Below are 72,089 nucleotides of genomic sequence, written 5' to 3' on the forward strand. Positions count from 1 at the left end.
TATAGGTTCTCAAATCTTCGCTTCAGCCCAAAGTTGGAAAGCTAGGGGAGTAATTGTTTATCCTTGGGAATATGGCTGTTTCTTCATCGATTGCTTTTATAGTCCGAGAAATCTTGCAACCTGACTGTCAATCCTTCCAGTAAAACTGAAGTTTTATCAGTTATTCACAAACACTTGGGAGCATCGCACATTGTACATTAACAACTTGCAGTATCCTATATACAGGAATGAAGAGTACTGACTCGGTTACTTTCTGAAGCAAGTAGGATCGAATTGTGCTTAAACTTCTTTATTCGTCTTGGGCATCTGTGTTCAGATGCTACAGTCGATTCGGTCTCTTTGCAAACCTTGTGTCATTAAGGAAAATGTAGCTTGTTTCATGAGGTCTCCCTTAGAATGCGCAACTGTAAATGGCATTGCTTACATACAAGCAACACTACTTGTCCACTTCTGTTCATGATTGAATAATCTTTACTAACTTTGATCCATTTGACACTCTTAAGAGCCGCAACGATCATTTGAATATACTTTACGAACATTGTTTTCTGAAAAAGTGGCTCATTATGTGATTTAAGTCTTATTCACAGTTCAAACTCCCAAGTTGCCGGAAATGTCTAAGGGCTTCCACCTGAAATACCGAAATAGTATGCTAATGTTCCCAAAGTCGTACGAAATGTTCTTGTATGGTTATATCGTAGATTTGTAGTGAAATCAAAGTTCTTAATTTAACTGTAAAATCATGTTAACTGCAAGTTGTTAGTTTTGCAAGTGATTGCAGCCCTACTAGTCCTGGTAAAATGCTGAATCCAAAGTAGTGGGTTTTTTGCAACATCGAAAGGGTCCTAATGTAGTGGGATCATTCAGATTGTTAACATTATATACAGTTTTGAAAGTCATACAGTATTGACAGGCTTTTTCTTAAACCGACTGTGGACATGTTATATAGTGTCTTGAGCAGCTTATATATGTTTGCCCACGAACAAGTTAATAAGTAAATTAAAAAAGTTGTTCAAGACACAACATAAACTGCCCTACAAACTTAAGAGAAAACCTGATAGTATTGATCTTCTTTTTTCCTAGGCAAAAGTATATTACAATATACCTAGTTGTCAACTGAATTCATATTCAAAATTAAATATTTCCTTGAAATTAGGTACCAAGGAAATGTCAACATTGGTTACCCTGCACTTTTTGCATCAATATCATTGAGGGTGTCCTGCAAAGGTGAGGTTTATTGGTAAAATGAACTCTCCGTGACTAAAGTGTCTGTAGGGGTGACAATGGGTGGTGTTGGGTCGAGTTCGTGTCGTGTCACATTCGGGTCACGTGTTAAGAGAGCAAATCCAAATCCGACCCAATTACTAATCGTGTCGAGTTTGTCAAACCCAAACCTAACCCGCCTATATAACGGGTGACCCGCTAAGCCAGCGGGTCAATTTCGGATTGGATTCACAAACAATTTGTATGCAAAATATTTAGTATTTCACGATTTTATATATATATATTCTCAAAAACCATTCATAATTCAATTACTTATCAATAAAAATTAAATAGCAAAACATATATTTATCAAATGAATCAATATGACGGCTAATTCTTCTTTTTTTAGTCGTTTATTTTAGGTTGTTCGGACAATAAAACTTATTTTAAAACAAGTTATACAGGTCATGGGTTGATAACCCAACCCATTAGACTCGAAAACTAATTGGGTCTACTATGGTTACTCGGATTAACATATGTGACCCTAATCCAACCCATTTATTTGATGGGTTCAATAGGTCAACCCTTGCCCTTAAATGACCCAAAAGCCTTTTTTTCCAACCCAAACCCGTTAATTTTGTATCGGATTTGTGGGATTAGCAGAGGTCGTGTACAAAACTGCCACCCTCGGGTTGTTTGAATTGGTCTTTCACTCTTTTCATATTACAGGCTCTTTTCATATTACAAGTATACAACTTGATCTTAATTCTCAATAAAAGTTGATATATTATTCACAACGACAATAGGCAGAGATCTCAAAATATATATACACATATAAAACCTAATTAGCACTTGACTCCATTTTTTTTTTTTTTTTTTTTTTTTTTTGATAAGCAGAACTTTATTATTGGAGAATGATAAGAAATATTACAAGAGTTAATACAAACAAGATCGAGGAGGGTGACAGACCACAGACCAGAAAACCAGCTCCTCTTATTGCCATAGCCATCCTAAGCCCATTTAGTTCTAGTTGTTGTTGGAGAATAAGTTTCCCCACCCAAATATAAAGTGACTCAAAATGAACTTGGTGCCACTGCGAAAACCTTGACAACCAGTACCACAACAAAGCTTTAACTTCAATAACTAATCTGTCAACTCTTGTATCACGTTGCCTAAAGACCTTGTTGTTTCTAGCCTGCCAAATCATCCAAACCGTAGCATATGGTACTAACTTCCATAATCTGTAACCATAGCTACCACACTGCACTTTCGGCCACAACTCCAAACATCCACTAATGTCGATCACTTTCGGCCACTTGACTCCATTTAACGTCACATAAGAATACCATTTCATTTCAATTACGCGATTCAAACCTTAGAGGAGGTGCCGATTCTTATATCAAATAATTATTTTAAAAGCCTGAGCTTCCCTAGGAACAAAAACAAATAGATTACTTGGATCCTATCAACTACAATCCAAAATTATCCTATATACATCATTTAGATACAATGCTTGTACCAATAAAACCACAACCATATTCATTAGCAGCTGAGCTGCCAAGTTCAAGTCGTTATTAAGTCTCCAAATCCCTAGTTGGTTGTGCTTCTATAAGTTCGATTTTCGCATTCGGTGGTTCATGAATCATGAAAATTTCCTTCTACACATACATCTGGATGCAGTTGAACTTAATTGGGATAAAACACTCAACAAATAGAGGGATCCAAATACTGTTATACAATGGCCCTATATATCACTCTACAAATTTACTTGCGACTTGATTTTTAGTAGATATCATCTTTCCACCAGGGATAACAACCCTGCAAAAATTGGGCTCATTTAGAAATTTCTAAAGATGCCAAAAGAAGGTCGCAAAATTTTAAATCCTAACCGGAAAAAAAAACATCACATTTTCAAATCGATTTCGAAATGAACTCAAATTTTGTAAATATGATCTTTATAGTGATAAGATAATACCCACAAAGTATTAGCTAAAGAGGTAAAGATTTCAAAATGAACTCAAATTTTGTGGATATGATTTTTATAGTGATAAGATAATACCCACAAAGTATTAACTCTTAGTTCCACGTAAAAAAGAATGTTGTATAAACTATTGTACAAAAAGTGTTGTATATGGATCCCTCCCCTTCAACATATATGAATCCATTTTACTACCATTCAAATATTTAACTCATAATGACAGTAGTTCACCATTACACTGAACATATATTAGTTTTATGTAGTGAATGTGTACCATAGTTTTGAGTTTCCTAATTGGTATAGCCGTATAGGTGCATTTGGATTGTAAACATAATTATATAAATTACAAGTAAGGTGATAACAAAAGGAACCTTTTCCTATATTATGGCAAATTAGCAACTAATATTGTTGCAAAACTCTGAAACTAAGCAAGTTATCTTAAAACCTTTTCACATAAAAGACTATATGCAGGATATATCCAAGACAACACCCTTACCGGATTCAGAAATTCACGGCGGAACTTGCTCTCCATCACCTCGTGAAATTGAATTTCACTTGAATGACATATCTCATTCGAATCTGATCTACATTGTATACTATATACTCATTGTATTGCAAAGTACCCTGCAAGACATTTTCAATATGGGATGTGTATAAGAATGAGTCATATGTACCACACTACAATTTAATAGATGCAGAACAAAAGAGTGCAGTACCTTGGGACCACGTTGCTCCTTGGGCTTTCCAAGGGGAACAACAACACCATCCTCAAGTGCCTTAATCTCTGAAGAATCTGGCGCTGTTGCTCCAACTCCTTTTGTGCTGCAAGAGATACCAAATGAGAAACCGATTTAGTTTCATTCTCAATTAACATCAAACTATCTAGACCAAATTTCATGTATATGAAGCACCAGAGGAAAGTAGACAGCTAGAATCTATTTCAAACCTAACAGTCTCCTTATGGAGGAAAATTTGTAGTCAGAAAGTCAGCAAATGACGAACTAAAATCCCATCAGAAATGGGACGAATTTTGGAGGAAAAATATTGTTTTCATCCTATGATAGAGAACAATTTTAGGACCCACAATTTGAATTTTCAAAAACAATACAAATCTAATTAAGAATTGTTCACACGCTAATTATGCCACTACTTCATTGAGAAACTGAAAATTCATTTATTATTACAAAAGGAGAAAGCAACCTTAGCTTTCCATTGGGCAACTGATCAGCATTATAGTTTGCACTTAAACATTCTGCCATCTCGCCCAGTGCAACCTGCAAAGGAAAAGTTCCAAATGTTGGGATAATCTCCAGTTCAGTCTATTGTCGAAGGTGTAGGACCAATATGGTAAACAGAAATGAAAGTTTTGTACAGGAAGAAAAGGATCATGACTCCAAGAGATAGAGCTATAAAACTACCTATTGACGAAGTGGACTTTGAAAAATTTAACCACAACCTAACTGGTCCGATGACCAAGGCAGCAGTTCTTATCCACCAGTGATAAATCTAAGTTCAAAGGTTTGCTTAAGTTATCATTTTCATACGAGGAAAAATGGTGTTTTGGTAGGAAATGCAGCTGCATTCACAACTCTTTAATTTATAGCAATAAAATATGGGGCCAGTCATAAAATGGGTGGTGCAAAAAGTACATAATGTGCATACATTGCATAAACATCTCTGCAACTCTGGGAGAACTAAACTTTGATGGGTCAAAAGGAGGTAAACATTTGAGGAAGTCCAAACACATCTTATGGGTGGCATTGTTTAAAAAATGTTGTTTTAAAATTTCAACTGATATTTGGATACCATGTTTATTTGATGAGAACACGTTCATAAACTATGTGTGCACAAATAAGATCTATGAATGTATCCATAAACGCATAGGGTTCCATTTTAGAGAATACTTCTTTCAAAGTTTTAAGATAACAACCTCACATAGAAGCAACACACTGATATTTGGATACCATGTTTATTTGATGAGAACACGTTCATAAACTATGTGTGCACAAATAAGATCTATGAATGTATCCATAAACGCATAGGGTTCCATTTTAGAGAATACTTCTTTCAAAGTTTTAAGATAACAACCTCACATAGAAGCAACACACCAGCCGTAGATACATGAGATGAGCAGCAATAATTTGCACTTTTGGAAAACATATCAGCAAAATAGACTCCCTTTCCAAACATGTAACCTGTTACAGGTGCTTCCGGAGGAGCAATGCGTAATCCTGTTACAAACAGTAACAACCAGAATTATTGCAACAGGAGTGTTCATTCATGAACAAGCTTTCTTTTCGAATTTTCCAGAAATGTCAAAGTTGCAGTTTCAGCTAAAATATAGAACATAATAGGAATAATCAGTATCAGAAAGGGAAAAGGAAAAGGAGAGGAGCTTCCTCCCACATGCATCTCATATGTCATATAAATGCACGGAAATTGCTCCAAGCCCTTCTATGGGCCTCATGAAGTTTTTCTAGAAAAAAACACAATTAAAGGATTCATCGGAGCAACAAATTGTCTGTAGTTGGCATCACTATTTGCATGTAGAACATCACAGGAAACTTTTGATGAAATAAATTTGAATAGCAATAATAAACCTGACCTTGAGACAAAATGCCAGTCCAATTTGTGAGTCGAGAACCATGCCACAATAGCATTCTGTTTTTTGCGCCAGAGAACTGCACAGATATTTCAAAGAGCATTAAATATCATGGAGGCTTACTAATAATGGATTCCCAGGTTACTAATAAAATTCCAACAGTCATTGTAAACAACTCAGGAGTAATGTTATCACCTTTCTGAACCGTTCACTTTCACCAGGCCTGTAAACTCTAAATATTTGTACTATTTCAACTGTGTAATCCGAATGTGTTTTAGCATGAGTGTTCTGCATATACTTCTCTATCTGCCCACAAGAAAAAAAATTAATTAAAAAAATAAAAAACTAAGATATATGGAAAAGCAACACTGTATATTAATATAAAAGTTGTTTTCTTTTATAATTTACTAAATCAGAGATCACTTATTTACCATTGAGTATTCTTCAGACTTAATCTCAATAGGTGTCAATTCACATTGAAGGCGGTTGTAATGAGAATCCAATGGATCTTCCTGCATTAGAGAAAATTGAAGAAACTATATTAAACAACCAGAATTAGTTACAAACTTGGCATAATTTAGTGTGAGGCCAACTTAGATCCAAAAAAGGGAAGGCTCAGGAAAATGGTTTGGGAACTAACTTAAAAAATTAGTAAAATAAAAAAGAAAAAATTTGCATCTCCAACAATAAATTAAACTGCTTTTACATACTTCACGGGGATCTAAGTATGTAAAAGAAAAAAGTTATACAACTAATAGTTTACTGTAAGATATCTTCTACAGTTTGTAAGAAGAGCATTCCCTTCATAGCTTGAACATTATTCACATATATGAGTATTTTGTTCAAAATACAAACTAAAAAAAAATTTATCTAATTCAAATACATAAAAGTTGGAATGTTTCCATAAGAACTACAATCAATTAACGTATTGTTTATAGATTGTAGTAATCACTTCCAATATAGAGAGATTTTTCCAAAAACGCCAACCTTTCGTCTGTCCTCTTTACAATTTCATCCAAATCAATGAAATCACTATACTTGTTAACACATTCCAAATCTTCAAGAGTGAGATCTCGTCGCATCGATTATCTCAAAGCTTGAGCATTAGATAAAAGATGATATGAATATAAAGACAAGTTTGTGTGACTGAACATAGGTGGAACAAACGTAGAAGCAGGTAGGAATAATCTTCAAGCTATCCCTCACAGAAACATGTTCAAATTAGCACACCGCGCACATTTCATATTTTCATTGTTTAGACATCTAGTTTGTTTAGGCATTGAAATATTCATTGGCTGCGGATATAACAATGTTATTGTGAGAGCAATAACTTGTTTGCATTACAATGTTATGAAAGGCACAGAGAGTACCAAACAAAAATTTTACTACAGGAAATAGTATGTATAGGGGTTAACTACCCCTATAGTATGGACAGGGATATTCTAGTTGGAAGTGTTGATAGACAGGGGACTGCTAAGTTAATAGGGGAACATACTAACCAAAGTATCTATAAGTAAAGAAAACAAAAGAAAAACCCACAAGAGAACTTCTAACAAAAGGTGAATACTACATTTGTGTGGAGATGTTCGTCGAGATGTATTATCATTTTGCCATATCAATGTTGTCGCATCCTCTAGATTATAATCTAAATTTAAGTGTTAACATGACTTGGATAACAAATCAAATTGGCTAAGAATGCACAAATACACACATACAGAGATATGATTACCAAACCCAAATAATAACGGAATATTGCAGCAGATCTTCCTACTATGGAGATTTAAAAGAACCTCAAGCCACACCTGTGTCTCATTGTCGTCGCTTAACAACTTAGTTGCAAGTTCAATTTCACCAAGGGCTTCAACCTACAATGAGAGGGATATATCACAATAAGTACTGAAGGACCATAAATCAGCTAATAATATATTTCTCTTGCTTCAAGCTTCAATAACAGCATAAAGGCGTCGATAGTTGGATTAACACATAAACAGCAATGAACAGATGCATGCACATGTTACATATACATGCACAATTGCACACAATAAAGAAATGAGCTCGTTTACATGAATATAATTATGTTCCTCAAAATACCACTTCCACTTTAGTTGCAGCTATAACTATGAATACCTTCACACGGGCAAATTATAGTACATATTGCATTGAAGATGTATTTATCTTGATGACAATGGAATGATGTGATTGATGTTGCACACAAGTACTTTGAGAATGAAGCAAGAGGAAAATTGTTTAGAAAATTTAGATAAATAGTGATTATTTCGATTTTGTTATTATTTCTGAAAGGGTATTTATGGCATATGCATAAATAGGTTTAATATGGTGGTCAAGCGTGTTATCCCACATCAAAACGAGAAAATCTGTTTTATTTAAGATATCATTATAGAGAGAGGGGGACTGGTGCTCAAGTATTCACCTTCTCCTTCTCAATCCTCTTGTATCTTTTCTACCAATCTTTCGTCAGTTCCTTTCTATACATATCCATTCCAAACTTACTATTATCAGGAAAAAAAATAAAAAATAAAAAAATCCAAACTTACTAGCATCAATGCATGATTGTATGATACCTATCCATTTTCTTTCAATTTTTAACATTTCCTATATATCTGTATTTATTGTAATTTTTCACACAGCTAAAATATTCATGCTCCAAGCCAAATTAGATACACATCAAAACATACATTTTGAAATCTCAGTTGGATTATGAAAAAGGTATACATATTAACATATATCTGTGGTGCAATATTGCAAGAACCGAGAGGCATTCACTAAGAACACAATGTACACAAAATATATATAAAAAAATAATGTACTCACCATTTGCAGCTTGCTTTTCAACTTATATGGGGTGTCGATGACAAACGCACCTGCCATTAGAATTACTTAGGAAACCAAGCTTAAAAAGAAAAAATCGGTAACTCTATACGTATTGAGATCCCATGTCGGGGAAGAGCACTATGAGACCGGAAGAATTACTTGCTTAAATATGTAAATGCAATAGGTTAGGAATTTTTGAAAGATACACACACCAGACAGATTTTTTTATAGACTAGCATCATGAGCAGGAGAGATACTTACTCATCTTCTGAAAACCAAAATCATGAGGGATGACGGTGTAAAATTCACTGCAAAGAAACCATCACACTAAAAGTCAAGACAATACACACTATGTAGGTAATGGATAAATAAAGAAATTCATATTTCATATGATATATCTGTTTGACACATAAATCATACAGAAGAACAACATGTTGTTGTTAAGAATGATTACGCAAGTTTGAGAATATAAGAGAGAAGAGACCAAAAAGGGCATGGATTTCATAGAGCAATCAATTTAATGACATTGGCACAAACAAAAAGATGATTACTAAAGAGTAGGGTAGGGCTTTGAATCCTTTGATGGGAAGGACGATGATAACATGGATAGCAAGATACATACACCAGCTTGAGAAATCAATTTTCCAGTGTTTTAAGTAGGGCTGGTCATCGAGTTGAGCTGTTCGTGAGTAACTAGAGCTCAGCTCGTCGAAGGTTCGACTCAAGCTCACTCATTCAATAATATGAGTTGAGTTTGAACACATTTTAAAACTCGAGCTCGAACTCAAGACGCTCGCGAGCTACTCGCAGTTCGCACTTTACATAGTTATTATGTTAACGCTTATTTGAGATAATTATTTATGTTAGTGTGTTGGATTATAATTACTCAACACATGTTGATTGTATTTATAATGTGCACACATTGAAATAGTTGTTTGATAGTGGTTATTGTAGTATTAGTGAATTGTAGTTGCATTTTAGTATTTTATTTAGATGAGTTTAGCAAGTTATTATGGTCTTGAGATAAAATTTAGAGTCTATTTGTAGCCTATAATCAAATTCAAATTTGTAGTCTAGAAGAATAGGAATCTAGAATCATTGAGCTACTCGAATATTCGATGAGTCGAACTTGAGTATGAAATAAAGCTTGAACAAAATTTGAGCTCGACTCGAGAGATACACAAGCTGAGCTTGAGCACCCTAGTACTTGACACGAGTAGCTCGATGACCAACCCTAGTTTTAAGATGCAGGCTTATGTTTCCAATCAAATAAAGAAAACAAGCACTTACCCACTCAATTTTTCAAGCGTCTTCCTGTTCAATTGGGTAATAACATCAGAGATTCTCTTCAAGACATCATAACCCTGAATTCATTCAAGAGTCATGCATATAGAATGAATGGAGTTAGTGATGAACACGAAAAGATAACCCAGTAAGGAATCAATGATATCCAAATTTCACTTCAGAATTTATTATCCTAAAGGAAATACAAAATATAAATAATCTACCTTAACAAAAAATCTAAAGAGGAAAAATGTATATGCAGGCCAGGAAAGAAGTTCTAGCGTTTTTGTCCTAAACGTTTAAAAATAAAAAGGTTTCTCAGAAATCTTCCCGACTACTTAATCCACATTGTTATTGACCAGATTTTGTAACATATAAAATCCAACCAATAATTTAATCCTTAGCCAAATTGAATCAATAGTGCAAAGTCACTCTCTTCCCCTTTTCTACATGAGAAACCATAGATACTATGAACAGTCCTAAAGACAAATCACCAAAAAAATAAATGCAAAGATGCCATACTGATATAGCAATTAAGTTAACCCACGATACCATGAAATATTGAAATGCTCATGTTGGTTTACTTGGAAATACATGCCTAGATGAGTATAATCACCATTATAATTTTAAAAAAAATAACAAGAATATTGATTCCATTCATTTCTTTTTCCTTCAAAGATAAAGAACAATAATTCTAAAGCCTAGACCTTATCCACGACACCAGGAACAAAACCTCTAATGCAATAATTTGAAAATTTACCTTCAGAATTGTAGATTTACTTAACTTGCCAAGAGGCAATTTTTCAGCATTGTACCCTACAAGAAAAGACAAATGAAATGAACAAACTGTTAAGAGTATGATTTAAGGGGTTTTTAGGTTTTGCCCCGATTATTTAAGTATATTTAGGTTTTGGCCCTTTTTTTTCATTTATTAGGGTTTGGCCCTTTTGGTCCAAAAATGAACCAGAACCAAACCGAATTGTCTTGAAATTACTTAATGGCAAAATTACCCTTAGTTTTAGGGGTAAAAAGGTAAATTACATGCTTTTCTCCTCCAATTTGAACCCACTACTTTTGAAGCAAACTAATGATACGCTCCAACTAATATAACAAACTCAACATTTACAATGCCACTATATAATTGGGTGTTTTATCTTTCTTTGCAAATCATTTTAATTTCTTAATGATCTATTTGCAAAAACTCCAAAACACCATATTTCAAATGGGTTCTTCAAATCTTCAAATTCTAATATATTTTGAATCGGTTAACATTGTTAAATTGATAACAATATAGTAGAAGGCGATGAAAAAGATCAATACTTCAAGAAAATGAAAGAACCCATGACATGTCTTTCTTCCTCATATGGCTACAAATTACCACCCCATTAAAGAATTTGAACTTTCTTTGAGGGTGTGTATAAGTTTGACACCTTTTTTAATTAAATTCGACCCTTTGTAATTTTATGTCTTGAAAGATGTTTATTTGTTAGTATGATGATTGGAAAAATGTTGATTTGTTAATATGTTAGTTTGAAATTTATAAAGTGGTTATGAAAACCTAATTAAGCTAAAATAGTAGGGGGCAAAACCTAAAAACTAATTAATGAATTTAAGGACAATTTTGCCATTAAGTAAAATTTAAACCCAACCTGGTTTGGTTCTTGGTTTCTTTTGAACCAGAAGGACCAAACCCTAATAATGAAAAAAAAAAACAAAGGGGCCAAAACCTAAATACGCCTAAATAATCAGGGGCAAAACCTAAAAACCCCATGATTTAATAGATCTTTACACTTTGTCAGTGTGGAAAAGAAAACAGCTCCTAGAAAATTCAAAATTTTGATGTGATTTAGAGGCTGACAGCAGCAATAATAAATAGCATTTAGCAGACTATATCTTTTATTAGGTACAATAACTAAGTTCTGTGACTACGTTTCGAGAAAATAATTTCTTTTGATTTATGACAATCTGAAACAAAAAAACTAATCTGAATTTAAAGTGTTTCTCCAGAATCAAATGAGTTAAACTATGGCATGTTTACTTTTCCAAAAGGCTAATAGGCAGCAAGCCTTTTTCTAACTAAGAGGAACTAATAACCAATGCTTTACCACTTCGAAACTGTACATATAAATGAAAAAGGGAATGAAAGACCACAGACCTATTTCCATCATTTGCTGCTTCATCATGCTGACATTGCAAATAAGGGAGACAAAGTTGGCAATACGGGACTCAAGTTTTGTCTCTCGAGGTTGAATAAGGTCATTGACCTTTTTGGGAACCTGATAACAAAATTTGGAATATTAAAAGAAATCAAGTGTCTTTGAGTCCCAACTGGGGAGACAACGATGGACACATGACATATGGAGTTGAACAATTCAGGAAAAAAGAATCACATGAGTATATTGCATGAGACCAACTCACTTTTGATTCTTTTTCCATCTCGTTGTAGTCCATTTCCAACCAGGTGTACAATTTTGGATGACAAACGAACGCTTTACGATCAGACCACTCATTTTTGGTCTTCACATGAAACTTCGTCTCAAACTCCTTAATTGCACCGTCTCGTGAAGTGTATGGGCCATGTAACTTGTCCTGACCTTTGACTCCAACTCTACCCCATCTACAGTAAACCATGAACGTGAGACCATCGTCAGACTCTGCAAAGAGTATCCAAATAGCATTCAGTGACCTATAGCAGAGATAAAGCAATCCAAAATAATAACTAATAAATGACTACCATCTACTCAAAAACGATGACAAAATATCGCAGTTGCACTACTTAATTCTTCTGGGGCACATAGCACTAATTGGGATATCCACTATGAAGTTGTTGTGAAATTTCTATGAAGGTCACAAGTGCTTTTCAATCATCTAACTAATTAAGGGATAAATTCGCCCAGTAAGCCACCCAAAGCATCTAAACTCAAAAGTGACACTGCAGAGGAATGACCAAGAACTACTAGATGTACAAAAGTGAATAGTTTATTGTAGAGGTTTACCCTAGGTTTGTGGCTTAGAGAAGAAGAAGAGAGTGTATGTATCTCACATGCACCCGTAACATGATTTGTAATTTCAGTAAAGCAGACCTTTAGATAAGAAATTAAAAATGAGTCATTCATCATAATTCAAGTAATAACATGATACATGTCTCTAAAGTCTCAACACAAACTCAGAAGAAGATCTTGGAGTTATTTGATCTACTAATATCTTCCCCCAATAATATCTTGTTGATAAACCTCCCCAAAATATTTGATCTAAAATAGGTCAACCAAAAAGATTTCCATAAACGATTTATAAAGGATAGAATGAACATAAATAAAGCGAATAAAGAGGAAGGTTTCAAGATTGGACCAAGAGCTTGAATCACATAGAACTTGTTATTATTATCTCCCACATTTGTCTGATTCAACATTGCGTCATAGATTTCTTCACCCTGCAATCAAAACGGGGGTCAAATAAAACCATGAGAGTTTTTAAACAACACGCACATTTCATGTCGTAGTGATGCATTTCCAAGTGTCTCAAAATCTTTTTCAAGCGACTCAACCGCAAAATAAACCTCAATTGTTATGGTCTCTTAATACATTAATACTTTAATACGCCTAATGTATGTGTAGTAACATGAAACGACAGCCAATAGTGTACAATTTACCAAGCAAAAATATGTAGTACACGACAAAACTAAGAACTCAACTCATTTCTGTATCACTTACATACTGCAAAACATGGTATTGAGTCTTGATGTGATCTGGGAGCCATTGATCCAAGACAGCACCACCTTTCTTAGTTGCTTTAACCAACTTTTCTTTTCCAATCCCATCTTCCACTAAACATACATTAGCACAGGTTACAAAAAAGGTCGAATAAAAATTTTCCAAAGTTTATTATGAAATACCAAAATAGTTACCTATAGGAATATTTTCAGGTTCCTTCTCCAAATTTGAAGCATCAGCATCTTCCACTACTTGTTCCCTTCTTCTCTTCCTCACATTGGTTTCTTTTGAAAGAGCTGATTCTAGTCTTTGAACCTGTTAAGAAAAGAAATGAGGTTTAGAATGAAAATGAAGATGTATTGATTGGTCAGAAGGAGGAAAGAGATGATGGACGGGATTACTAGAATGGGCTTTGTGCCTGATGTTTCGAGCCCACGTTGTGCAAGTTGAGATCGAAGTTCGTCAACTTTGAGCTTGTTCGCCATTTTTTGCTCCTGTGAGACTTGAGAAAATTTTTAGTGGGAAGAAATTTTTGTTTTGGGAATTTAAAAGCAAGAAGCTTCTCAAGGAAGAGAGTGTGAGTTGGGCTTTTTGTGTGGGCTTCTAAAGGAAGGGATAGTGAGTTGGGCTTTTGGGAATTTAAAAGCAAATAGCTTCTCAAGGAAGGGAGAGTGAGTTGGAATTTAAAAGCCTAAAGCAAAAAGCTTTTGTTTTTGGACTTTCCGATCTTTGAGCCCAAAAAGTATATACGTAACGTTATATTATCTTTTTTTTAGCTGGAAGCCTGGAACACGTCATATTCTCTCCACTTTTTTTTTTTTTTTTTTTTTTTTTCGGTGAAGATAAATTTTTATGAGGACGTGGGTGCACCTGTACGCAGGCATGAGAGACATTGATTATAGTGGATGGCTGTCTAAGCCACCAAAATGAACAAGTTGAGGGGACAATAATGCTTAGAACATGTTACTCTTGAGGTCGAGATGGGTAGTATTCAGCCACCATTGTGCATCTGATGCATGTTGCTCTCTACTTGAATAATCGCTTATGTTGTGGGTGGTTGTTTAAAACTTTAAATCATTCACTGGCATTGCTCTGTTAAGTGTTAATGATGAAAATAACATGTGTTTCTTTCACTACAGAATTTAGAGTTTTAGACTAGTAGCGAAAACAATCTTGCATTGAAGCATTTGCCAAAACAGTTTAAAACCAGCAGTCCATTAGCAGTAAATGTGTTTGGAAAATATTTAAATCTAAGACATCTCATATTAGCTTCACTCCAGCTGCTCTGACAGAGTCGATCACAGCTTTAACCTTTCCATGATACCTTTGTTCTCTCTTCAAGAAAACTGTAACAGCAGGAATTTCCTTGAGTAACAGTCTCTCTCCAAGTATCTTCCCTATCTTTGCAGCTGCAGCAACATCTCTTGTATTCTCCATTCTCGTCCTTAAGACCTTCTCCTGTGAGCTGGCAGAGGAGGCTACTGTGGCAGTTGGTGAATGAAGCACTTGGGCACTTACGTACTTGTTCGTGAAATGCATCTTCAAGACATATGGTTTAAGAAACTCAACAACTCTAGCTGGTCTTACAGGAGGAGGGATAACCATATTTGCTACTGAAACTGAAAAGTCCTGCAAAAAGGAAGATGTAAAACTGAACATTAGAAAGCTGGAAATGAAACATAAGCAACACTGAAAAAATGAATGGATGTAACAGACTAACGTGTTCTCCTCCTGCATGCGCAATGCAGGCCAAGAAAACAGGCCAGTAAATCTGGTCACAGCCCAATTAAATCATTACAAAAGCCCCTTTGGATATGAGGATTGTAGCAATTATATAGAGATTGTCAATGGTAAACATGAACGAACTGGGAGCCTGGGAGGGAAGTTGACACCCACCATGGTGAGATCTTTGAGAAAGTGACTATTTCCACATATGCTACTATCAAATCTGTAAGGATGGTTCTTATTCCTAGGTTTATAAGCAATTTCCATGACAAAACTTACAAAATATAGGAAGCACAACATGATCTAAACCAACATACAAATATTCTTAATTACCAATATGATAAGTCGAAAAGAAACCATGCGATGTGAAGGAATAAGTTTCTGCGAAGGATAAGCAGTCATCATTTTTTTAACATAAAAAGGAAAAAGACAGAAGTGCACCCATTGGAGGCATAAACTCATACAAGACTACAAGAGCTAGCTGAAGAGTGACCAATTATCACCTACAAGGCAACAACAACCACACAACCATACACAAGTCTTTCCTGTAACAGTTGGGTAGCTCCTAATAAGTCTATCTAAGCGTCAAACTTACATCCCAATTCCATCACATTGTTTAAACACTGAAACAGAAATCTTATCTATGAATAATTCTACAAGTAGCACATTGTCAATGCACTGGAGATGTGGTTCGGGCTTTATTTAGCACTGCCACTAAGGGTAACGATCTATAGCTCGTATGCCTACTTACATCCCTCCTAATGGGTTATTGGGACATGATGTGACGAACATGGATGAATGATATGTAAGAAAATGCACAAGAAAAAAAGAAGGAATAAAGACAGTTATCATAATCAAAAAAGAAACAACAGATAGCATCAGTGTTAAAGAACACTTATAGGAATATATGAAGACATTGTACACTTAACATTTAAAATGGAGAAAATGAAAGAAATGGTACTGTAATTAGCTATAAGAACCATAAAATTTTGATAGTTAAGAGTTTGCAATCATTAGAGAGGCTGCACTTTTCTTTCCACTTCAAGAATATCCTTCAAGTACCCATCTCCAGCAATGATACATGTTTACCTAACACACTATGCAGCCCACAATGAGACGCCATGTATATGAATCTAATTTTAAAGAGGAAAAAGGCAGGGGGGGGGGGACACTATATTGCCCACAACGAGACACCCATGTATATGGATTTAATTTTAGAGAGGAAAAAAGATGTGGGGTACAAATATAAGTCCCCAATGAAGTAGATTAATCTTATTTCAGTGTAAGATTATTAGGAATATGGTGTCTACTTCTCCTGGCTACAGGGCATAGTAATGTATCTAGTTCTCCTTGCTAGCTTAAACTAATTGTTGCTATTGGTATATGCAATTCTATCCTGGACCAACAACATTAAACTTATATAGTACTACAAACAAATTATATAGCAGCACCCATGTGATGTCCTCACAATAGGCAGTTCATTGTGTCCTCATTCAACAACTGTGTGTTAACTACAAAGGCCTATGTTGTAACACATTAAAATTGCAAATGGTTGAAGAATTTGATATTTACTTAGCTTTTTAATATGGGTAAGTAATTTTTCACAAACATTTGATCAAACATTTGGTATGGTAAGTTTTATAAAATTAACACAGACATAAAACATATTGACACTAACTTAACTATACTAAAAGAAACTTTAAATCAAAATAGCATCGTCCATATAAACGAACCTGGGTTGAATTTCCAACGGTAGTGTAGTGTTTGGTTTAAAATGATCTGTGCAGCAGCCTCACTTCTTTGCTTTATTAGAACATCGACGCTCGTGTTTGGTTATGGGCTATTATTGTTATTGGGCTTCTTTGGGCCTTTTTTTTATGTGAAACAGACAAAAAAACATGTGAAAAAAGCAATTTTCTAAAAATCGATAGGCGGTAGGTAGCGGTGGGAACGCCTAGCGTCTAGGCTTCCTAGAAGCGCTTAGACGGGCTAGGTGCTAGGCAGTTTTATTTAATTACTTAAATATACTTCTTGATATATGTAATAGAAAGAAAATTCTCCACAAAAAGGAAAATAGACATCGATCAGAACAGATTGACCAAAAAGTTTCAACTGAGCATCCACTTTAGACACAACATATGAGTTCAATATTCATTGAGTTCTACGTGTCGAATGTTTAAGGACATGGTCAAAAATTTATCACGGCTTGAAAATCATATAGCATCAATTATAGTCCCAAACTACCTTAAAGTCTATATCTTTTTTAAAAGCAATTTTGGAGTTTGTTCTATTTTTAATATATATAAAAATGAGGAGATGAGTGAATAGTGATTGGTATGGATGTAGTGGCATTTTGGTAATTTTATAATTATTTTTGTTTTTTTCTATTTTTTTGGGGGCAAAATTGTATTTTCACAATTATCAAATTTGTTTTCTAGCAAAAGTGTAGACTTGGTGGGCTCGGGATGAGAAAAATGATTGCACATATAGAGATAAAATAGTAATTCACTTCTATTGTAAATTTAAAATTAGAAAAAATAATAATAGTGGGGCTTGAGATTGTTCCACGTGATAGGCATGTGGCATGAGGCTAGTATATTAGAAATTTATTAGTAAGAGAAGAATCATAGGATGATATATAACACAAAATCAAATTAAGTAAACGCCGATACCCGTACAAGAAAAATGTCTCACATAATACTAGATTCACATCTAATTACAGAACATTCACATAAAACACCATTTAATTTCTTAAACTCCAATGCATTAGCCTCAAACAAAAAAATAAAAAAAGATATCCTTTAATTTTAAGAATGCAATCGATGCCAATGAAACACAATTGAAATGCCTTCTACTTTCTCAATCCAAATACCACGGAGACCTTACAAATCTTTTTAATTTCTTAAAAAATATATATAATGAATAATAAATCTAGCAACAGCATGAACATTGCAGATTTTAAGCAATGGCATGTAATATATTCTTGGAGTGATATTGTTTATAATTTATTTACAATTGATGCGTTTTTTTTCCTATACAGAAGAAGGAGCAAAAGAAGAAGAAATGGAAGATTAAGAAAGAAGTAAACAAAAATTACCTAACCCGAGAGATGGGAGGGAGCGAAGAAGAAGACCACGATCTATTTTAGCATGTGGACGTTTATGTTAGACTGTCCTATTGGCCCCTTTTTATGAACGTTTAAAACTTAAGTTCCTTTTTATTTTGATCAGATTTTACTTAACAAAGCTCAAAACACAAGCCCCAACTAATCCGTCTAGCCCCGCCTAGGCCGTCTAATCGGCCCACCGATTACGATTAGATACCAAATCAGTTCGGCTATGCACTGCCTAGCTCAATTTTTAGAACATTGGAAAAAAGAGGAGCCTGTCACGACCACCTCAGTAAGTGGTACTTATCGTGCATTTATCGGTACTTAAATTCGAATAGGAACATGTTCGAAGAAGGTTGGCATGAATTCTACTGTAAATTGTAGCTACCAAATAACAATTTAGGATTTTAGGATAACAATTCATACCATCAGCATGGGCGGCTCAAGCCATTTGGGGCCGTAAGCAAAGTTTGAAAAGCAGTCTTCTACCATTGATTACACTCACTTTTTGCAGCAAATATTAAAAGTTTTTTGTTGGAGAAGTGAGGGAAACGAGAGGTTTGCTTGATAATGTAATTGCAATATCTTGTGTTCAATTCAATTAATTTTTTTTTTCAAATGTTATTATATAAGTTTTAACTATTATAAAACTAAAAAATGAAAATGAAATCCAAACTACTAAAACTAGTGTGGGCTAAGTTGGGGCCCTTTGGACCGATGGCCATAAGCTACCTATTCTGCTATAGGGTTGAGCCGGCCCTTACCATCAAACAATAGGAGATGTATATATATATAGGGGTGGGATAGAGACACAGTTACTGTAGCCACATTCTAAGCACAGTTAATCCAAACCATTGATCTGTAGCCAACCATATGGACATAGTCTATTCTAAATTACCAAAACGAAATAAATGAAATTTCAGAAAAAAAAAAATTGCGAAACAAAAAACACGAAATAAACAAAAAATCGATCGAACCTTCTTCTCCAAAATTAGATCGAGAATTTTTCTCTGAAACACTCTTCTCTCTAGAATTTACGAGTGGGTTCTCTCTTTGGGCTGTGTGCTTCTTTCGTTCGAGGTAATTTCTCTATTTCTCATTGCCACATCGACTTCTCTATTAACATATTGTTTTCACAAGATCGGTATATTTTGAATTTTGAGGAACTGAATGTTATGGAGTAATTGGGTAATTTTATTGATTGTGGTTGGCTAATGGAACATTCTGCATGAGTTATTTGCAAGAATGGACGACTCCATATTGATTAAGGAAGTTGGAGAGCGGGAAGAATATGGTTTAGGTGAGCTAATGTTTCAATTTTATTTTCGATTTCTACCAACGAATTCAATACTGTATTATTGTACCATGTTAGTTTTTTTTGTTTTTTTTTTACATGGACACTTTTATTTGCAGTACCCGAGCCTTCTACGACACCTTCTGCGGCATTTTCTTTCTCTGTTCAACCTCTAGAGTTTGAAGTGGAAGTGGAAATTATGAAGCCACCGTGTTTGGGAATGTGTTTTGAAACTCTTGAGGCTGCAAAACAATTCTATATAGATTACATAAAATCGTTTGGATTTAGTCCCGTAATTTGAAGCTCTGAAAAATCATTTTCTCGTTAGGATGAAGTTAGTAGTTGTCAAATGACTTGCAAGCGATTTGGGATTTATAGAGATCGAGGAGGCAAAAATAAGAATGTAGATGAAACTGAGAAAGAAGTGAGAAAAAGAAACACAAATACAGTTAAATGTGGGTGCCTTGATTCAATGAGGGTGACAAAGCAAAATAGTGGAATCTGGAAAGTGGTGAAATTTAGTTGCGAGCACAATCACAACTTGGTTAGTTCGGCAAAAAGGATGTGTATGTCTGTTAATAGAAATATGTCTGCTACAGCTAAGATGTTGATTGACTCATTTCGTGATGGTGGTGTACCTGTGAATAAAGTTGTTGATATACTTGACGGAGTACAAACTGGTTTTGATGATAGGGATTGTTGGAACCATTTGGGCCCCTCAAAAGAATACAAGAAACCGGTGAGAGGTGATGCTACAGCGGTGCTTCATTTTTTCAAGCAGAAAAATATAGAGGATCATAATTTCTTTTATGCAATACAGATAGATCATGAAGCAAAGGTCATTAATTTTTTCTGGGTAGATGGTCGGGCACGTACACAGTTTCAATATTTTGGTGACATGGTTTTCTTTGACACCACATATCGTAAGAATGTATATGAAATGCCATTTGCCCCATTTACTGGAGTTAACCACCATATGCAATCAATCCAATTTGGTTGTGCACTGCTTTTGGATGAAACAAAAGATTCTTTTCAGTGGGTTTTTGAGACTTGGCCTGGAGCTATGGGCGGACGTGCCCCATCTGCAATTATCACAGATCAAGATAGAGCTATGACTCTAGTTGTTGGTATGGTATTCCCTAATACTCGACACATATTCTCTATGGCACATTATGAAGAAGTTTCCTGAAAAACTTCCAAATTATTATTACAGGAGGTCAATATTCAAAAAAGAATTCAAACACTGTATTCGGCAAATATTTATTCCTGGTGTGTTTGAAAGGAGGTGGGCAAAATTGATGTCTAGTTTTAAGTTAGAGGAAAATGAATGGCTTCAAGAGATGTACAAGATTCGACATAAATGGGCTCCAGTTTATCACTCGGATACTTTTTATGCCGGCACTTCGACTACTGGGCGTTCTGAAAGCATGAATTCTATTTACAAGAACTTTTTCACATCTACGACAACTCTTAGAGAGTTTGTAGTCAAGAATGATAAGTGTTTGATGAGGATTGTTGAAAGAGAAAAAAAAAAAGATAATTATATTACTAAACACTCGAATCGGATTGTAGGCGGTAATTCCTTTCTCTTGAAGAGTGCAACAAGTGTATTTACAAGGAATGTGTATGATAGGTTCAAGCAAGAATTCGAGTTAGCTGAAACTGAGTATGTCTTGCATGATGATGAAAAAGGTACTGACGGCAAAAGAACCTACACTTATAAGTCGCGAGTTACAGGTGACGAGCGTGAATGGAAGGTGAAGTTCAACCCAGTGACAAAAGAAGGTAATTGTGAATGTAAAACTTTTGAGTTTCTGGGGATACCTTGTAGACACCTCATAAAGGTATTTCAGAGTCGTGATATTGAAATTCCCGAGCACTTTATTCTTAAGAGGTGGATGAAAGGGGCAAATAAGTATAGAGCTGAGTATGACCGTGGACTGGTAAGTGGCCATAAGAACTCTGAGGCACTGAGAACTACTCGACTTTAAATGGTTGTTAATCAGTTGGTTTATGAAGCTGTGGAAACTGATTCGGCTTACCAATTAATGCTACAAAGACTACAAGAACTGTCAGTGGAGCTCAAGAAACAAAAGGAAGTTGACCCTGGTATTTCTGTTGTTAATTCATGCACCATTGCTGATAGTTCAGCACCGCCACTTGATGACCCATCCCAAGTTTTACTTTTGAAGCCTAACATCTTTCAAACAAAAGGAAGAAAAAAACTTGTGAAGATTTATAAGAAAACTAAGGACAGTTGTAGAATAAAAGGGGGTTTTGAACAAGCATGTGCAAAAGCCAAAGAAAAACAGAGAGGAGATGTACATGTTGTAACAAAGTTGGTGTTAACCATGACAGCCAAAATTGTCCTGAAAATCCAAACAGAAAGAAGGGCCTAAGTAAGTATAATATTGCTTTCTTAAGCTTAATTTGTAGTGTCCTATCTTACACAATTGCCTTTAAAACTTGGCGTTTTCCATTCTTTTTGCTTTACAATATTAGATGTAGAGTTAGAGGATGAAGACGAGAAGAACGACGACGAGGATGGGGAGAAGAATGAAGACGAGGACACAAATGATGACAACTATGATTGAAGCTTGTATTTTCTATATTAGACTGTTGATTGTTGAAGCTTGTGTTTCTCTTTTGTAGTTCATTGTTTGTTTAATGTAGTGAAATCTTGTGTTTGAGCTTGAAACTGTTAGCTGTTAACTTGAAATTGATATTTTTGTTAGCTTGAAACTGTTAGCTGTTAGTACTAATTCTTTTTGAAAATTGTCTCTATGTGATTCTCACAGTATTGCTCAAATCATAAGTGTCACTGGTAGCAAGATCTTGCGTATTCTCAAGGTCCGTGGGGTTTGAAAATATTGATTTTGCGTATTCCCATGGGCTTTGAGAATATTGATAAAATTCCCTTGGCGAGCTTTTCATGGAGCTTAGTATTCATCTTGGTGTTAATTTAATGGGGGTGAGTTCATTTTTCACTTTTATAGATTTTCTTCATTTTAATTTTTTTAGCTTAATCCATGACTGTTTGTTTGTTGATTTGCATGCTAGTATTGTGTGTTAGATTTGAATTTGAATATGTTTTGATAGATTTTCAAATTTTGGAATCTGATTTGGATGTTTTAGCTTAGACTGCCTTAGGAGGCCAAGATATAAAAATATTGTTTTGCGCTAGATTAAGAGTTGTCATCCTTCACAGTGGTATTCTTTCTGGTCTGAGAGTCATGTTTATGTTAAGGGGGCCTTATGTTAAATGGAACCTGTCATAACTTTGTTCTGTGAAGTTCATTTTGGAACCTGTCAAAAAATTTCACTTTTTCTGTGAAGTTCATTTTTTTTGTCAGAAATCTTTGCCCCTGTCAGAACTAAAGTCTAAGAAGTTCCATTGTGGATGTGAAGCTGAACTAAAACCAATAGGTGAATCATTCACACTATGGTTAAATCAAATGAGTCTATCCATATAGCACTTCATGAAAAAGCACATGGTGTAACCTTCCAAAGTCTGGAGAACATCATGACATCATACAATGATGTGCTTCCTGAATAATCTTAAAACATTCAAATCCATATTCAAAATAATAGGAAACAATATAAAACTCTATCACCAGTAAAATGACTGACCACATGTCAAATAATCCAAAAAACAACTCTTACAATTAATACCCACCAACAGCAGTTCAATAGGATTATATCAACGTTGATCTTTAACAAAATAACACTTTTACTTGATCTGCAAGTCTGGTAATCGGCTAAATCAAGTTAGTCTAATAGCATCCCAAAACAACAGAGCAAAACTAATTAAAACAAGGAATCTCAAATCATAGTGTAACCAAATGGTCCAATAAGATTTATCCCTCTGTCTGCTCCCTCAACTTCCGGATTGTACTCCTGACAGTTAGAGCACTGGCCGGATTGTACTCCTTGCAACCCCAAATTCCAACAACCTTTCTCTTCATAGCATATTTGCCGCAAAACTCGCAGAAGTACTTTGCATGCTGACTAACTTCCATCTTCGTAATCTGCTTTCGCAAACTTGCACCATAACGGGTACCATATTTTCCGACGATACCTGCCTTCTTTGCCCGCTTAGTCATTGTTAGAGATGGAGGCTAGTTTTTTTTTTATGTTGCAGAGTTTTGTTTTTTTTTTTCTGCTGGAGATGGAGGCTAGTCATAATGGACTTATGGTAGCTCTTATATCGACTGAGTACAGCTGCAACTGATCAGATAGTCTTCCTTCACAATGGGATCAACAGATAGTTGATCAGTAGATCCCTTGATCAGCAGATAGTCTTCCTTCACCACACCATAATGAGGGAGCCCACCAACAGTCCTGATACAACAGAAACAAGATTCAGGGGTTAGCGAGAAAAGGAAAAGAAAGAGACTAAAAACCATTGTCATGACTCTTAAGGTATTCAAGTAACGCAAATGTAACAAGTCTTTCTCAGTTATCACTCAAAAAAGGAAAATTAATAACTAGATGTTCACCTTTAAGTCAAACAAGTGTACGACACATTCCACAGGTTATCTGTTCAATAGGCCTAGACCTGAAATACATAATTTCAATAGGTAAACACTGTGATTGAAAATCTCCATGCCCAAGTTGCCTAAATGCTCCATCTGCACAAATAAAATCTCTTCCAGTATCTAAAACACAAAAAAACACCCAAGTCCATTAAACACAAGTGTTATATAAAAAACAAAGAAACACAGTAAATAAAGCAATGAGCAAGTGTTATCTCCATGACTCAATTGTCCACTTGTTCCTCTACCCCAACTTAATATTTTTCCATCTTCTCTACTCAAAGCAATGACATGAGCACCTCCACAAACTAGTGAGCACCTCCATAAACACAAATAGTTAGTGATGCATTGACAACCTGTAAAAACTCAACTAGATTACTCTAACTTCATTCTTATGGTATTAATTATTTATTTTCTACTCTCACATATATGTTCATGTAATATATAGAGTACTTCATCACAAGGCCCAAAATATCGATATCGATAAATATATCGGTGTACCCAAAAACCGATATATATCGGATATATCGGATATATCCATTTTTTAGTGACCAGTCCAAACTATTTAAAATATCGGAAATATATCAAAAATATATTGGAAATATCGGATTTACATTAAAAAATGGTCAAAAAGTCAACCGATATATATCGTAAATATCGAATATATCGATTATATCGGCGATATAAAGTTTTATATCGGAAATTCGATATATATCGGGGAAAAAAGGGTTCTATATTCGGTGGATATATATCGGAAATATCGATGTCGGTGTACCAAAATACCGATATATATCGGATATATCGGATATATCGGCGATATTTTGGTCAATGCTTCATCGTTCAACTCTTAACTCTCTAGACTTAAACGAATTCAACTAATCAAACACAAAGAACAATGGTGAGAGTAATGTGTGATGTAAAATTTCTATTCTACGATTATATGATGGATTCAAATAAATCTAAATGAACTAAACTAATAAAAATAGGGTTTTGATGGAAGAGAAAGTTATAGAAAAAGTAATTAATCCACCTAATGACTAGTTTCATGCAAGAATCAAATTATTCATTGAAAAGAGATCATATTTAGATTTTTCACGCAATGATTCAACCTAAAAGCTCAACCTTTATCATCCCTAGCAACAACCTACATCTCTATAGTCATTATTACTAGCATGTAGGATTATTACAATCAAGTCTCTCGATTTAATTATAATAATCTCTAGTTTAATTTACTATATGCTTATTTTGGAAGTCATATAATAAACTAAACTCATTGAAATACATACACAATTAAACAATTCTACTAAACAATCTATTCATCATTAGGCTTCATAATCACTCCCTCTAATAGGGAGATTAGTCTAATATCATTATACTATCATTCCCAACACAAGAACAATAATAACAAGTCATAATTTAATAACTAATTTAAACTTTATAAATCTAATTTTAACAATAGTCTAAGAATCAAAATAAAGACAACCTAATTTATGAATTTAAAACAACTAAAACTAAATAAGAATTTAATCAATAACTAAATTGAAATGAAAACTAATTAATACTTTATTATAAAACTAATAGTGATTCTAAATAATAATCTACTTTGTTCTAACACTAATTAATTGAAGGTAAAAACTAGATCTAAAACAAGCTATTGGAACTAATTAATGGAGTCTAACCTAATTTTTTAATCTAGATCCAGGTATTTTTCAGAGTTAAGTCTTCTCCATACAAATGGAGGAGACTAGATCTACTTTTTCGTGTATGGGCTGAGGAGCCATATTTTGGGCCGAAAAATCGAGCCCAAAACCCAATTTCTTCAGTCTACAGAGGCCTTTTCAGCTGGATTTGACTTCTACGGATTTTTCGCCCACTTCTGCTCCTTTAATTGGGTCGAGGCTTGGACCATTAGAAATCTCTTTACGAGCCGGTCGTTTTGACAAAAGGTAGGTCCAATTCCGAGGTCGGAGTCCAAAGATACGACCTTCAGAAGTTCTGCTGACTTTTATGTGTTGTTTTTGCCCGCGTTGACTTTGACTTTTCAGCTTTGACCGGCTTTAAGAAGGTTTTTTCTCCTTGAATCTTGGCCTTTTATCATAGAACTTCTTAGCAACCAACCCTTGCTCCTTTATCTCACAAAAGGACACATTTCTGTACATATTCGACTCCAATATCTGAAATACACAAAAACACGATAATCAGTACTAACTCTTACTTATTAATCACATAATTGGTCTAAAACAATACTGTTAAGGGGGTTAAAACTACAGTTTTGGGCTCTTATCAAACCACCCCCAAACAATATTTTGCTTGTCCTCAAGTAAATATGAGAAATTAGAATAAGTGACCAAAAATGGAGTTCTAACTAATCTCGTTTTGCCAAGTGCAATTGTATTGACCATATGCAACAAGGCCTTAAACCACTAGGAATTTCCTAGTGGACGAGTTATAGCCTCATGAGAGTTTTCCAGTGAAGGTACTCACAAACTTCATCTATACTACAACGACTAAGAAATAAAACTATTGTTTCCTTATTTATGTCTTAATGATCTATACATCTCACTAGTATTTAAACAAGAATGATCATTCTAAAACTTAAACTAATACATGCATAATAATCAAATCATCTTAAGATAAACAACTATACAATGAACTATGATATGAAATGCAATAACAGGTCCGTTTCTGAAACTTTTGGGTAGCGTGCCTAAGTAGGTTCTCACAAGGAATGCGTCAAAGCTCATAACACTCTGATTTTTCCACTCAAGTTTGCTAACTCCAGTGTGCAGTGGGCACACATTTTCTCACAATCTCAATGACAATCCAAGAAAGTCGAGATCAATCAAACACATCTACCACTTACTATCACACCAACCTATTCCTAATTGAGCTAGAGGTCTTTATTAGGTTATACGGGGCGCAGGTATTGGTTAAAGAAGGAAGGAAATGGATATTCAAAAAGACAAGTCTGAGAAAATAAGGTCTTCATATTATGTAACTAGAAAAAATCTTATTCTTTTGCTTCTACATTTTGTTTCCATCTTTAGCCTTTTTATTTTGGCTTTTTTACTCCTTTTATTCTATTTTTGGAGTTTTTATTTTATTTTATTTTATTTTTCTTTTATTTGGATGGAAACTTCTTTTCTTTTTCTTTTTTGAAGCAACTAACTAATTTGTGTTTACATTTCTCTTCTCTTTTCTTCACTCATCCCATTTCTCAGATTTATCCAGATAAGTAGGCTGATTTTATTTTTTCTTTAGTTTTATTAGGTAAATGATTTGTGGTTTGTGAAAAGGCTAATGAAAAGCTCAGTGGGGCCACTAGCGGATAATAAATTTCATATAGGTGTGAATTTCTGACTATATCAATCCAAAAGAGGGCCTAAATTCTCGCTTAGGATATGGTGTAGTGATCAAGCAAGTGGATGTGTGATTTCTCTACTCGGAATTTACTTCTCTCTTGTGTCATCACTTAGATATTTCACTCTTATGAGGCTTTTAGGCTAGATGCTCATAGGACATGTATTAAGTACTCTAACTTAGGTCTCAAAAAATACTGCCAAGTACAATCAAAGATGCTCATGCAAGATGTTCGTGAAAAGATGCAATGACTATTACCTACGTATTAATCTATGTTTCAAAAATTAAATCCTAATTCAAGTACTACGTGAGATTTCTAGACTAATATCATCATGGAGAAGGGAACAATACCATTATCACTAAGTGCCTAGTATAAACAATATTTATGATTTTTAATTTTTTATAAATAAAAGTACGTAATTTACATCCTAAAAGTGCCTAATATTTGCAAATGTTTTATTGAATAGTTGAATTCGTTTAAGTCTAGAGAGTTAAGAGTGGAACGATTCCGTACTCTATATATTGCATGAATATATATATGTGAGAGTAGAAAATAAATAATTGATACCGTAAGAATAATGTTAAAGTAATCTAGTTAAGTTTTTACGGATTATCAAATGGCGCCGCTGCCATCTTAATCTCGTTCAAGACAAGAATTCAATTGCTTGAATCCAAGGGGCAATCCCCCATTCTCTACCCACCCACCCTTTTCATTTTTCATTCTTTTTCCTCATATTTTCGTTACTGTTCACTATTTTAAGCACAGGGGCACACGCCATCCCTTTTGCCTTGTTCAGAACGCACCCGCCCTCCCTTGTGTCTGCGGAATCACAACGAAGAATACTACGGTAAAGGCTACTTACTACGTCTTAGCAACCTACTGTAAAAATTTCAAATTTTTTGGAGAGCGCGACTCGCGCCCATACAAGGCAAAGTTTGAGCGCGACCTGCGCTCAAAACACTATAACTCGAGTTCCACCTGAGCGCGACCCGCACCCTTCACATGCAAATTTTGAGTGCCCCTCGCGCTCAACTCACTGAAAATTGCCTCAGGAATGAGTGCAACCTTCTCCCTTCACATGCAAATTCACCCTGCGCCCTCTTATGGAGCAGCCCGATTTTCACAGGTCAGTCCAAACTTCCATTTTTTCAACTTATTCGGTGTTTCTAACTTCTTCAATACACTGAGATTGCGTATACAAGACGCTATTCATACGCGTAGTAAGAAGGCATTCAGGTACTCCTTCTTCCACTCCTCGCCTCTTTTGTTAGAGGAGTTTTAATGCTAGTATAATCAGGCTTGTTTTTTGTAGACATAAATACCACACGCCTATCTAGAATTTCACACACTACACCTGCATCAATGGCTAAAGAACAAGAGACTCCTATCTCTGATTTTTATAAAGCCCTAAATGATGGCCCTAAGTCGTGCATCATTCTTGCAGACCTAATAGGGGATTTTCGAATTCCCCATAATATATTTAACTTGTTACCGATTTTTCATGGTTTAGACCACGAGAAGCCTTACCAGCATATTGATAAGAGCCTAAAACTGTAGTTTTAACCCCTTAATAATCATACTTTTAGACCAACTATGCGAGTAATAAATAAGAGTTAATGCTGATTACGTGTTTTTATGTATTTCAGGCAGTAAAGTAAATTATGTGCAGAAATGTGCCACTTTGGCGAGATAAAGAAGCAAGGGTTGGTTGCTAAGAAGTTCTGTGATAAAGGCCAAGATTTAAGGAGACAAAGCCTTTGTAAAGCCCGGTCAAAAGCTGAAAAGTCAACACGGGCAGAAACAGTGCACAAGTCGGCAGAACTTCCGAAGACTATATCTTTGGACTCAGACCTTGGAATTGGGCCTACCTTACATCAAAACGACCGGCTCGGAAAGAGCTTTCCAATGGTCTAAGCCTTGACCAACTCAGAGGAGCAGAAGTGGACGAAAAATTTACTGAAGTCGAAGCCAGCTGAAACGGGCTCTGTGGACTGAAGAAATTGGGCTTTGGGCTCGATTTTCCGGCCCAAAACATGGCTCCTCAGCCCATGCACGAAATTGTGGATCTGGTCTCCTCTTTTGTATAAAATAAGACTTAGCTCTTAAGTTAGAGATAGTTAGATAGGTTAGAGTAAAAAGTAGCCATTAAAATAGCTTCTAGATCTAGTTTTATTTAAATTCAATTAGTTAAATTAATTAGTTTCAATTCATTGTTTTAGATTAATCCTTTGAATCATTGTTCTTCATTTAAGTTAGATAAATAAAATAGTTATTCTTGTCATTTCAATTTATTAGATCTAATTTCAATTGTTGATATTCAATTCTTAATCATTAATTAGATTTGAAGTATTGGTTAATTAAAAGTAGTAAAGTTCACATCTTTATATATGTTGTTTCGTTATTCATATCTTGTCGTTCGAATTCACGTCGTAGTATAAAACCTCCACCATTGCTCTCATTAAACTTTGGATTACTAGTCAATTGTAGAAAACTTCAATACTAAGGAACTGAGAGTGGAACGAACTTTCTACTCCACTCGCTTTCGATAGAATTGAGAGTATAGAAATCTTTGATAGCAACGCGTAATTTAGTTTAGTTTTTTTGCTTTTTGAGTTTCAATGTTCATTTCATAGTAAATTATTATTTTTACGTTTATCAAATGGCGCCGCTGCCATCTTAGTACTCTTTAGTATTGTTTTCTGTAGACTTGATAGTTTTTCAAAGTCCCATATCCCACCCACCCTTGTTTGGATTCTCACTGTGGTTGTCTGTTTCAGATTTGCACGTTTCCACGAAAAATTACTCGGAGCGCACCTGCACCCTGGGAAAGCCAAAGTGGAGCACACCCTGCGCCCACACGCCTGGAATCTCGAATTTTGCTTGAGCGCCACCTGTGCCCTACCAAGGCAAAAGACAAGCGCACCCCGTGCTTACACACCTGGAATTCCAACTTTTGCCTGAGCTCCACTGCCTACCTGTCTAGGCATATATTCGAAGCGCAAGACTCTCTTGAAACGACCCGATTTCCACAGTTTTTCAAATTTCCATTGCTTTCAAGTTTTTCAGTGTTCTAACTTGTTATATACACTGAGCAAGTGTAAACAAGACGCTATTCATAAGCGAAGCAAGGAGACTTTCAAGCACTCTTTTCTTCCACACCTCGCATCTTCTGTTAGAGGTTCATACTAGCATATCACAATTGTTTGGAGTGTTGTTGTTTTAATTAAGATTGGTCTCAGCCTTGGATGAGATTAAGGTCAGGCCGAAGAAAAACACCTAACGTAATTAACCGATAACGTCAACAAACACGCCTTTCTAGTATACCACTCACTTTATCTCTAGCTAGCACACCACACACCACACCTGAGATTATGGCTGAAGAAAGAGAGTCTCCTCTCTCAGACTTTTATAAAGCCTTGAGCGATAGCCCTAAATCTTGCATCGTTCTATCAGACCCAGTGGGGGATTTTCGAATCCCCCCAAATATATTTAATTTGTTACCCGTTTTTCATAGGTTTAACCATGAAAAACCTTATCAGCACATACGTAGGATTGACCAAGTCCTTACTACCTTCCACCATCCTTCGGTTGGTGTTGAACAAATTAAACTGAGGGTATTTCTCTTTACTTTAGCCGATAAGGTGGCGTCTTGGTTAACTGCCCAAGCGCCTAATTCTGTGGACTCGTGGGCTAAACTTGTTCAACTATTTATGGAACATTTTTATCCACCACTGAAGACCGATGAAATGCTTTCCAAGATTCATTTCTTTCGACAGAATCCTCATGAATCATTTTCAGAGGCTTGGAATCATTTCACCGACTTACTTATAGAGTGTCCACACCATAACCTAGCGAAAGACATGTTAGTTCATGCCTTTTTCAAAGGACTTCTACACCACCATAAAGAAGTCCTTGACATAATGAATGGGGGTAGTTTCTTAAGTAAAGGAGCCTCAGAGGCTTATAAATTTTTAGAAGATCAGACTAAGCGGAATAATCATGGGGGGGGGGGGGGTAGTGTTGATATCTCCCGTTCCGCTAGTTCTTCTACAACAGCTAAAGCCGCCGGTATGTTTGAGATGACACCCGATCTGGAACTTAAAAATTTAATAGAATCTCTATCTAAAAAGGTCGAGGCTATTTATGTCCAACAAATGCCTATCCCCGTCATGAATGTCAACTCCAATCCATGTAATTTCTGTTTGAGTCCAGAGCATCCCGATTCCTATTGTCCGTTCGCATATGAACAACAACAATCACAACAAGATAATGTTTGTTCCATTAATAGCGAACCTAATGCAGCTTGGCGACAAAACCCCAATTTTGGTTGGCGAAATAATCAACAACCTCCAAGGTTGTTTAACCCAAATGATAGGCCAACAAACAATTACAACCAAGGTCCACCAAGACAAGGACAAGGTCAGGGTAATTATAATTATAATAATCAAGCTCAACCACGACAAGGACAAGGTCAGGATAATTATAATAATTATAACAATAATAATTATAATGCAAATCAAGGTATCGTTCCGGTTAATAATAATAACTATCACAACCCACCCATAAATAATCAACGTGACATAGTTCCTGTCACACAACACGTAATAAATACCATCGCGACAATCGGATCGGCTTTGATACCTTTATGCAAACTCAACAACAGATTTTACAAGCCATCCAACTTTCCTTACAGCAGTTAGCTCAAGAGAAGGTACAACCCAAAGGTGTGTTTCCAGGACAAGCAATACCTAATCTTAAAACAGCAAACACAGCTTTTGAAGTAAACGGTAATACAAGTAACGAAAATGAAAATGTAGGAGAGATAAATTCCATCACCACTCTCCGTTCAGACAGAGTGTTGGATAACAAAGTAACAATGTCTATAGTTACCCCACAAGGAGTTCCTACACCAGATATTATACTAGATACCGAAACAGAAACTGAAGATCCTACCCCTGTAGAGGTACCAGTTAAACCACAACCTAAGAAACAAAAAGCAAAGGTTAGATATCCAGTTGAACCATACGCTAAACAAAGTAAGGAACCACCGTTTCCCCATAAATTAGCAATGTTAAAAAGAGATACAAGCTTTGACGAGATTATGGAAGTTTTCAAAAATCTAACGATTAACCTACCCTTTCTCGACGTAATAAGTTTCTTTAGGAGTTGTGCACTACTAGGCGTAGGACAAATATTCCAAAAGACGCCTTTCTCACTGAACATGTTCCAACTTTATCAGAACATAATGGAATAGTGAAGTACAAGCACCCTGGTCGTCCTACTGTACAATGCACCTTAGGAGATACTCACACGACCACTACTTTATTAGACCTGGGAGCGAGTGTTAACTTACACCCTTATTATTTATATAAACAAATAGGTTTACAAAAAATGCAACCTACAACTATGATATTGCAATTAGCTAATAGGTCTATCAAGTATCCTAAGGGTGTAGTGGAAAATGCACTGGTTAAGGTTCAAGATTTCTACTATCCTGAGGATTTTGTTATCCTCGATGCAGAAGTCGCTAATGAATTTGTCCCAATCATTTTAGGGCGCCCCTTCTTGGCAACTGCCAACGCTCTTATAAATTGTCGCGATGGTTCGATGTCTTTATCTTTTGGCCATCTTTCCGCTGAGGTCAATGTATTTAAACAGATCACACAGGTTCCTGATATCAATATCGATAGAGAGGTTAGCATGATCGAGAGTTTAGCTCATGATTATTTTAAAACCAAGTTTCCAAATAATCAGATGCACAAATTCCTTTCCTTTGGAAGTTCCAACTTTAATAAGGACTCCGTGGACGTTGAGGAAATTGAGGAAGATATCCTTCAACTCTTTTACAACTCTTCTTCGCCACCTCGAGAGTCCCCTCCTATTGATAACCATTCACCCACCTCACATTATTCACCTTCCATCAATGTACCCTATCCTACACCTTTTCAACGGAACCTAGGGTTTGCACTTGACCCTCTTGCTTCTTCTGTGCTTAATGATTTTCTAAATCATCCTAATATGAAAATAATTACCAAGGAAACGGCACTGGACACCTTCATTTTCAGGATTGAGACACTTCCTACCCACACCATGAATGAGGGTTGTGTTAAACCAACATTTTCATTCTTTCCATTCTTTCCTTCTAATACTTATCCTTATCCACCATATCTTCCACAACCATCCATTTTTTCACACTCATTCACTTGGACAACCCCTCGTTCAGAGATGAAAAAGAAGGTGCATGCTCGGTTAGGTTCGAGGTCTATTAGATTTCGTTTTCATTCCACTAGGTTGCATCGTAGGAAATCTTGGTGCTTAATTCTGTTTGGGAATGCATTCCATGTTATTTATTTATGAAAAGACCCACAACTCTTTAGGTTGTTAAGATATGGAACCTGATATAGATATATCCAGTTATTTGTTCAAGTCTCGAGTATCTGACTATAAACGACTCATTTTGTTGTTTGGTGTGCTTCCTTTCATTTCAATATATTGGTAAGTACACCATTAAGGTAACCGGGCCCTCCTTATGGAGTGTGTGGCTATAAGTACTGGATCCTAAGTCCACGTTTAATATAATTCACATTTTCCACTCTTGCATGTTTTCTCGGTTTTCGAGTCATGTTCTTCTATGGTGTGGATTATGCTTTTAATGCTTTCTTGTTTTTCTTATATTAAATTTTATTCATAAACAATAAAAACTTGTTAAAATCACAAACATAGTAAGTTAAGAAGTCTCGGGAATCTGACTTTAAAAGACCTACTTTTAAAAACAAATTTTCTCAACTCGGTGTCTAAAATTTGTTTGGGGGTGGGGTGTTCGTTTCCGTTCTAGATTGTTCAACTTTACAGTTGTGTTGTTTAGACCATTAATCATATTACGATTTGGATTGACATTTTCTATTAAGTTAGATTTCATTCGTTCGCATAACTTACATTATACACGCATTTCGAGGTATTTTCCATTTTCTCATATGTCATACACAGCCGGAATAGAGTGTTTTATAGACCATTAGATTGGAAATTCTCTCCTGATCATTTCCATATCTCATTTGCATAAATCGGACTGGTAATGAAGCGGGAATTTTAGTTTAAAGTTGCGCTAAAAAATTGACAAAAATAAAAAAATCAAGTTGGGCTTGGGCCCAATGCACATGCGTGCGTCTCCTTCCTCCAACAGATACGCGAATTCTTTCCAATTTCCGCCATTGCCAAATTCAAAAACCTTACCAAAAATAAAAATAAAAAGAAACCTAAAAACTAACACGCCCCAATACAATTCCAACTTCAAATCTTCTCCACAACAATCCTCCACCAATCCCAAAAATTTCCACCACCGAAAACACACAAAAACTCAACCAAATCGACACCCCCGCACCACCACTACTGTTTTGTTAGTAAGGGAGTCTCAAACTCCATTCCCACATTCCAGATAAACCACCAAATCGTTCTCAAATATCATGGCTCAAAAACGAAGGTTGTTGCCGGAATAAGCATGCCGACCGCTTCGTGCCGTTTTACGGTGACGAGATGATTAAGAGGGGTTGGAATCGGTTGTGGTACTCGACACATGATTTCTACCACTCTGATTTGGTTGAACAGTTCTATAAGAAGAGAGAGTTGGACGATCAGAAAATTTTCCTGAAAGTGGTTGGGACTAGGAGGGAATTATCGAGAGAGAGGTTGGCTGAAATTTTAGGCATTATGCCTAGACACCACCTGGATGCCACCATGTAGGAGTCCCAGTATACTGGAGTTCCTGCATTGATGAACGACACCGCCATGGAGGGTCAATATAATACGACTTCTTATTGTGCTCGACAGTCATCTTTGCGAACCAACCAACTGGCTGTAGCTCAGTGGATTGGTAAGAACGTCATTGGGAAGGAGAAAGTGAGCGACATCGGGTTCACATGTCTGCACGTTCTCTGGATATTGCAAAAATAGAGGTATGAATTCTGTATCCTCTATTTTTTGCTAAATATGATTAGAGGAGTTGGAAAGAGTACCGCGCCGTTTCCTGTTTTAATAACGAAGATAATGTTGTCTTGGGGGAATAAACCAAGAACTGAGCGGGTGATGTTGAAATTGCATGCAAATGAAAGTAGTTATAAGGAGTGTATCCAAAAGACTTGGATGTTGTCGGAGGATAGGGTGGTGGATTCGGATGAGGAAGGGGAAGATATGACATAGTTGGATGAAGATGCCTTGGAGAGTCTGATTCAGAACGCATGTCAATGTTGCATACTAGCGTGCATTGCATGTACACTATTTGTGAAGATATCCAACATAGGCAAATTATAGTTTGAAATAAACAAACAAACATTAACACGAGTTTTGAAATACTCGAAAAAGGTCAGGAAGATATCTTGATTAACATGGAGACTATCCACCAACGTCACCAGGATCAGTATACAGCAATAAAGGCTAAGATGGAAGCACAGCGCTTGTTCCAAGTAGAGATTCTACGACGCCTGCCACCCCTGGAGGGTTCTGTTTCAGATGAGTCTGAACGGCATGAGCGTCGTCGCCGAAGAACGGATGGCTCGGGCCCTTCTTCATTCCATAAGCAATCTCCATCTCAGGGTCCTTCTTCATCACATGGCTAGTGTTCCAAATAATTTTGTGTTTCACTGTTATTTAGTATTTTATTATTTTATTACTTCGTTTATTAGTTCAGTAATTAAATTTGAATTTGGTTGTTTTATGTTGTTTGAATTAAATGTCGATTTAAGTTGGTTATTTTTGGATTATGCATTGTTTTTATTATTAATCCCACCTTCCCAAATTGTTTAAAGGTGGTATTATTTAGCCTATCATAATGCGTTATATGATCATCCATTTTAGCAGTTATTTTTTAGTGAGGATTGAGAATATTGTCGGTATGGGCATTGCTATGCATAGATATGGTGGAAGGATGAAATCTCGATGAGTTAGGCAAGTTCTATCCTAAATTCAACCTAAAAGATATTAGAGTTGTTTTAGAATCAAGAATATGATTTGTTTCCGTTTTTCGGTTTTGGACATTTTATTATTTCCGGCAATTGCCTTAAAGCTTTTTGGTAACTTCCCGATTCGTCGTAGCAATTTAAAACCTTTAAAAACTGCATTCATTCTACACTCACAACCCAAACTACATCTCACATTCATCTCTCACGTTTCACTCCCACTTTACCTTATTTTTCCTTCGCACTTCGCCTATCGGCTCTCCCCGAAGACTTTCGCCCTTCTGGAGGGGCGCCACCGCGCTAGCACCTTTGTCGAGAAAATCCTACCCTGAGCGCGATCTGCACCCTCTTCAGCCCACACCTGAGCGCTACCTGCGCCCAAAACACTGGAATTCCAGGTTTCATCCTGAGCACACCCTGCACCCAAACCAAGCATAGCTGGAGCGCACCTGCGCCCTGGCCCCTGCGGGAACAAAAAATTTCCAGTTTTGAGGGTTGTTCCAGGATAGTTGTGGCTGTTCTTGAGAGGAGTTTTGTGATGACATCCCCTCATATCATACTGGAGCAGTCTTTTGAAGAATTGTTCCAAAGTCACACCTATGGGGCTTGGTTTCGCGAGGTGATCATACAAGCAGGTTGGGAATGACTAATGCTAAGTCCAGATGAACTTTATTCTCCTACACATACATCTTATTTTTATGATAATTGTAAGTTCTTTACTAGACCGGATGTTCACCGTCGAGAATAAAACGATGGAAATTACCAGGTTCTTTTTAGCCTTTGCTCTCGGACTTGCTATGCCCGCCGAAATAAAAGACTCATGCGACTATTTGGTAGATAATATGTACCTCTATAACTATGAGGATTTGCATGAGCATTATGGGGGAGGAATCTTTAAGATAGAGGACCAAGGGGAATATAACGTCGCCCTTGGTAGCCTATCCATGATGAATAGGCCTGGATGATGTTCTTTCTAATGCTAAACATATTAGGAGAGTGTTATTTTTCTTCTGCGAATGACGCCACTTGCAGCGTTTTCCTTGCTCTAGCTGAGGGACGGCCGCTGTATAACCTTCCCAACACATTAATGTCTAGTTTAGAACGAGCGCAGAACATGAGGCATAAGTATCTTCTTATGCCTGTTTTAGTTTGCCGTATTATGCTACGTTTTTTCCCTGTTTTTTGTGCCCGTTACACGGATCGGGTTAGGGTCGACACTATGAGACCCACCAATTCTATTATTCGATCCTTCGGTGCAATGACTTGGCCGGGATGGCAGGTGCAACCTCATTTGGTTGCCCCCTACACCCCATCCGACCAAGTGGCGCTAAACAAGTTAGCGATTGTAGATGATAAATGACGTGAAGCCTGACAAGTTATCATGGCATGGCAGGACGTGAAGGAACCTCATTTCTTTCTAAATAATGAGGATGATGCTTAAGCGGGAGTGTAGGTAAGTTTTTAGTTCAGTTAGTGTCTGCTTATGTCCCAAGTAAGTAATTTCTTACTACCCCATAACGGGTGAAACTCCTATAGAGTTGCGTCAGTTTTTATTTCCTATATTAGTATGTTATAACTTTGTTTTGCAGATGTTCCTGAAGTTCATGCGTTTCAATGGTATTTTCTCTACCCTCTTTATTTTAAATACTTTAAGGATAAAGCATGCTTCTTGTTTGGGGGCATAGAAACACGTGTAATTAAGGCATCTGTTAGGATATAGATATGTATAATATGCACTTATTTTCTAGTTAAAATATCAAAAATTAAAAAAATAAAAATAAAAAGTTTATGTTATACACTTAGGAATATTGGTATTATTTTCTTTCTCTATGCTCTTAATAATCTAGAAGTCTCACGTAGCTTTTCCATTAGAATAGTTTTTAGAAACTTAGGTTAATATGTAGGTAATAATCTTTGCATCTATCTATAAATATATTACATGAGTATCTATGATTGTTAGCAGCAAGTTTCTGAAATCTAGGCCAGAGTACTTATTCTACAAATCCTGTGAGAATATAGCCTAAAGCCTTATATGAGTGAAACATTTGAGGAATGACACAAGGGAGAAGTAAAATCCGGATAGAGAAATCACACGTCCACTTGCTTGATCACTATACCATATCCTAAGCGAGAATTTAGGCCATCTTTGGATCGATATAGCTAGAAATTCAACCCTTATGAAATTATTTTTCGCTAGTCGCCCCTCTGAGCCTTTCCTTAGCCTTTCATAAACCGCAAATCCTTTAACCTGTTACAAAAACAAATAAAAAAAACAAAAAAAACAAAATCAGCCTACCCGTTCTTTAAATAAGTCTGAGAATAGAGATGAAGAATAGAAAAGAGAAAGACCTTTGAAATCAAGAATTTGTCAGTCGCTTCAAATAAGAAAAGAAAGTTTCCATCCAAATAAAAAAAAAAAAAATAAGAAAATAAACAAATAAAAGTAAATAAGAGTTAGAACTCCAAAAAAAATAGAATCAAAGGAGTCAAAAGCCAAAGAAAAAGAAAAATATGGCTAAGGATGGAAACAAAGTGTAGAAGCGAAAGTAAGGAACAAGGTTTTCTCTAGTTACATAATACGAAGACTTTATTATCTCAGACTTGTTCTTTTTGAATATCCATTTTCTTCCTTCTTAAACCATCTCCTAACCCCCGCAACACCTAATAAAGACCTCTAGCTCAATTAGGAATATGTTAGTGTGATGGTAAGTGGCAAATGTGTTTGACCGACTCCGGCTTCCTTGTGTGTCATTGAGATTGTAAGGTAAAGTGTGCCCACTGCACACTGGAGAAGCGAAACTTGAGCGGAAAAATCAGAGTGGTTTTTGTCTTGACATTTATGTGAGGACCTACTTAAGGACGCTATTACGAGTTTCAGAAACGGACCTGCTATTGCATTTCATAGTATTACTCATTGTATATATGTTTATTGTAGATGATTGATTATTATGCATATATTAGCTTAGGTTTCGACTTGATTATTCTATATTCATTGCTAGTGAGATGTATAGTTAATTTAGAGCATGAATAAGGAAACAATAGTTTTATTTCTTAGTCGTTGTAGTATAGATGAAGTTTGTGAGTACCTTCACTAGAAAACTCTCACGAGGCTATAACTCGTCCACTAGGAAATTCCTAGTGGTTTAAGGCCTTGTTGTATATGGTAAATGCAATCACACTCAGCGAAACGAGAGTAGTTAGAACTCTATTTTTGGTCACTTATTCTAATTTCTCATATTTGCTTGAGGATAAACAAAATGCTGTTTGGGGGTGGTTTGATAAGAGCCCAAAACTGTAGTTTTAACCCCTTAATAATCATACTTTTAGACCAACTATGCGAGTAATAAATAAGAGTTAATGCTGATTACGTGTTTTTATGTATTTCAGGCAGTAAAGTAAATTATGTGCAGAAATGTGCCACTTTGGTGAGATAAAGAAGCAAGGGTTGGTTGCTAAGAAGTTATGTGATAAAGGCTAAGATTCAAGGAGACAAAGCCTTTGTAAAGCCCGGTCAAAAGCTGAAAAGTTAACACAGGCATAAATAGTAAACAAGTCGGTAGAACTTCCAAAGACCATATCTTTGGACTCAGACCTTGGAATTAGGCCTACCTTACATCAAAACGACCGGCTCGGAAAGAGCTTTCCAATGGTCTAAGCCTTGACCAACTCAGAGGAGCAGAAGTAGACGAAAAGTCTACTGAAGTCAAAGCCAGCTGAAACAGGCTCTGTGGACTGAAGAAATTGGGCTTTGGGCTCGATTTTCCGGCCCAAAACATGGCTCCTCAGCCTATGCACGAAATTGTGGATCTGGTCTCCTCCCTTGTATAAAATAAGACTTAGCTCTTAAGTTAGAGATAGTTAGATAGGTTAGAGTAAAAAGTAGCCATTAAAATAGCTTCTAGATCTAGTTTTATTTGAATTCAATTAGTTAAATTAATTAGTTTCAATTCATTGTTTTAGATTAATCCTTTGAATCATTGTTCTTCATTTAAGTTAGATAAATAAAATAGTTATTCTTGTCATTTCAATTTTTGTCATTTCAATTTATTAGATTTAATTTCAATTGTTGATATTCAATTCTTAATCATTAATTAGATTTGAAGTATTGGTTAATTAAAAGTAGTAAAGTTCACATCTTTATATATGTCGTTTAGCTATTATTAGATCTTGTCGTTCAATTCACGCGTAGTAGTATAAAACCTCAACTATTGCTCTCATTAAACTTTGGATTACTAGTCAATTGTAGAAAACTTCAATACTAAGGAACTGAGAGTGGAACGAACTTTTTACTCCACTCTATTTCGATAGAATTGAGAGTATATAAATCTTTGATAGCAACGCGTAATTTAGTTTAGTTTTCTTGCATTTTGAGTTTCAACGTTCATTTTGTAGTAAATTACTCTTTTTACGTTTATCACATATGCGTAGGATAGAACAAATTCTCATTACATTTTATCATTCTGGCGTAAGTCTGGATCAAGTTAAACTTAGGGTGTTTCCTTTCACCCTAGCCGACAGGGTGGCGTCTTGGTTAACTGCCCAAACTCCAAATTCTGTGGACTCATGGGCTCAACTTGTTCAATTGTTCATGGAACAGTTTTACCCACCACTAAAGACAGATGAAATGCTTTAAAAGATTCATTTCTTCCACCAGAATCCTCATGAATCCTTTTCAGAGGCCTGGAATCGTTTCACTGATCTTCTCATTGAATGCCCGCATCATAATCTTGCGAAAGACACGCTTGTTCGTGCCTTATTCAAGGGGCTTTTACATCGTCATAAGGAGGTTCTAGATAATATGACTGGGGGTAGTTTTCTTAGTAAAGGAGCCTTGGAGGCTTATACATTCTTAGAAGATCAATCTAAAAGGAACAACAATTGGGGAGGTAACGACTCTTCCCGCTCCACTCCTTTTTCTTTTGAGGTTAAACCTGATTCCGAGCTTAAAACTCTTATCGATGCCCTCACTAAAAAGGTAGATGCCATCTCTGTTCAACAACAACCCACTCCAGTCATGAACATTAAATCTACTCGTTGTAATGTCTGTTTTAGTCTTGAGCATTCCGACTTCTATTGTCCTTTTGTCTATGCACAACCACCACCACAACCATCACACTTCAACCAATTAACTCAACATCAAAGACAAGGGAACTTAGGTAACCAGAATAGAGGTTTAGTGCCCATGACCCAGAATTATCAACATCTAGACATGAACGCTCAACAAACATTAATTCCAGTTCAACCATCTACAGAAGTAGTAGTAGTAACCTTGTTAGAAAAACAAAATCAAATTATGCAACAAAAGTCCAACTTGATGAAAGATCAGCATGATCAAAACTCTAATATGATGAAACAAATGATGCAAATGATGCAGTCTTTGTGCCAAAAGGTTATTGACATGTCTCCTAACTAAAATAATAACCAAACAGGCGTGTTTCCAGGTCAAGCAGTGCCTAATCCTAAGTCAACAAACATCGCCTTTGAAATAAAAAGTATTATGTGTAATGGTAATATAACCCCAGGGGACCTACAAGCAGTCACTACCCTTCGTTCAGGGCGAGTAGTTGATAACCAAGTGACTATGCCTAAAGATCACCCACAAACTAAAAATGATACCATACCATATACTATGATATAAAATGAAGACCCTACAACTGTAGAAGTACCAGTTAAACCACAACCAAAAGGGAAAACATTACAAGACTCAATAATAGAGATTGAAGACCCTACACTTGTAGAGGTTCCAATATGGACACCTAGATGGAAAACGGCTAAAAATAACGCAAAGACTAATAATAATTTTGAACCTTATGCTAAATATATAGATAAACCACCGTATCCCCAGAGACTAGTTGTGTCTAAAAAGGACGAGAATTTTGATGAGATTAGGGAAGTGTTTAAAAATCTGACTATAAACATACCTTTTCTAGATGCTATAAAAAGTCTACCTAGACACGCTAAGTTTCTAAAAGAGTTGTGCACCAAGAGGAGGAAAACTAACATATCCAATGAAGCCTTCTTAACTGAACAATATCCCTCTTTATCTGAACATAACGGAATTGTTAAGTACAAGAACCCTGGTCATCCTACTATACAATGCACCTTAGGTGATACCTTCATAACAACTGCTTTATTAGACATGGGAGCGAGTGTTAACTTACTCTATTTCTATTTATATAAACAACTGGGTCTAACAAAACTTCAACCAACCAAAATGACTTTGCAGTTACCCGATTGTTCTATTAAGTATCCTAAGGGTGTAGTTGAAAACATTCTCGTTAAAGTTCAGGATTTTTACTATCCAGCCAACTTTGTTATTCTCGACACAGAAGTTGCTCATGATTCCATTCCCATTATTTTAGGGTGTCCTTTCTTGGCAACCGCCAATGCCCATATCAATTGTCGGGATGGCTCAATGACTCTTTCTCTTGGAAATCTTTCTGTGGAAGTTAACATGTTTAGACAAAAGCAGAGACAACTAGGTTTTCCTGTAGAAGGTGAAGTTAAGTCTATTGAGAGTTTTGTATATCATATTACTGCTTCCGACGATCTTGTCCCCACACTAGTAGATACCCCTCTTATGGAAGAAGACAAAGATCACAATTTTGACTCCTTGAACATAACTAAACTAGTGAAAGAATTTTCCACCCTGCCTTCCGACACTACAAGAGATGGAGTAAACCTCACAATAGACGAGATAGATGAATTCCTTAAAGATGGAGATGAATACCATAATTATATAGATGCAAACAACCTAGATGAGGAATTCGACGAGTTTCTAAGAGCCTATGATGATCCACCCTCTCAAGAACTACCTAAAGAGCCACCTGATACTTTCATTTTCAGATTTGTGATAATACCAACCCATGCCACCAATAAGTTTTATGCTAAAACCACGCACTCATTTTTTCCATTCCTTCAATCTAAAACTTATCCATACCCTACATATCTTCCACAACCATCCATTTTCTCACGATCATTCACTTGGACACCTTTTCATTCAAAGAAAAAGAAGAAATTTTATGCTCGATTAGGTTCTAGATCCATCAGAATTCACTCCCATTCTACTAAGCCATGCCATAGGAAATCTTGGTGCTTAATTTTGTTTGATGGTGCTTTCCATGTTAACTATTTATGGAAAGATCCACAATTATTTAGATTATTGATGTATGGTAAACTACATGCTAATACATATATATCACATTAAGTCCAGGGAATCTGACTTAAAAAGACCCATATAATTTTTGTAACATACCACATTTCTGGAATATAGGCTAAACAAACATTTTCAAACTTAAAAAGAGTTTTCCAATTTTGTTTGGGGGTGGCATATTTTGGTATTTCATTTCAAATCTTTTTGCCACCCTTTACCTATCATGTTTACTCCAGTAGAGTTTGTGTTAGTTAGTACGCAGTTTAATTGTGTTTCATGTTATCATATCATCTTTACAATATTTACATTGCAGTGCGCCAATTTTGCCACGTTTCTATGGTAAATTCTTTCCTTATGTCTTTACACTTTGAGGACAAAGCGTTCGATTGTTTGGGGGTGGGATAGAAACATTTGCAAATGTTAGGCACTTTTAGGATGTAAATTATGCACTTTTCTTTATAAAAAAATTAAAAATCATAAATATTGTTTATACTAGGCACTTAGTGATAATAGTATTGTTCTCTTATCCATGATAATATTAGTCTAGAAATCTCACGTAGTACTTGAATTAGGATTTAATTTTTGAAACATAGATTAATATATAGGTAATAGTTATTACATCTTTTCATGAACATCTTGCATGAGCATCTTTGATTGTACTTGGCAGTATTTTTCTGAGACCTAGGTTAAAGTACTTAATACATATCCTGTAAGCATCTAGCCTAAAAGCCTAATAAGAGTGAAATATCTGAGTGATGACACAAAGGAGAAGTAAATTCCGAGTAGAGAAATCGCACATCCACTTGCTTGAACACCACACCATATCCTAAGCGAGAATTTAGGCCTTCGTTGGATCGATATAGCCAGAAATTCACACATATATGGAATTTATTATCAGCTAGTGGCCCCACTGAGCTTTTCATTAGCCTTTTCACAAACCACAGATCCTTTACCCAATAAAACAAAAGAAAAAAAATAAAATTAGCCTACCTATCTGGATAAGTCTGAGAAATGGGATGAGTGAAGAAAAGATAAGAGAAATGTAAACAAAAATTAGTTAGTTGCTTCAAAAAAGAAAAAGAAAAGAAGTTTCCATCCAAAGAAAAGAATTGAAAAATAAAATAAAATAAAAACTCCAAAAATAGAATAAAAGGAGTCAAAAAGCCAAAATAAAAAGGCTGAGGATGGAAACAAAGTGTAGAAGCAAAAGAACAAGGTTTTCTCTAGTTACATAATATGAAGACTCTACTTTCTCAGACTTGTCTTTTTGAATATCCATTTTCTTCCTTCTTTAACCAACACCTACGCCCCGTATCACCTAATAAAGACCTCTAGCTCAATTATGAATAGGTTGGTGTGATAGTAAGTGGTAGATGTGTTTGATCGACCTCGGCTTTCTTAGATTGTCATTGAGATTGTGAGAAAACGTGTGCCCACTGCACACTGGAGTTAGCAAACTTGAGTGAAAAAATCAGAGTGTTATGTGTCTTGACACATTCCTTTTGAGAACCTACTTAGGCACGTTACCCAAAAATTTCAGAAATGGACCTGCCATTGCATTTCATATCATAGTTCATTGTATAGCTGTTTATCTTAAGATGATTTGATTATTATGAATGTAGTAGTTTAAGTTTTACATTCTTGTTTACTAGTGAGATGTATAGATCATTAAGATATAAATAAGAAAACAATAGTTTTATTTCTTAGTTGTTATAGTATACATGAAGTTTGTGAGTACCTTTATTGGAAAACTCTCACGAGGCTATAACTCGTCCACTAAGGAATTTCTAGTGGTTTAAGGCCTTGTTGCATATGGTCAATGCAATCGCACTAGGCGAAATGAGATTAGTTAGAACTCCATTTTTAGTCACTTATTCTAATTTATCATATTTGCTTGAGGACAAGCAAAATGTTGTTTGGGGGTGGTTTGATAAGAGCCCAAAACTGTAGTTTTAACCCCTTAACAATAATACTTTTAGACCAATTATGCAAGTAATAAATAACAGTTAATGCTAATTACGTGTTTTTATGTATTTTAGGCATTGAAGTCGAATATGTGCAGAAATGTGCCCCTTTTGCGAGATAAAGGAGAAAGGGTTGATTGCTAAGAAGTTCAATGATAAAAGGCCAAGATTCAAGAAGAAAAATCTTTTTTAAAGCCCGGTCAAAGCTAAAAAGTCAAAGTCAACGCAAGCAGAAATAACACACAAAAGTCAGCAGAACTTCCGAAGGCCGTATCTTTGGACTCAGACCTCGGAATTGGGCCTACCTTATGTCAAAACGACCGGCTCGGAAAGAGATTTCCAATGGTTTAAGTCTTAACTCCAGCAGAAGAGAAGAAGTGGGTGAAAAGTCTGTGGAAGTCAAATCCAGCTAAAAAGGCCTTTGTGGACTGAAGAAATCGGGTTTTGGGCTCGATTTTCCGGCCCAAAACATGGCTCCTCAGCCCATGCACGAAAAAGTGGATCTAGTCTCCTCCATTTGTATGGAGAAGACTTAACTCTTAAGACTACCTAGATCTAGATTAGAAAATTAGGTTAGACTCCATTAATTAGTTCGAATAACTTGTTTTAGATCTAGTTTTTTACATTCAATTAATTAGTTTGTTTTAATTTGATAAGTAGTTATTCATAATCTTAGTTCTAAATTAGTTTTAATTTATTTTGAATTATTATTATTATTGTTCAAATAGATTAATAGAGTTTAATACTTATTCAATAATGACTTGTTCTATTTGTTTAATCAAGTTTAGTTTAATTTACATTATGTTTTCCTTTCATTATTTTAGTTTAATTAATCCAATGATATCAGGCTAATCCCCCCATTAGAGGGAGTGATTATGAAACCTAATGAGGAAAAGATTTCTTAGTAGAATTATTTAATTGTGTATGTATTTCAACGAGTTTAGTTTATTATATGACTTCCAAAATAAGCATATGATAAATTAAACTAGGGATTGTTGTAATTAAGTCACTACCAAAAAAGTGACTTTTAGCCTCGGACATATTGCCGCGGCTAGGAGTTTGGTGGCTATATCTTACTTGTTGCCACGACAAACTAAATATGTGGCAAGAAGTACCTTTTTGCCTCGTGATTATCCTTTTGTTGCAAAAGGTGCATTTTTTGCAACCGTTTCAATGTGGTCGTGGCTTTAAGTCAGACCTTTCGTAGCGAACAAATTTTGCGCGTGGCTTTAATTAAGTGTTTGGCGTCGATGGCTGCAAAAAGGCTATTTAAAACATTAAATAATTATTTTTATTAAAAAAAAAAAATCAGAAAATAGAAAATAGATCGCGGGAACTTTCGCTCGTTTATTTTGGTGAAAGTTTGAATCTCAAATAACAAAAAGAGAAACCGAAAACCCAAATCCTTTTCACCGGCTGCTGCACCATTCCCTTCTTCTTCACCGCTTCCGCCGCCATTCTTGCTTGCCGCCATTCTTTGCTGCCATCGCTTATCGATTCTTTGTCGCCGCCCGATTCTTTGCCGCGCCCGATGGCAAAGAATCGCCGCTTTGCCTTCTTCTTCTTCTTCTTCACCGCCGATTCTTTGCCACCGCCAGATTCTTTGCCTTCTTCTTCACCGGGTTGCCTTCTTCTTCTTCTTCTTCTTTATTCGCCTCCTCCATTGCTTACTTTACCAGGGTAATCCATTATCTTCTTCCCCACGTTTTATTTTAGAGATTTGTTTAAGAAATCGATATTTTTGTGATTTGAAGCAGTTCATTATTTTATTTAAATCTAAATATAAGAAGAATATTTGATCAATTGATTCGACTTTTCTATTGTTAGAATATTGTATATATATATGAGGTTTTAATCCAATTTACGTTATTTTTGGATAAAAAGTTCGACTTTTCAAATTTAAAGCTTTAGCTTTTTCATATTATTGAGTTCTAGTTATGTTTTCATGGCTATTGTTTTCTTCCATTATGTGAGACCAATATTTGGTGGTAAATCCCACATTTGGACAGCATTAATATGGCCTTGTCACGCCTTTTTTTTTTATTGGTTCTCCTATGTTATGTTAGGATATGTTTCTTGAATATATTAATTTTTTGAACTTGATGTAGGATATGATATTCTTGCTGAACAAGATTGTCTTTTTTTTATGTAGTTGTAGTTCAGTTTTAAATGGATAAAAGTTGGATGGATCCGACTCTAGGAAGATGCAGTCGTGAAAGTATATACTTGGTTGTGAGAAATTTATCGAGTTTGCTTGGAATAATCGAATTAAGGAACTTGGTGGTGAGATTTACTGCCCATGTGTAGGATGCCTTAATCTAATGTTATTGCCTAAACATATAGTGGAACATCATATAAAGAATCGTGGTATACTACGGAGTTATGTCCGTTGGACAAAGCATGGGGAGAGTGTGGAGGTAAATACCGAGTCTAATCAGGGTGATGATATGCATACAATGTTGCAAGATGCATTAGGATTTCAAAACATGGTTGGTATAGACAATGACATACCACCTAGTTCGAATACAAATGAGTCTAGTTCCAGTGACACTCGAACGGATGAGCCAAATGAAGAAGCACATAAGTTTTACAAGTTGTTGAAGGAAGCAGACACACCCTTGTACCCTGGCTGTACTAAGAGTTCAAAATTGTCTTTTCTAGTACGATTGCTTCATGTAAAGTGTCTTAACGGCTGGAGTAATCATTCGTTTGACATGTTGCTTGAGGTATTAAATGATTCACTTCCAAATGACATCAATATGCCCAAGAATCATTATGAATCAAAAAAACAACTTCGGGATCTTGGGATGGAGTGCATTAAGATAGACGCATGTCCTATTGATTGTATGTTGTATTGGAAGGATAATAAACCAATCATGGACAAGGATAACTGCGGATGTATGTGGTGAGTCAAGATGGATCACGACTTCGGAGTGTACAGAAAATAGAGTTAGTTCATGTACAAAACCTAAGAAAAAGGCTGCTAAGGTTTTGCGATACTTTCCTATAAAGCCAAGACTCCAAAGATTATTTATGTGCTCAAAAACTTCTAAAGATATGAGATGGCATCTTCGATGATCGTGACGAAAAGATGGTGCTTTGAGGCATCCGGTGACTCCAAGGAATGGAAAAGCTTAGACCAAAGATATCCTTCATTTGGTTTAGAATCTCGCAATGTTAGACTCGGAATGGCTAGTGATGGCTTCAATCCTTTTGGTAGTCTTAGTTCTATTCATAGCACTTGGCCCGTTATTCTAGTTCCATATAATCTGCCGCCTTGGATGTGTATGAAACAACCTTTTCTCATCATGTCATTGCTAATTCCCTGGCCCTAGCAGTCCCGGAAATAACATTGGCGTGTACTTGCACCATTGATTGATGAGTTAAAGGAGTTGTGGGAGAAGGGAGTTGAGGACGATGATGCCTCTTCAAAACAGAATTTTAAAATGCATGCAGCTGTTTTGTGGACTATTAATGACTTCCCAAAGATTTGCTAATTTGTCCGGATGGAGCACTAAAGGACAACTTGCCCGTCCCTCTTGCCATGAGAAGACTTGTTCAAAATGGTTGCAAAATGGGAAAAAGTTACGTTATATGGGAAGTCAGAAATTCCCACTTGATGATCATAGATATCGAAAAGAATAAGAGTTCTTTTGATAACAAGACAGAAATGGAGTTGCCCCAAGCCCCTTTTTATCGAAGTGATGTACTTGCTCAATTAGATGGATTCGACCAAATCACATTTGGTAAGGTGAATAGTGATAAGGTTATTGGACAAAAAGAGAAGTCGAGAGGATAATTCTTTTGCCACACAATTGGAAGAAGATTAGTGTATTTTTGAGCTCCCATATTGGAAATACCTTTGTTTACTCCATAATCTAGATGTCATGCACATTGAAAAGAACAACGGTGAAAGTTGGCTTGGGACACCGCTGAATTTAGAGAAGAAATCAAAGGATAACCTGAAGTCAAGACAAGATTTGGTGTTAATGGGTATGCGAAAAGTCACTTCATCCGATAGCTAAAGAGGGTAACAAATACTATATCCCCCTGCTCCCCTTTACCTTGTCCTTGGATCGAGAAGAGGAAGCTTTGTCAATTCTTGAAAGGTATTAAAGTTCGGATAATTTTTCATCAAAATATCGCGTCATGTTCAGTGAAAGAATGCAAAATACCTGGCCTAAAAAGCCATGATTGGCATGTTCTAGTGCAGCAAGAATCGCTTCCGGTTGCAATACGTGGAATCTTACCTAAGGAAGTTACATTAGTTCTTGTTGAACTCTCTAATTTCTACAAGCGGTTGTGTTCAAAAGTATTATGGGTTGTAGAGTTGGAACGTCTTGAGTACCCGATTAACGTGTCACACTATGCAAAATGGAAATGATATTTCCTCCATCATTTTTGATGTTATGGTGCACTTGCCTATTCATTTAGCTGGTCAAGCTAAGCTCGGTGGGAGTGTACTATCGATGGATGTACCCAATCGAAAAGGTCATAAGTAAAGATAATAGTAATGGTTACTTTTGTTTATATTTTGTTAAAATTTGAACTTAAATTTTGTCATCTTTTATATTTATTCAGGTACTTGTACACTTTGAAGAAGTATGTTCGTAATAAGAGTAGACCAGAGGGATCCATTGCCGAAGGGTATCTTGCTGATGAATGCTTGACTTTCTGCTCAAGATACTTAGATGATGGGATGGAGACTAAGTTCAACCGGACAGGGAGGAATGAAGAGTTCCGAAGTTGTTGGATTGGATGGACAGTTTTCTATTTTTTTCGTGATCGTGTTTTTAGGGAAAGGAACGTTTAGGACTTTAACAGACGATGAGTGGGAACAAGCTCGTTTGTATGTGCTAATCAATTGTGAGGAAGTGGTACCATTTATTGAGTAAGTCCACTTTATTGAAATTGTGCCTTAGTTAAAAGAAATATTATTTATAAACCTATGTCGTAAAATGCAATAATGTTTTGTACAGAAACACAAACAAGTGATTAGGGATGAGCTCGGCGGGGCAAGTGCTAGGAATGTGGACCGTATTCATAATGAACGGTTTGGTAAATGGTTTGAAAACCAAATAAGTGTTAATTGTATGCAGTTAGATTATGTATATCAGTTTATGTACTCTATTTACTTTTTTCCAAAGTAGTTTTGTAGATAGCAATATGATTTCACGGTTTAGTAACATGCCTCAAGAAGGATTCTACTTGTTTTATTTATATTTATGTTTAGCTGATTTAGGGGATATTTAGAGGATGTTTAGTACAGTTTAGATTTAGTTTCTTATTTAGGGATGTTTGTTCTACTTGGAATTTAGGCTGCAGGTTCCTAGAGCATTGGTAATTAGTCACGTCCAACACAAAGAACAAGGAAAAAATAGGAAGATGTTAGTAAATCTCTCCCCCCTCCCTCTGCATTAGTTGTTTCCTTTTCTTTTTGGGTCCGGAGAGTGGAAGACAGAGAATGTCTCTGCATTACCGCCCGATTTTGTGTTATCAATAGTGGTAAAGTTATTAGGGCTATTCAAAATTTCAAACCTTATAATAATTACTCATGTACAACAATTTATATTCGCTTGGGATAGAGTGTTCCGAGGTCCGAGCCTCAAACCTTGTAATAAAAGTCCAATATTACGCCATGTTGTTTGTTGCAAAAGAAGCCATTTTTTGTCTTCTTTCTTTTTGATTGGAGCTACTTGCTACCGATTGCTTATGTTTCTTGAAGTTTAACATTATTTTTTTTCTCCTTATCTGAATAGGTCCAAAGAAATGAAAAGGATGGGGAGTTGGTCACGAAAGCAACCCGAGTTTAGCATATGGTCCTAGTCGATTTGCTTCTTGTTTCAAGGGCTGTATTGCAAATGGATACAGATTTCACACAAAAGCTCGTGAGTCATGAAGGAAAACTCAGAATAGTGGAGTTTTTGTATCGGTGAAACGTCAAGCTTTTCTTGTGAAGCGAAAAGACATGAACCCAGTGACCGGTAGTGTGGGTTATTATGGTGTGTTGAATGACATAGTTGAGTTGCGTTATTGCAAGGAGAATAGAGTGTTTCTGTTCAAGTGTGATTGGTGGGATGTTATATGATTGAGGAATGAAAATGAAAATAGATGAATATGGGTTCACTATCGTGAACTTTACACAAACAAGTTTTTTAGCTCCAAGATAAAGTGAACCGTTTTATTTTAGCATCTCAAGGGAACAAGTTTTTATCTCCAAGATAATTTGGATGATAATTGGCGAAGTTGTGTTAAAGACGATTATATGACTTTTTTATGGGAACAAACATTTCTGGATAACATAAGGGACTTGTATGATATGGGTTTTGGGATGGTTTAGTAGTGTCTTCCTTGAAGATAACACGCCTTGCATGCAATGGTGCAAGATGTGGATAAACATAGTTCATTATTGTCTTATGTTTAATTAATGAAGCTTTGGGCTTGTGTACACATTAAAGTGGGTAAAGGGGGTTGGACTAGGTATTTGAGAAAATGGCTCAAAGTTGGAATTGGTATGGAAAGGCGCACAACCGATGTGGGACCTCGGAAACATCCAAGCTTGTTCTCTGAATCTCTTGGAGTATTAATGGCAACGCCGTCGCGTCGATTTGATTGGACAAAAATTGGGAGCTCCAAGATGTAGGCGACAAAGAGTGGTTATGGGATAACATTAAGGTATGGACATTTGGATCTGCACACACTTGCACTAATTTAAAAAACTGTCTATTTCATTTCTTAGTAGATTTTTTGTCTCGTTTTAGGATAAATGGGAACTTGATGAGACCGGAAGGAGCCCACTTTGGCTGTGATTTCGGGACCTAATTCAGAAACAAAAAGAGTAAATGGAAAAGGAACTTTTATACCGCTATGCCACATATGAAGAACATTATAAGCCATAGGCCGAGAGCAACTATCGCTTGGCAGAGTGGGTTCAACTTATGGAGTTTTGGGATACTCGGAGCATCAAGTAAGAAAAAAGTGTAATGTTTAGCTTAAGTATTTTTTATAGGGTACAATACTAACTAGGAGATCTTTTTGTATAGGCAATTTCTAAACGTAATAGGGCTAACCGTGCTAAGCAAATAGCGAAGCATCTTCTTTGGAAGAATAAGTTTTCCCCAGTTTGAAGAGATAATGGTACATATGCTTATTATTTTTATTTTCCTACTGCGGCATTGAATTTGACTAGTGATTAACAATTAATAAATTTCTTTATATTTGGTTAGAGTCAGGAGGCTGGAGCACCCCCTTCCCTAGGAGATCTTTTTGTGAGGACTCACACAAGTTCACAAACGCATGACGCTCTTGATGATCAATCAAGAGAATACATTGTATGTAACAATTTCATCTTAGTAATAGCTTCAGTTTAAATATCATACTTGGCTGTATTTAATATCCTGTGTACTGTGTAATTTTGTTTTTGGAATACGAAGCACAAAATGAAAGACCTAGCAGGTATAGATGAACATGGGACACAACTACCTCTCTCAGATGAGATCTATAGGGAAGTGATGCCTCCAGAGCGGCATGGACGTGTGAGGTTGAAGGGACGAGGTGTAACCCCAACCAGCTACTTTGGCTCCCGACTATCTTCAGACAATCGTGTGAATGACCTGGAAAGCGGTTGGCTGAAATGCAAAAGTAGCACAAGAGAAGGAGGAGGAAAGACGACTTGAGATTGAAGAGATTAAGAGGCAAGCACAAGAGAAAGATGAGCAAAGGCGACATGAAATAGATGAGATGAAGAGGCAGTTGGATGCACGAGATGCGGACATGGAAACACGACTTATGCAAAAGGTGGCTAATTTTGCCCAAATGGTATCACGTAGGTACGTAAACATGCTTAGTTTCTTGTCTATGAATGTTCTTTTTCTTTATAATTTGAGCTGGTCTCTTAGAGTCTGTAGTTGCTTAGAGTTCAAGTCAGGAACCCGATATACACTGGTGTCCAAGTCTAGAGCAAGCTAGAGTTCCTATTTGATCGTTACAAGGGTTGATTGTATTCAACTGTGTGCTTCTTGTTTTGACTCTTGGTGCCTTTTGAGTGCTGTCTATGTTTTGACTTTTGAGATATTGTCTACTCTGGTGTCTTTGTTCAGAAATGTGAAAACGAGGTTGTCATGTTTTAGTAGTAGGATGATCGATCCGAAACTTGAGTTTAATCTTGGATGGCTAGTGAGATCTTTCTTTGAGCCTCAATAAACCCATTTTTCTGGATTGAAGTTTCAAGATACTCCTACTCAATTGGGAAGAGGTGCTAGAGCAGGGTACACATCATATATTTCTTCAAAACAAAACAGCCCCACCTATTACTTTTTTGAATAAGTTTAAAAACGAGCAATCAATAAAAACTAAAACTTTACACTTTGTTAGATCTAAATCCTTAAAACAACAACAAAACATATAATCTTTTTATATAGTTGTGAGTTGTTGATCAAAAGATGGTAAGGTTCAGGGGAAATTTAGAACATTTGTGAATAACAAATGGCTAGTTTTGTTGGGGCAATGTGGATCTGATCGGATGCAGGTATTGGGTATTTGTTTGGAAGTATATCACCTGTTATAAAAAGTTCATTGAATTATAATAAAAACAAATAGCAAGGTTAGGTGTTGCTAAGGATCTTGGTGATAGTGTTGGTTTTTTCTTTGGGAGTTTATGTGAAATTTTACCACTTTGGGCTGCTATGTTGGTTGGTTACGTGCAAAATTTTGTTGGGTATGGTTTGGTTTGGTTGGTTGTTACTCATAGAGTTCCTACTTTGCCTTTATGGGCTTATGTGCATTCTTATATTTGTGGGAACAAATGGAGAGACTTACTTCAATCTGGCAGCTTTGGTGTCATGTGTGAGAACTTCCCCAAAAGCCGGGTCCGGTAGTTGGGATCCTTAAGGGGTTTGCGGGCTGAGTGGTGCAATATTGACCCGGATATATGCTCGTCCACTTTGTTAATGCTACCGATCATCTTCATGGTTGCAGTAGGGCCATCAATGGTAGTTATAGCTTTGATGTTCATTGTTCGACTGTTGGAGGTCATAGACAAATTAGGTCTTCCGATGGCAACTAATTTTGCTTTCATCTATAGTGTGTGTCTCGTGTTGGCAGCTTATTTAATGGGGATTATGATTGTTGAGGATATTTTGGATCTGAACTACTGATGTGGTCATGATATTCACGATTACGTTGTTTGTTCTCGCTATTATTTTCGATTGCGGTTCCCTGTGCTTTCAAGCTTTTTCTCCAATCGATGCGCTTTGAAGAAGAAAGTCTTCTACCGAAAAGCACAAAGCAAGACCCTAGCAAATCTGGCGAGGAGGTACATGAAGTTATTTTTGGTGAGGTTGAAGGCGAAGCCTAGGGGAGTAGATTTGCTCCCCGTGAAAAGCAAGTGAGAAAAAAGAATAGCACAATTGCAAGCAAAACTATTCCATCTTTCGCTGCCGCGAGAGTTGTAAGAGTCAAGAGGAGAAAGGGTCCGCGATAGAGGGAAGACTTCACCTTGATGCGGCATTGATAAAGGCAGACTTTTGGCTTTTATTCTTCTCCCTTCTTTTAGGTTACGGATCCGGGGTAACCGTGATCGATAATCTTGGTCAAATGAGCGATCTTTTGGGGTATGACGGTGCACACATCTTTGTATCCATTATCAGCATTTGGAACTTTCTTGGACGGCGTTGGTGGAGGCTACTTCTCTGAAATCATTGTGAAGGATTACGTGTATCCAAGACCAGTAGCCATTGCTCGCCGCCAGTCTTTATGGCAATTGGTCACTTCTTCTTTGCTATGGGTTGGCACGGAGCTATGCACATAGGTACTTGTTGATTGGACTTGGATATGGTGTTCATCGGGCGTAGTTCCACTTTGCTGCCCGAAAGCCGCTTTGGCATGAAGAATTTGGGGGCATTGTACAATTTTCTCACTTTGCCAAACTCTTTGGATCGTTAGTATTTTCTGGTTTAATTGCTAGCACTATATATGACTATGAAGCTGAGAGACAAGCTAATATGCACCACTTAACGGGGAACTCGAGATCCATATTTATGAGAATGCTTGATGGAGCATTTGGGGTAGAAGAGTCACCCTTCTGGATCATATATGACGAGTATCAAAGATAGTGATCTTTGGAGATTGCCTCTAGAAGAAGTTGGGATTTTGCCTGCATTGAGAATAAGCTATAATCATTTGCCATTCCATTTGAGGCAATGCTTTTCCTATTGTGCTATATTTCCTAAAGGTTGGGTACTTTCGAAGCCAGAACTGATCCAATTATGGGTGGCACAAGGGGTGCATTCACGCGTTCGGAGAAAATCAAATCTTAGAAGATATAGGTAATCGTATGTCAAAGATTTGATGTGGAGATCGTTCTTTCAAAAGCGAGAACTAGATTACTTGGGGAGATTCGGACTTTGAAAATGCATGACCTTGTTCATGACCTTGCACAATCATTTGCAGAACGAGTACTTCATTGTGGGAAAGGAAACTAAAGGAGACATCCCTAATGGAGTACGGCATCTGACTAGCGTGGGGAGAAGATTTGCCGTTGAGTTCGAGAATCCTTTGCGTAAACATACAAACTTACGGACACTTCTTTTTAACTTCGAAATTATCTCTCAATCGAGGATATTCTCTCAAGCTTTAAATGCTTACGTGTGATGGGTTTCTTTGGTAGAAACTGGGGAAGTTCCAAGTTCCATTAGTAAGTTGAAGGCGCCTAAGATACCTTGAGATTATATCCGACTCTGCATTTAATCGTCCCCAACTCTATTACTAAGCTGCAAAGTTTAGAAAGCTTGGGGATTTTATGTAGTAAAATTACATCGCATTGCTGGAGAAACGGAAATTGCAAAACTTCGAAAGCACATTTATACCCATAAGGACAACGTGTTAACATACATGCCATCTGGCCTTAGTCATTTAACTTCTATTCGGAGATTAGAAACTTTTTTTGTGGGGAAGGGGATTGGATGCAAATTGAATGAGTTGAATGGATTAATACATCTCAAAGGCCTGTTGAAGATTTTCAATCTTGAAAATGTGAGCAGTGCTAGAGATTGTGTGGAAGCGAATCTAAAGGGTAAGCCCAACCTTGCAAGGTTACATTTAGTATGGAATGACGAAGGCGTTAACAGAGTGAAAATTGATTTTGATGTGCTGGGAAACCTCGAGCCACATCGAAATCTTAAAGCGTTGGGCATAAAAGGTTACTGCAGATCTACTTCTGTGATGCCTTGACTTAAATTTTTGCCAGTTTACTACAGAAAATTAAACTTCTGTGATCCCAAAACTTCGTGCTGCGCAGATCTACTACTCGAAAGTACTTGTGAAAAGATGCATATTCGGAGGGCGACATGGATCTTTGGATTACTTGTTCGAAACTTGCGTCTCGCCGGAAGAAATCACGACACCCATCGTTTTTAAAAGATCTAACGATCGGAGGTCGGGGACGGTTTGAAGACTTTGCCGGAATGGCTGAAAAGCTTCACTTCCCTTCGCGATCTTGCAAATCTATAATTTTCCAGATTTCCGGGCGTGCGATTGGATCCATTGCCTCACCGCGACTTCGCTGCGCAGATCTATACGTGATGCCTTGACTTAAATTTTTGCCGGTTTACTATAGAAAATTAAACTTACGTGGATCCCAAAACTTCGAAAGTACTGCAGATCTACTACTTCGAAAGTACTTGTGAAAAGATGCATATTCTTGATTGAGACTAGTTGACTATGACGCTGCCTTGGTGCTTTTATAGAAGTATTTTTATATTCGTGGTGTAGTCGGGAATTGTGGGGACGGGATCAACACCGGGGATCTTAGATTAAATTGATATGGAGTAACGAATGCATTTGGAGGGCATCTTGCTATGTAATTATTATTATGGTATTTTAGCTCTGAGGATAGTTATCGATTTCAAAAGCTCATCTCTTTGTGATAAGATAATAATCTCAGATTTAGAGGCGTGTTGTTCCTTGTATATAGACTCACTTATGCCCCTTCTCTCAGTGGGCATTACAACACTTGCACTTAGGATCCGGGAAGGTAAGAGAAGTAGAAGATGAAAGGGAACTTCTATTTAGTATGTTATTTTTGTTGGCCTCAAGCATCGGTGCAACTGTTCTTGAAGTCCACAAGCTCAATCTTGCAATCCCCGCAAAGATATACCCCGCAAACATATACCCCCAAAGAGATACGCGAACGCGATGTCATCCTGAAATTCTCGGTGTGGATGCCAGTAGCTTGTTAGGCACATTTGTATATGTCGGACAAACACGTAACGTTTTCCTATTGGGTCATGTATAAGTAGGACAAACATAGATAATGAAGATTTCAGAGACTTCTTTGTAAAGAATTTCAACTGGTTTGTGTTTGGGAATGAGTTGAAATGGTGTTGGACGTAATCACAACAAGGTAACTTGAACTACAAAGACGCAGATGAGCTTGTGGACCTTTGCAAGAAGTACAAACATCGATGTCGAGGTCATTGCATCTTCCTCGGGAAGTAGAAAACACTGTTCAACCATGGGTACGATCGTTGAACAAGAATGATCTTATGACAATTGTTCGTAATCGCCTCACGTGTCTTCTTACTTTCGGTATAAAGGCAACTTCAAACACTACGATGTCAACAATGAGATGCTCCATGGCTCTTTCTACCAAGACAAATTAGGGAAAGATGCGAGCAAATATGTTCAAGACATCCAACCAACTTGATCCATCCGCTACTCTTTTCGTTAATGATTACCATGTTGAGGATGGATGTGATACAAGATCTTCCGAGAAGTACATTCAACAAATTCTTGACTTGCAAGAACAAAGCCGATGAGGAGGTATTGGAATACAAGGACATATAGATAGTCTGTTGGACCCGTAGTTTGTTACGCTCTTGATAAATTGGGAATACTTGGTCTTCCAATATGGTTTACCGAGGTTGATGTCTCATCCATTAATGAGTATATTAGAGCCGATGACTTGGAAGTTATGCTACGTGAAACCTTTGCTCATCCCGCAATCGAGGGTATTATCTTTGTGGGGATTCTCGGGAGTTGTTTATGAGTCGAGATAATTCACATTTGGTTGATGCGAGGAAGGTAGTGTTAACGAGCTGGTAAGAGATACCTTGAACTCGCCGAGAGTGGTTGTCTCATGCTCATGGCCACATTGATGACCAAGGGGAGTTACGCTCGGGGGCTTTCATGGGGCATCTGATGTGGAAGTCACCACTCTTGCAAATAAAATTTCTAAGACATTCGTCGTTGACAAAGGGTGACTCACCCTTGGTATTGAACATCGACTTGTAAGACATTAATCGACCTTTGTGTGTGACTCATGATGTTATATGCCCTGTTTTAAGTGTGAATAAATGAGTTGTTATTAAATGCGGCGGTTTATTTATTTCTTGTCATAGACACGGTACTATATCCATCAATTGTTTGAAACATCAAAGTTCGAAAGAAGTTGATTTATTGAAGAGATAATAAATTTTCTGGTTTATTGGTCGAGTTGATCATGCTATAAATATGATAATAATTGCAAGCTATCGTGTTCTTGCCGGCTTAATCGCTTTTTTTCTTCTTTGGCCCTCTCCTCCTATAGCTCTTGAAGTCATAAAGTTCATGATCTGCTGCGGGGTATATGCTGCATGCTTGTCCCTACTCAAAGTTTTGTTCATCAATTGACCTATCTTATTGAAAAAACTTCTGGTAATTTGAGAAGTTATTGGGTAGACTGATTAATAAGTAGGCATTGTTTGCAATGTCTGGTTGATCTTGGTTTTAAGAAAGGGGGGATGGAGCAATACTTTTATTATAGTTTACAATAATACAAAGAAGCAAAGTAATATATATTCTTTTACTGAAATGATCACCTTTATAACTGATACAGAGACTGATAATGAGATTGGGTAGCCTCCTAAGTTTTGTTTCGATTTGAAAGTGTTTTGGCTAAAGAAGAAGTTTGATCTTTTTTTGTATAAATTACCTTTTTGTTTTTCATTTACGGAAGTCGCATGCAAAAAGAGTATCTTGTTTCATTTGCGGTGATTATTTGTGTAGTATCTTGTTTTCAACTACTTAAAGTAGAATAACTGATGGGGTTTAAGGCCGATTATTGGGTATTGTCAACTACGTCATAATCCATGTGTTTGCTACATTATAATATTATCTATCTGTATTATTCAGTTTCTAATAATGGAATTGCATCTATATCTATTCTGTTTTGTCTAGAATCTAGAATTCTAGATATGTTACAAGTAGTGATCGGTCTTGACTTGTTCTTTTTTCCTTTGGGCAGGTGAGAAAAAAAGGGCAGGGAGTGGCTATCATCCTTGGTCTTTCGGGTCTTAGGTATGAAATAGCTACAAAACTTATAGTGAACATTTTGGTTTATAGAGTCGACACTAATGAAGCATATGCTAAGCTTGGTAGATGACTAAACATCATAGAGTGATAAACCTTTAATTATTGTCTTCGGTTTATGTCTTTCTTGTTATTTCTAAACTTTTCTTGTTGTTTGTTTACGCAGAAAATAAATGCACAACGATGGCTTATTGTACATGCATGATTGATTCCGAAACTTCATAGTTTTTGCGATTTTGGCGCTAATAGGCGGAATATGGTACTATTAAGCGCATATCGCATCTTGTTGAATTTTGAACTTTCATCACAAGAATTTTTTGTGTAGATAGTTTGATACTTTTGTTTGTGTGATACCGAAATACTCGAAAGATGGATAGTTATTTCTCTTATTTTTGGTAGTGATTGGAATTGGTTTATGTAGCTTCCATGTGAAATGAAATTTCACTTTAGATTCTCATTCATAGCTCTATGTGGTTTTAGTACACAAATTATTATTATTATTATTATTATTATTATTATTATTATTATATATACAACACTTTTTGCCACGACCATTTGCTATAAAAAAAAACCCAAAAGTAATGTTTTGCCGCGGCCATTTTTTCAAAAAAAAACCAAAAATAATGTTTTTGCGGCCATTTATTGCAAAAAAAAAACCAAAAGAATGTCTTGCCACGGCAATTTGCTGCAAAAAAAAACCAAAAATAATGTCTTGCCACGGCCATTTGTTGCAAAAAAAAAAAAAAAAACCAAAAGAATGTCTTGCCACCGCCATTTGCTGCAAAAAGAACAAAAATAATTTATGGGAGAAACATTTATTGCCAACGACTTGTGGCAATAAATACTTTTTGCAGCGATCATATGCGTGACAAAAGAAATTAATTTATTTTGACAATTAAATTAATTCAAATAAAAACAATGTTTTGCCACGACATGGTCGCTGACTAAATGTTCACTCTCTTGTAGCGGTGGCAAAAAGTCGTGGCAACAAACTTCTTTTCCACCCTTTTTGCCTCGGCGAGGCTAAAAGTTTTTTCGTGGCAAAACACATGTTGCCACGAATTTTGGGCTTTTTGCCACCACAACTGACCGTGGCAAAAAACCATATTTTTAGTAGTGAGTTGAGAGACTTGGTTGTAATAATCCTACATGCTAGTAATAATAACTATAGAGATGTAGGTTGTTGCTAGGGATGATAAAGGTTGAGGCTTGAGGTTGAATTGTTGCATGAAAACCTAAATACAATATCTTTTCAATGAATAATTCGATTATTGCATGAAACTAGTTATTAGGTGGATTGATTACTCTTCTCTATACTTTCTATGTTATCAAAAACCATATTTCAATTAGTTTAGTTAATTTAAATTTATTTGAATCTATAGTATAATCGTAGAATAGAAATTTCACATCACACATTACGCTCACCACTATTCTTTGTATTTGATTAGTTGAATTCGTTTAAGTCTAGAGAGTTAAGAGTGGAACGATTTTGTACTCTATATATTGCATAAATATATATGTGAGAGTAAGAAATAAATAATTGATACCGTAAGAATAAGGTTAGAGTAATCTAGTTGAGTTTTTACCACCAATGAAAATGCATACAAAGCCTTGTTACATAGAAGAATCCAAGAGTCAAATTCAACAACTCCCTTGTTACATCATAACCAGCATAATTACATTCACCACAAGTTCACAAAAAATGCAGTATAAAGAACTTGAAATCAACCACTCATCTAATTTTACAATGCAGCTCAAATTCTTTTGACAAACCATCGTCGTCAATTTCAACTGTAATTTTGACTTTTTTTTTTTTTTTTTGAAGACAAGGAAGAGGTGACTGTGGGAGAGCTTGAACTCGCTGCCAACTCAATGTTGCGCCTTAACAAATCTAATAACGTATCCAACCATTCGAAATCCTTCCCACACTCGGTGCAATTCAAGAATTTTCTGCCTTCATTTTCATTTTTCTTCTTTATTGTGTTAACCTTTTAAACCCGCGCCAATTCAAATTGTCAAGATCTTAGATTCTCCAGAGGTACTAATGGCGATGCTCTTTGCGTCTTCCAACCATTGGAAGTCTCCGCAAGCGCGACAGGTCAAAATTTTTTTCCCAAGAGATTGGATTTGGTTCGACTGTTTCAGGATCCTACTTCCACGACATTTTCGAATGCAATAAGGGGTAGACAACCAACAACATTTCTCTAATGAATGAGTGTTATCACCACACTTATTGCACAGAGTTCTTTCCATCTACAGTAACAAAAATGTCAAAATTGTGGAAACAAGGGCATTGCGAACAAAGTATAGTAGCAACTACAACTCAAACAAATTGTTATCCATTTAAGCAAGTCACAAGTGTAAATGTAGAATAATACTAGTCGAGAAAATGCGTAAGGAAATTCAAAAACCATATCTGCTGTTGCACCGAAATTAATTTTCTTATCACTCATTTTGAATTTTCGAAGTCTATCCATTAGCAACGTTTCAGCTAATAAAGTTAAATTGTAAAATTGTCCCAAATTGCAATCATTTACGTGCATTGAACTACAGACACTTCATCCAGTTGTGAGAAGGTGCCGCTTTAGTTGGCTTATAAGAAGAGAGTAACAGCAGGATAAGAAAATTGGAACCTCAACAACAAGAAGAATAGCAACAAAATGATTTAAATAACGAAGGCATTTGATCAACATGAGTTCTTACAGTGGTATATATGGCAAAATGTCCATATATTATCGTGCCGAATGTTCCATTAGCCAACCACAATCAATAAAATTACACAATTACTCCATAACATTCAGTTCCTCAAAATTCAAAATATACCGATCTTGTGAAAACAGTACGTTAATAAAGAAGTCGATGTGGCAATGAGAAATAGAGAAATTACCTCGAACGAAAGAAACACACAGCCCAAAGAGAGAACCCACTCGTGAATTATGGAGAGATGAGTGTTTCAGAGAAAAATTCTCGATCTAATTTTGGAGAAGAAGGTTCGATCGATTTTTTGTTTATTTCATTTTTTTGTTTTGCAAAATTTTTTTTTTCTGAAATTTCGTTTATTTCGTTTTGGTAATTTAGAATAGACTATGTCCGTAGGATTGACTACAAATCAATGGTTTGGATTCACTGTGCCTAGAATGTGGCTACAGTAACTGTGCCTCTATCCCACCCCATATATATATGGGTACGAGGAATAGTGATTTGGTGTCACGTTTGTGTCCGTCACAGGGGCAATTTCGTCTTTTCGCTATCAATTGTGGGGGTATTGTAGACTTTTCACTATCAAGTATATTATCTAAACACTTCTCAATTTTTCCTCTCTCTGCTCCGTCTCTCTCACTTCCTCTATGTGCGATCACAACAAATCAAAAGAAATTTTAAACAAAAATAAATTGTTTAATAAACTCCATGCAAAATTGAAAGGGTAGTGTCGAATAGTAAACTTCAACCTGGGGATGGTGAGTGAGAACATGCTCTCGAGAACTTATGAGTTGAAAAGGTCAAAGTAATGTGGTTGTTAAATGTCTGAATGATATTCTTCACTTAACTCTATTTTTGGAGCTATAATGTTGAAATTGATTTGTTTTCTTGGTGAGTGCGTATTGATGCATTAGGTTTTGTTCGACAAGTGATTTGGTTAGTTTTAATCGCATGGATTGGTTGTTACTTCTAAGCTTTGGTTAAGGTGTTTGCAGTATTAGTCAAGAGGAATACGTGGATCACTTTTGCACCTTGTTCATTATCTCTTGGTATAGTTCATGATACATTCATACGTTGTTTTTCTGATTGAATTCAATATCCTCATCCCGAATTGGTGCTCCTCCACTACTTTTTATTTTTTACATCTCTGTGGTTTTGTGTTCCTATTGTATGGTTACATTTTTTTGTCTATAAAATGTTATTTCATTATTATCAAAACAAGTATTACAAGTACACCAAGATGGATTACTTCCAAATTGACTTCACACTTCACAGCCAATGCGCAGAGAGACAGATAGATAGATAGATAGAGGATATTCAAGGGAAACAAAGGATTATTGAGACTTTTCTGTCAGGTGATTTAGCAATAAAAGATTTTGCTTGAATAATCAATACTCTGTTCAAGTACAAGAAGAAAGGTATATATCACACATTTCCTGAAATGAATTTGTTATATTTTAAATGGAAGATCCATTTTTTTTTTTGCTAATCTCTCTTCTTGGCATGTTAGATCATTCTCCAAACGTCAACTAAAGGTTGGCTCAAATCTCAGAAGATTCCATCGAGGTTTGTCATGTCAATCATTCTCCATGCTTCTTGATTTAAAAATCTCAAAACCTTATTGTTATCGTTGTGGATATTTAAGACAACCGACAACTTTCACTCTCCAATAAGATTGTTGACACTTTCCCTTATTCAGGTCTCTATTTGGGTTCAGGGGCTGAAAAAGAGGTTGTGCAATGGAAGTTTCAGATCTATAGCGATTCTTCGGGTGGTTGCTCATTGTTAGAAGTAAGTTTTAATTTTAGGAATAGCCTATTAGTCACTACAACCTGCTTTTACATTTAGTTTTATAATTCTTTAGTCCATCATTTGTATATATTTCACTATGTATCAGTTATCATCATTAAACTACTTGTTGGAGTGGTTTGTTCACTACTAAATTTTCATTATGTGTTATGGCTAAAATTTGCCACAACTATCTTCGGATATTCATTTTATATATAGTTGTAAGTCAGTATTCTGGTAGCCTAGGACCTAGGTCTTTGTTAAGATTCTAACGTTCATTGATTCACATCGGCCACCTTCGTACTTTATGCTACTTCTAGATTAAGTTTATTTAAGGAAGGTATCTCATAGGGCGCACCCATGGTTTTGTACATCTGGTTATACATATAACACATGGCACCCGGAAAAATGAATTTAGGGGTCGTTTTAGTTGCAAATGATCTTCCCATAGACATAGTTTATAGTACTCTGATTTTCGTTTCTTTGTCTTATATTATGTCTAGCTTAGTGTTGTTTATCGTGTATAATATGTATTGTATTGTTCCTTAGTTCGATTAACATATCAGTTTCACTATCTAAAGATATATCTCTACGGTTTGAGTATTCTCTCTCCGTGTGTGCAAGTTCTACTTCTTCATCTCCCACCTTTCACTCTATCTTCGACAGCTACTGTTCACACATAAAGGAAGATAACATTCAAAACAATTTCTTCTTCCTTCTCATCAGCTACAAGAACTATTCAACCTCTATCTTCTGCCGCTTCTTGAACTGGAACTTAGGAAAAATCACTTTTTAATCCAATCAAACCAAACTCTTCTACTTTTATTGGATATATACTTAGAAGTTCCGCTTTAACTCATCAACCAATTCTCCAAATCTTCTTGATCGTTCGGACTCAAATAATCCTTTCTCCCACTCTCTTAAACCGAATGAACGAATGCTCTCTCCCCACTCTCCCATTCAAAGGTGATCCAATCTGCTTTCTAACAGATGGTTTAACACTATCAAAGAGAATGAGATCACGCATTTAGTTTTAATTTTGCAGTGGGTTTTTTTGTCCAGTCCTATTTGTGTTTTGTATATCGTGTACTTTAGTCGATTTGTTTTGGCAATTTATTTTATCATATGGATTTAGTTTTAATTTTTGATGGGTTTTAGTCAAATCCTATTTTGTGTTTTGTATATCGTACTTTAGTCGATTTGTTTTGGCAATTTATTTTATCGGATAGATTTGTTTAAAAAAATTGCAATTTGTATTGTTTCTAATTGAATGTTATTGTTCTTGATGAAGTTTTTTGAGAAGGTGAATTGAGTTGAGTTAAAGAACTAAAAGGCGCTCTTAAAGGCATTGAGAGGAAAGTTATTTACGTGAAATCGGTTAGGCTTTGGCAGATATTGGTTTTGGAATCTTTTAATGAAGGCGTGAAGGTATAAGGATTAAAGAGTAATCAATGGGAATCTACTGTTAAGGTATCGACCATTGGTTAATTTAAGATTTTGTTTCTAATCATTTATTTATAATTGTCTAATCGTTTTAAAAGTTGTTAAATTTTTAATCAAGAGCAAAAGTGAGTGCTTGATGAGATACAAAATAGACAACAACTGAAACTAAGAAAGTGAAATGCCCAGTATCTGTTCAGTTAGTAGCATTAATTGTTAGTTGGGTCCACTTTCTTTCACTATTCTATCTTACAGTTCTCGTCCGTCACTTATATTTATGAGTTTATGCCCATTCTTCTGTAAATATACTTGGGTGCTAATTTTGATTTTTTTTTTATGATATTTTGCATATCGTAGGTTCATGATGCAACAATCTTTTCTCTAAAATCTTCTAGCTATAGGTTATTAATTTTTTTTCCCTTAAAATTTTTGCATCGATAAAATTATTTTATCTTGCCTTTATCAATAGCATTGTCTTAATTGTGCTTTATTTGGAGAATTTTTCCGGCGCATCAAGTCTTAGACAACATTCAACTTAGAGTAAGATTGTAGAAGCCTTTAGCTTTGTTAAAAGTACTATTTCATTAAGTAGAGTTACACAAATTTAGAGTGTCACTTTGTCCACAATTAGGCTATCCATGTGAGTTACTTAAGTTTCTTTTTGGCGTGAAGTAGTTGTTGCTTTGGAATTGTGTGTTGGAATTCTATTAGTTAGTATTAGTTAGTTGGTGAATCTTTTTAGTATTGCTTCTTTTTAGTACTTTTAAATCTTAATACTTAAAAGTTTGTTGTCCCCAATCACGCGTGAGGTCTCAAATCTAAAAGTTATCCTATGGTTGAGTTTTTGGATTTTGCCACAGTTGGATTTGAGTGTAGTACTGCAGTCAGTGTGCTTGGACTAGATGTAATAGCTGAAGTAGGATTGTCAGTGGGGACATAGCCATAGCTCTTGAAGGGACAATGGAAATAGTTTGAAATCTATTGATAATAAAATAAGATTCTAAAATTGAATAAATGATTTTTAACCATTTGCCTAATCTTTCAGTAACATTTGCTTGGTTTTTATGATGAATCATGTGATTGGACTATTCAACTAAGACTTTCATTATGGTTTCCATCCAATCTGAAATTATATATGTATTTCATGTGATACAAATTGGTTATTGCTTAATATTGTGATTCATTTATGGTTAGAAACTATTTTTTAGAGCTACCAATTTCACTTTTTCTGAATAGTCAAGTAGTGGTTCTTTGGGGGGCCTGCTATGAGAAAATCATTCTTGACCATTTGTGTTTTACATTTTTTGATGCGCCTATTTGTTTGATGTGTAGTTCATTTTTCTTTTGCTCAGGTGATTGCTGACAATGTTGGTGATATTAGTGGGATGGGTTATGACCTTTTTGGCTCATATGTTGAGGCCATTTATGCTACTTTGGTTGTTACCTCCATCTCCTCCTATGGAATCAACCATCAATTCATTGTCATGATGTATCCATTACTCATCAGCTCCATGGGTATTATTGTCAGTCTGATCACCACTCTTTTTTGCAATTGATATATTTGAAATCAATGTTGTCAAGGAAATTGAGCTTGCATTGAAGAAGCAACTCATTACATCAACTGTTTTTTTTTTTATCACTATTGGTATTTGCCATTGTTACCTGGCATGCGCTGCCATCATCCTTTACAATTTTTTATTTTTGAGAGCAGAAAGTTGTGAAAAATTGGTAAGTTACTTTACATGTCATGTGGTCTGTCGAAAATTAGGCATGGTGCACTAAATTGATCTTCTTTGCAAGGAACTATTTTCTGTGTTGCCATTGGTCTATGGGCAACCATGGTCATTGGCTTTGTGACTTAGTACTCTACTAGCAATGCATATAGGTTTTCTATTCTAATAAACTTTTCTATTTTTTTAGTATTATTTCTTGATCCGTCCTATCTTAACTCTTATTTTCCGTTATCTGTTACAACCCCGTGCTAGATGTTGCTGATTCCTACAGAACTGGAGCTGCTACTAACGTTATTTTAGGCCTTGCATTGGGATACAAATCTGTCATTATTCCGATTTTCACCATTGCTGATATGGCTAGCAAGAGCCACCTGATCCGATAAAGAACTGATACTCTTGATGTTGTTGGAATCACTACTGATATGGTTTCTTTGGCACTCTTTGGTGCCTTTGTAAGCCGTACAAAATCTAAGTGCAGCTAGGTTCTATTCAAGCAATACTTTGAGCATAGTATTCATTTGAAATCACAACTTCGATAAGTAGTGCATGCTATGATCGAACCTTTGTCCGCGGAGGTATGCATCTTTTAATTTGTTGCCCTTTACCTCGATGAATACTAAGTGCTACTAATTGAACGTGTGAGAACTATTTTTCTTCCCCTTCTTTTCTACGCAATAAATGGGCAGCTTTATACTACAACACCTGTTTCAAATGGAATGTCGACAATGTGCTATTCAGTCAATTAGTGCATGATCCGTTGTGTAATTGTTCTCAATCGATTACTTTTACTCTATTGTGGTACCACAAGAAGCTTCCCAATTTCATCTCTGCATTCTCCCCAAACCATGCGGTTCTCAAGTCTAAAACATTTCCATTCAAAATACAATAATCAAAACATGTACAGGTTAAGCTTTGGTAACGAATGTTTGAAGGGATTTTAGCATGCATCGTATGTTAGAATCTATCTGTTTAATACAACGTGCGCGAGCACGTGCAAAATGCTAGTGTGTGTGTGTGTGTATATATATATATATATATATATATATAAATTCTCTGTCTTCACCTAGTGTGAGAACCAGTTACCAAGATTTCCACAACTTAATTAGTTAAATTTTCATGTGACATCTTTCTTTGAAGGCATATTTTTATGTTATTATAAATTTATAACCAAACTTTTCATGTTGAAGGGGATGTTTTACATGGTCAATGGTCATTCTATATTATATGTATGCAATAAATAAAACCATATCGGTCTTAATCATATATCATTCTGAATCGATTGTCGTTTGGAAAACATAAAGTGATCGTTATTTTTCAAAGGGATGGGTTATAGAGACACATGTTAAAAACACACGTAAACAAACTCAAAATTATTAGGCATTGATAAGTTTTAGATTATTATTCTTATTTTTTTGTAGATATGTTTTCATAACTATTCTAAACATTGTCATAAAAAAAAATTATAAACTTGCAAAATGTAGTATCGAGAATCGTGAAAATGAATATATAGTCCACAATCCTTAACCATTCTTGATTTGTTGAGTACAATTGAATCCACTCATAAACAACTAAAAAAATACGAATTCAACTAACTAAAACAAGAATAAAATTGAGAGAGTAATAATTTGTTATCATTTTTTATTCTACTTTTACTACTAATGAATTCAAACAATTGTAAACTAAATTAACTAAGCAATTACATGTGATATTCAAATGAATTAGGATAAAATAAAAATGATGAATAATCCACCTAATAAGTTATCTAGATATAAAAATCAAGCTATTTCACTATAAAGTTCTAATCTTTTGTCTTCCCGCAATGTTCTAACAAAAATTTTAAACTTTATTACTCCTTAGTAATAACATACATCTTTATAGTCATTACTACTAGCATAAAGGAGAATTATGATTAAACATTTTTGTTATAACCCTAACAATCATTGGTTTAATTCAATATACACTTTATCTCTAAACATGCATAAGAAACTAAACTTGTAAAACATCCACAATGAAATAACCATCTTTAAACATCAAAACTCCTCATTAGGCTTCATAATCATCCTCTTTAATGGGAAGATTAACTTAACTTCGTTGGAATAACCATTATACTAACAATTAAATAAGACATTGACTTAAATTAATAAATAAATGAGCGAACTTTATTAAAAGAATGGTGTTTTAATGGAGGTTAAGAGGGTGTTTGGATCCTATTTATTTATTGCCAAAAAGTGTTTATTAGTGAAAAAACATTTTTTGAAAAAATAAATGTGTTTGGTCTCTATTTTTAAAAAAAATTGTTTTTCATTCAGAAAACATTTTTTGGTCCCAAAAAACTTGTTTTATGATAATTAGGTAAAACTTGTTTTTCAAGTTAAAAAACTGTTTTTTCTTTGAAAAACTTTGGGCTCATGGCAAATGAACTGCTTTTCGGATGTTTTAGACTTTAATACTTTATGTCGAGATATACGAAATATGTGGAGAAATATAGTGTGAAATATGGTTTGATAAAATAGGCTTTTAAGAAAAATCACAACCAAAACATGTTTATTCAAAAACTGTTTTTAGAATAAATACTTTTTTTCATAAAAATTTTTTAAGAAAAAATAATTTTTTGAAAAAATGAAAACAAAAGCGACCACTAAGGCTAGAAACATAAAACCCTAATTAACTAAACTAATGGGGAAAAATATTCTTAGGGTTTTTCCTTAATCTTTTTGTATGTCAAATGATTAGGTCACAATTTTTCGTGCATAGGCTTGGGAGCTAAATTTTGAGTCACTAAATCAAGTCCAAAGCCCAAAAATTAAATCCCAAAGAGCCCTAACAATTGGAAACTACTTCACTATCATTTTTGTCTACTTTACTGCTCTGACTGGGTTAATGCCTAGACCATTAGAAAGCTCTCTGAGTCGGGTCGCTTTGATATATAATAAGTTCAATTTAAAGGTCCGAGTCCAAAGATACGTTCTATTGAATTTCTTTTTGACTTTATGTCATTTTTCCGCTTTCGAGTTAACCGACTTCCCAACTTTGACTTAGCTTTAAAACTTTTTCTCCTTGAAATTTGGGCTTTAACCATAGAACTTCTCCAACAATCATATTAACTCATTTTTCATGCAAAAGTTGTGTCTTTTATACATATATTCAGCTCCAAGACCTGTAACCTACAAAAACATGTAAATTGTGATAAGTTCACATTATTAATAATATAATTGGCCTAAATGAAATACTATTAATGGGTTTAAACTACAGTTTTGGATGCTTATAATCAATAAAAAAAAAACCCTTCATTTTTCAAATTATGGATTTTATACATAGGTGGAGTACTTTTTTTTTATATATATAAATAAAATTTATTAATGTAGGGCAAGACCAGAAAGGCCGCTACAAATGGAGAATAGTGAGGGAGATCTTCACTATATCAAAGACAAGATTACAACGTCTGGCAAAGGTCATAAAAACATACAACCTAAAAAACATGAGAGAAATATTTAGAATCCATAAATGATAGTGTCGATTGAAAGACCAAATCTTGGAAGTGATAGTGTCTTCTTGTTGGCAAAGTGCATAAACAGGTGTCAAACAAAAGCTTTGGCTCCCTGCAACCTGACATTTGGAAGGATGATCTTCCATGAAAAACAATGTTGTTCCTAAGTTTTCCACAACACCCACAAAAACTGCATAATTAGTTAGCTTCCACAATTTAGCTATGAAATCATTCCCCTTTCATCTTCGCCCAACACCTAAGCCAATCTTTTAATGAGTAAGCTCTTGCAAGTATTGAGAATGAAAAACAGCCCAAAAGGTTGCATCATAATGGACCAGACCTCTAAAGCATAAGAACAATGTAAGAATAGGTGAGACATAGACTAGTCCACCATACCACACATATTGCAAACCGACAAAACTATCGAACCCCTATGTATGAGAGCATCTGCTGTAAGAATACGTCCAAGCAAAACTTACCAAAGGAAGAACTTTACTTTGAGTGGAATTGGCACTTTCCAAATTAACTGCATTAGGAAGTTATGCACTCTTTAGTTGATAAGAGCCCAAAACTGTAGTTTTAACCCCTTAACAGTAATACTTTTAGCCCAATTATGCGAGTAATAAATAAGAGTTAATGCTGATTACGTGCTTTTATGTATTTCGGGCATTGAAGTCAATTATGTCTTGAAATGTGTCACTTTACGAGATAAAAGTGTAGCGATATTTAAAATAATGATTTTTTCTATTTATTAATTAATTAAATTATTTATTTAAAAATCAATTTTGGATTGGATTTGGGATACGCTGGGCTGATTTCCGGCCCGAAGTCGTATTGGGCTTGGGTTTCAAACCCAAGTATATATATTAAATTGTTCTCGAGAATAGGGTTTTAGAGAAT

At 35.8% G+C, this 72,089-nt stretch overlaps 3 protein-coding genes, 2 long non-coding RNA genes and 3 pseudogenes across 10 annotated transcripts; 5 read left to right on the forward strand and 3 right to left on the reverse strand.

The window, feature by feature from the left end:
* Positions 1–2,061: 2,061 nt before the first annotated feature.
* On the reverse strand, positions 2,062–14,155 carry PARP2 (poly(ADP-ribose) polymerase). Of its 5 annotated transcripts, none has more exons than XM_086560708.1 (19): positions 14,008–14,155; positions 13,801–13,921; positions 13,607–13,719; positions 13,245–13,326; positions 12,315–12,550; positions 12,052–12,172; positions 10,657–10,712; positions 9,903–9,976; positions 8,874–8,920; positions 8,613–8,662; positions 7,583–7,645; positions 6,212–6,292; positions 5,976–6,086; positions 5,784–5,859; positions 5,267–5,409; positions 4,379–4,452; positions 3,895–4,000; positions 3,675–3,802; positions 2,062–2,630 (listed from the first exon to the last, which is right to left on the reverse strand). In XM_086560708.1, the coding sequence occupies exons 1-18, from the start codon at positions 14,089–14,091 to the stop codon at positions 3,710–3,712; spliced, it is 1,731 nt and encodes a 576-aa protein (XP_086416834.1). In that variant the 5' UTR covers positions 14,092–14,155; the 3' UTR covers positions 2,062–2,630; positions 3,675–3,709. The 5 variants fall into 5 exon arrangements, with proteins under 5 accessions (XP_086416834.1, XP_086416837.1, XP_086416836.1 ...); XM_086560710.1 differs by having other exon boundaries at positions 2,481–2,620; XM_086560709.1 differs by having other exon boundaries at positions 2,486–2,625.
* A 607-nt stretch (positions 14,156–14,762) lies between these two features.
* Positions 14,763–17,327, reverse strand: LOC147498827 (Ribosomal L18p/L5e family protein). Of its 2 annotated transcripts, none has more exons than XM_086560712.1 (2): positions 17,065–17,327; positions 14,763–15,235 (listed from the first exon to the last, which is right to left on the reverse strand). In XM_086560712.1, exon 2 carries the CDS (start codon positions 15,209–15,211, stop codon positions 14,867–14,869), a length of 345 nt encoding a protein of 114 aa, XP_086416838.1. In that variant the 5' UTR covers positions 15,212–15,235; positions 17,065–17,327; the 3' UTR covers positions 14,763–14,866. The 2 variants fall into 2 exon arrangements, with proteins under 2 accessions (XP_086416838.1, XP_086416839.1); XM_086560713.1 differs by lacking the exon at positions 17,065–17,327 and adding an exon at positions 15,327–16,410.
* Positions 17,328–21,032: 3,705 nt separating this feature from the next.
* Positions 21,033–22,133, forward strand: LOC147498828 (protein FAR1-RELATED SEQUENCE 5-like). Its single transcript, XM_086563350.1, has 2 exons — positions 21,033–21,677; positions 21,741–22,133. The coding sequence occupies exons 1-2, from the start codon at positions 21,033–21,035 to the stop codon at positions 22,131–22,133; spliced, it is 1,038 nt and encodes a 345-aa protein (XP_086419476.1).
* Positions 22,134–23,322: 1,189 nt separating this feature from the next.
* Positions 23,323–23,988, reverse strand: LOC147498829 (large ribosomal subunit protein eL43 pseudogene; annotated as a pseudogene).
* Positions 23,989–52,796: 28,808 nt separating this feature from the next.
* On the forward strand, positions 52,797–53,303 carry LOC147498830 (uncharacterized). The gene is made up of 3 exons (XR_015194672.1): positions 52,797–52,832; positions 52,922–53,026; positions 53,129–53,303. It is a non-coding gene; the product is annotated as an uncharacterized LOC147498830 (long non-coding RNA).
* Positions 53,304–53,359: 56 nt separating this feature from the next.
* Positions 53,360–60,304, forward strand: LOC147498831 (uncharacterized). The gene is made up of 3 exons (XR_015194402.1): positions 53,360–53,524; positions 59,977–60,029; positions 60,208–60,304. It is a non-coding gene; the product is annotated as an uncharacterized LOC147498831 (long non-coding RNA).
* Positions 53,535–55,915, forward strand: LOC147498832 (protein NUCLEAR FUSION DEFECTIVE 4-like; annotated as a pseudogene).
* Positions 57,743–58,954, forward strand: LOC147498833 (endo-1,4-beta-xylanase 1 pseudogene; annotated as a pseudogene).
* Positions 60,305–72,089: the final 11,785 nt, after the last annotated feature.

This window comes from Coptis chinensis, chromosome 5 (genome assembly GCF_015680905.1).
Source record: "Coptis chinensis isolate HL-2020 chromosome 5, ASM1568090v1, whole genome shotgun sequence".
NCBI lineage: Eukaryota > Viridiplantae > Streptophyta > Magnoliopsida > Ranunculales > Ranunculaceae > Coptis > Coptis chinensis.

Bases quoted from the DNA above. Each gene is read 5' to 3' on its own strand.
- LOC147498828 (XM_086563350.1), top strand. From the start codon at position 21,033: ATGTCTAGTTTTAAGTTAGAGGAAAATGAATGGCTTCAAGAGATGTAC. The intron at 21,678-21,740 runs GTAAGTGGCCAT...GTTGTTAATCAG, and splicing joins CTGAGTATGACCGTGGACTG to TTGGTTTATGAAGCTGTGGA.
- PARP2 (XM_086560708.1), bottom strand. From the start codon at position 14,091: ATGGCGAACAAGCTCAAAGTTGACGAACTTCGATCTCAACTTGCACAA. The intron at 10,713-12,051 runs GTCTGTGGTCTT...CTTTTCTTGTAG, and splicing joins GCAGCAAATGATGGAAATAG to GGTACAATGCTGAAAAATTG. The intron at 7,646-8,612 runs GTGAGTACATTA...CTCTCATTGTAG, and splicing joins TGAAAAGCAAGCTGCAAATG to GTTGAAGCCCTTGGTGAAAT.
- LOC147498827 (XM_086560712.1), bottom strand. From the start codon at position 15,211: ATGGTTATCCCTCCTCCTGTAAGACCAGCTAGAGTTGTTGAGTTTCTT.